The sequence below is a fragment of the Zingiber officinale genome, chromosome 1A, assembly GCF_018446385.1.
Source record: "Zingiber officinale cultivar Zhangliang chromosome 1A, Zo_v1.1, whole genome shotgun sequence".
In the NCBI taxonomy this organism is placed as follows: Eukaryota; Viridiplantae; Streptophyta; class Magnoliopsida; order Zingiberales; family Zingiberaceae; genus Zingiber; species Zingiber officinale.
The window spans coordinates 124,930,472-125,002,560 of record NC_055987.1 but is presented as its reverse complement, the minus strand read 5'-3'; the positions used below and the strand labels follow the sequence as shown (position 1 = coordinate 125,002,560).

General features: G+C 38.1%; 1 protein-coding gene across 4 annotated transcripts; it reads left to right on the top strand.

Moving 5' to 3' along the window:
* Positions 1-47,582: 47,582 nt before the first annotated feature.
* LOC122030734 (DNA topoisomerase 1 beta-like) lies at positions 47,583-51,322 on the top strand. 4 transcript variants are annotated; one of them, XR_006125586.1, is made up of 6 exons: positions 47,583-47,889; positions 48,075-48,134; positions 48,250-48,344; positions 48,481-48,627; positions 49,648-49,774; positions 51,080-51,322. XR_006125586.1 is itself a non-coding variant. In XM_042589848.1 (5 exons), the coding sequence occupies exons 1-5, from the start codon at positions 47,755-47,757 to the stop codon at positions 49,718-49,720; spliced, it is 510 nt and encodes a 169-aa protein (XP_042445782.1). In that variant the 5' UTR covers positions 47,583-47,754; the 3' UTR covers positions 49,721-49,982. The 4 variants fall into 4 exon arrangements, 1 of the variants encoding a protein (XP_042445782.1); XR_006125598.1 differs by having other exon boundaries at positions 47,583-48,003; XR_006125593.1 differs by lacking the exon at positions 51,080-51,322 and adding an exon at positions 49,924-49,982.
* The last annotated feature ends 20,767 nt before the right edge of the window (positions 51,323-72,089 follow it).

Below are 72,089 nucleotides of genomic sequence, written 5' to 3'. Positions count from 1 at the left end.
TCGACAGAGTCTCCCCTGTACCGGTGACCATTTTCCATAATACAAGCATAATATACTCAGCCACAGGCGGCTGGAAATATATTTCAATCAACCACGCAGTTTAATAAGAAATGAAAACTAACCACAACTAGGGGTGGCAATTCGGTTCGAGTTCGGGTTGACAGGTTCGGGTTGGCAAGTTGGCGGGTTGGCAAATGACAACCTGAACACGACCTGATTATTAATTCGGGTCAAAATATTCAACCTGAACCTAATCTGTTTATTTGCACTTGACCCGAACCCGACCCGAACTCGACCCGTTTAACCTGTTTGACCCGTTTAACCCGTTTAACCCGTTTAACTCGTTCGACCCGTTTGACCCGTTTAACCTGTTTGACCCGTTTGACCCGAATATGACCTGAATTCATTAAATAAAATTTGTATATTTAATTAAAAATTAAAAATAACATTTATCTACACAAATTGAAAATTCATATAATAAATGATAAGCCATAGCAACATTGCAATCAATAGCATAACATATCTCTATGTTTAGGGTTTTTAACTTTTTTAAATTTGTAGTTTAGTTTAAATTTATAATTATTTATAAACGGGTTCGCGGGTTGTAATTGGGTCATTTCAGGTTGACCCGAACCCGACCTGTTTATTAATTGGGTCAAATGGGTCGACCCGATTTCGACCCGAACCAGAAACTACCCAACCCTAACCTGATTTTTTTGTGTTCGGTTCGGGTCGTGTTTTCGTGTCGGGTCAAAAATTGCCACCCCTAACCACAACCACGCAGTTTAATAATTCAAATCATGCAGATAATGAAAAACCGAAAACATAACTTCTTACTACATAATTTTCTTATCAACTTAATAAGAAATTAAACTAAACAAATTCTTAAACTAAATGAGTTCTTTTGTTAAGTCCCAAGGACCTCCATAGTCCACACATCACACACTCCTCTTGCATCTCCTTGTCGCCTTCCTTCACTGTATCTTTTCTTTCCCTTTATCTGCAGTAGGAGGAAATGCAGTCTATAAGCATAAAGCTTAGTGAGCGCTATCTACTCACAAAAACTCGATATGCATGTATATAAATAAAAACATGCTAAATCTGAATGCTAACATATAAAACTAAATAAAAACATGCTAAATCTGAATGCTAACATATAAAACTACTCATGCTCATATATAGCAAAGGAAATCATGCTAACTGAAATGCTAATCATTGTATAGCTAAATATGCTCATAAACCAATAAGAGAAGAATACTAAACATGTAAAGCTACTAAACATGTAAAACTACTAAACATGTAAAGCTAAACATGCTCATAAGAATAAAACTATAACAGCATGCTGAAAGCAAATAAAACTAAACATGCTGAATAATCTAATAGCAAGAAACAAATAAAACTACTACTGAATGCTTCAAACAACAAGAAACTAAACTTTCTAATTCTAAACATATTTGAAGCTTGTTTCATTTGTTTCAAAACTTATACTTTAATACTTCAAAATAATAATAAACTTCTTTTGGGCCCGGCATTGTACCAATTTGCGCGCATCCTTAATAAGAGTCGAGGTAGCTAATCCAGAAACTACTAAGGTACTTCTAGGCGATCTTGTGCCTAGGGGCGATCAAGGAGCCCACCCAATGGACCTTGTGTCCTGGACCTCGTGTCCGGTACATGCCATTAAAAGTAAAATACTTTCTTTTTAACTATAACTTCTTTATACTTGCCCTTACTTGGCATTTAAGCAAACACCTTGTGTGCGCTTTTGATATTCAATCTTCTGGAATTGAAATCAAGTCTAGACCTTAGTCTTTCTTGCTTATAGTTCTTAAAGATAAAAACTCATGCTTATGTAATAGCAAAGAAACTAATAATTGCATGAATAAAGTCTAACAGCAAAACAAGGAAGACTGCTTATATTCGTAAACAGCAAAGCAAAGAACTAATTATGCTCGCATACAACAAAAATAAAGAGAACTGCTCATGCTCAAATCCATAAGAAAGGTATAAAAATGGGATCTAACACTGCACATGCTCAGCTAAAGAAAAATAAAAACCAAACATGTTCAGCTAAGGTAAATGAAACAGAACATGCCTAACACTTAACTTATTTTCATAAGGGAATCTATTTAATTATGAAGATCCTATCGCAGTGTAAATTCTGAATCTTAAACTTGTAACTTGACTGTGACAAACATAGTGGAATGGTTACTTTCGCCAGGACCAAGGCAAAAAGGCAAAGGAGAGGGTTCTGTGGTTACAAGAAGAAAACTCATGACCTCCCTGTCTTACACTAATATCATTTGAGTAAAACAAGTAAGTTTGCTGCCAATGTCATATGTGATGAAAGGGTACTAAAGTAGTGAGCACTTTAAATAGTTGTCCAGTGAAAGACTATAACTTATAAGAGGTATACTCGATCCAATTGAGCTAGATAACAAAATTCAAAGTATGAGAAAATAGTGCCAACAAGCAGGCAAAGACATACGTTTCATATAACAGTAAAAGATGAAACATAATGGTAGATCTAATACCCAAACAACTTCATGAGAATTCTTAAGTTTCATGGAAGAACAAACCGAAACCTACAAACTGTAACTTTCCTTTGCGGAATCATAGATCTATACAATTTTACAGACCACCTCCTATTCATTCAGGTTACTTACCGAATAAGAGAACTTTGATTAACCTCATTCTTTATTCCTAACCAAACAAAAGAAAGGACTATTTAATTTATTTATTATTTTTTTTTCTTCCTTCCCGTTTCAACTTCTTCGCTGTCCAACTAAACTAGCAAGTACAAAACAAACCAAATTAAACTTGCTGAAGACTTAAAACAAAACTATATAAACTGAATCATTGTCTCGGCAGAATTGCAAGGAAGAAAGAAAAAGGAGCTTGCAAATCTAATCCGAAACCTCAATCCACGGTAGAATTTCAAAGTTCAATCCCTTCTCACGGCATACCCATAAAAACACAAGGAAAACACCAAAAACTCGCGGAACTACTCCTACTGCAGGTGAGAAGCAACTAACATCGTTGTTCTTGGACTTACAACCGGAGAAGGAGGGATCTAGGGTTCGGGTAACTCAAATTCCAGCGGCTCCTTGCAACCTCCGTGCTCCCTTCGACGAGGGTTCATGAAGACGGGAAGAACCTCTTGGATCAAACCCTTGACCGGCCACCGAGACGAAACCCTAGCTTCGTTCTTTAATTCCGCCCAAGAGGAGCCGGCGCCGCGCAGCGTGAGGAAGAGAAGAGAGGCTCGGGTGAGAAACGTTTAGGGTTCGGGAAAAAACTTAAGCCCTTTCTTATCACTAAGATTTTTATTAATTACCATACCTTAAATATTAATCAATCTTTCCTTAATTAACACCAACCGCTAGCCCAGTTGGTCGGCCGACCTTTTACCGAAGTCAAAGGTCTCGGCTTCAATCCCTTAGCCGCGCATTTTTTTCCAATTAATTCACTAATCATTAACTATGCTATAAACTTAATTCTCACCATATATGGTTAACAAAACCGTGTAGCTCAGCTGGTTGGGCCGGTTTTGCTTGGGTCAGTCCGACCCGAGATCGTCGGTTCGAATCTCACCTTCAACGTTTTTTTTAAAACTTCTTTCTTTTTGTAACCCTACTAAACGACCTCCAAAAATTACGTAAAAATACTATAAAAATTCTTAAAAATCTCTAGAATATTTTAAAAGTATTTCCAAATATTTTTATGGACTTTTAGAACTTGAAAAAGGGAAAATTGGGTCGTTACAGGACTATAGAAGCCTTGGGATTTAGCATAAGAATTTATTAACAAAGAGTTAAGTAGAATGTATTAGATGAGTCATTTAGTCTTCCGCTGCTAGTTAATTCTATGTTTTGAGTTCTTCGAGAGTTTTAGGAATTACTTTCAACATGTGTGCAATGTTAGTTAAGATAAGTTAGTAGTCCAGTAGCGCCCCACCCTCACAGACCAGTAGTGAGGAGGGTGGGGTGTTTTAAGTTGGTATCAGAGCAGTTCCTATTCTCCAACATCACACATCAGCACCAACCTTGCCGTCTTCAAGTAAGAAAGTATTTTTTTTTCAGTATGCTTTCTTTATTCTTTACAGTAAAGAGAAATCCTTAGAAGTATTAGATTATATGTACAGAATAGAGAGATGTTTAAAAGTGATTATAAAGTTAAGAATTCTGCTTAGTTTCTTTCTACATAATTAGATGTCAAGAAGAGGACATCCTCGTACCGCTTGTACTGAGGACCGAGTACAGGAGAACAAAAAGGATAGAGAAGTTATGGGTGATAGTGGATAGGAAAGTTAAGAGATTAAGGAGCAAAGAAGTACCACTAGTGAAGGTCATCTGGCAGAACCAGAAGCACGAGGAAGTTACTTGAGAGCGTGAGGACAGTATGAGACGGAAATATCCGGAATTATTCTAAATTCGAGGATGAACTTTTTATAAGATATGGGGAATTGTAACGACCCAAAATTCCTCATTACGAGTCCTATTAGTGGTTAAAAATATTTAGAAATACTTTAGAAATATTCTAAAGATTTTTAGAAATTTTTAGAGTAATTTTATGTAATTTTTGGAGGTCGTTTGGTATTTTTACTAAACGAAAGAAGTTTCGACAAAAAAATGTCCAAGCCGAGAATTGAACCTACGACCTTTGACTCGGTCAAAACCCGGCTGACCAGGTGTGCAAACGGACAAATCTATTTAGAAAAGTTAGAAAAATTTATTTAACATAGTTAACAGAATATTGGATTATAAAAGGGATAAGTTGATGTTGGATTTGTCTGTTTAGAAAAGGTAGCGAATTTATTTAAGATAGTTAACAGAATATTGGATTAAAAAAGGGATAAGTTGATGTTGGATTTGTCTGTTTAGAAAAGATAGCGAATTTATTTAAGATAGTTAACAGAATATTGGATTATAAAAGGGATAAGTTGATGTTGGATTTGTCTGTTTAGAAAAGGTAGCGAATTTATTTAAGATAGTTAACAGAAATATTAAGTTATAAAAAGGGAGAACTTAGGGATTATTTTCCAAAAAACCTAAACCTCTCCTCTCCTTTTCTCTCCCGACGGCACAGCGTCTCCTATTTGGGCGAAGGAAAAAAGGGGGGGATCTAGGGTTCCTCTCCAGCGACCGGCCAAGGGAGATTTCCAGGAGATCTTCACATGGTTGTGATCCTCTCGTCAAGGGGAAACCGTGAGCACGAAGGAGGGGTCGAAGCTTGCAATTTCTGCAAACCCTAGAAGTTTTCTTTCCGGTTGTAAGCCCAAGAATGCAAAGGTAAGTGCTTCTCACCAGCAGTAGGAGTAGTTTCAGACCTTTGTTCTTCTTGAATTCGAAGCATGAGAAGCGCTTATAGTGCAGATTTTTAATTAAGCCTATTGTGCAGATTTTAATTAAGCTTGTGGTGCAGATTTTTAATTAAGCCTATAGTGCAGATTTTAATTAAGCTTATAGTGCATATTTTAATTAAGCTTGTGGTACAGATTTTTAATTAAGCCTATAGTGCAGATTTTAATTAAGCTTATAGTACAGATTTTTATGTAGGCTTATAGTGCAGATTTTAATTAAGCCTATAGTGCAGATTTTAATTAAGCTTATAGTGCAGATTTTTTACTTAGGCTTATAGTGCATATTTTAATTAAGCCTATAGTGCAGATTTTAATTAAGCTTATAGTGCAGATTTTTAATTAAGCTTATAGTGCAGATTTTAATTAAGCTTATAATGCAGAATTTTATGTAAGCTTATAGTGCAGATTTTAATTAAGCTTATAGTGTAGATTTTAATTAAGCCTATAGTGCAGATTTTTATGTAAGCTTATAGTACAGATTTTAATTAAGCTTATAGTGCAGATTTTAAATAAGCTTATAGTGCAGATTTTTAATTAAGATTATAGTGCAGATTTTTATCTAAGCTTATAGTGCATATTTTAATTAAGCCTATAGTGCAGATTTTAATTAAGCCTATAGTGCAGATTTTTATGTAAGCTTATAGGGCAGATTTTAATTAAGCTTGTAGTGCAGATTTCTTAGAGCTTAAAATGCATATTTCTTTAGAGCAGATTTCTTTAGAGCTTGTAATGCAAATTTCTTAAGAGCTTATGGTGCAGATTTCTTTTAAAGTTTATAGTGCAGATTTTTGGTGGAACTTGTAGTGCAGATTTTTGGTGGAATTTATAGTACAGAATTTTGGTGGAACTTGTAGTGCAGATTTTTTATGGAACTTATAGTGCAATTTTTAAAGAAAAAGATTATAGTGCAGTTTGGTTAAGTATTATAGTGCAGAATTTATGTTTGCATAGTATGCAGAAATAGTGTAGCATAGAATGCAGAATCTTGATAAGTATAGTATGCAGAATTTTGATTAGCATAGTATGCAGATTTTTGTTTATGCATTTCAAAGTTAGAATTTGTTTAAACATTTCAGTTTTTAAAGAAGCATTCTTTTATTAGAAGTATTAACAAGTATAAGAAAGATAAAGAAAAGAAAGAAAATGGCCAAGGCCTTAAGTAGATCCCAAAGTCAAGACTTTAGGGATTTTGGCACACAAGGTGCTCGTTAAAATGCCAAGGCATTTAAAGAAGAAGTAATTAAGATAAATCAGCTTATAAATTAGTATTTTACTTTTATCAGTGGCACTGTACTGGACTCTTAGTTGTCCTTGGGTTGGGCTCCCATAGTCATCCCTAGGTTTAGATAACCTAGTAAACCCTACTAGATTCGGGACCAGCTATCTCGGGTCTAGTTAGGGATGCGCGCATAGCAAGTACAGTTGTCGGGCCCATTAGCAGTTTGATTATTATTTTTATCTATTATGAAAATAGTTTTCAAAACTTCACAAATCAATTTTAGATTTATTTTATTCACATGCATATTCGAGTTTTGTGAGTTAGATAGCGCTTACTAAGCAATTTTGCTTATAGTTGCATTTCCTCTTACTGCAGATAAAGGAAAGGAAAAGTTATAGCAAAGGAAGGCGACAAGGAGGTGCGGATGGATGTGTGATGCCTAGACTATAGAAGCCTTGGATTTAGCATAAGAATTTATTAACAAAGAGTTGAGTAGAATGTATTAGATGAGTCATTTAGTCTTCTGCTGCTAGTTAATTCTATGTTTTGTGTTCTTCAAGAGTTTTAGGAATTACTTTCAACATGTGTGCAATGTTAGTTAAGATAAGTTAGTAGTCTAGTAGCGCCCCGCCCTCACAGACCAGTAGTGAGGAGGGTGGGGTGTTTCAACAACATCGAAACTAATTCGAAACCTAGAATCACATGCCTCTTGTATTTGGTATTTTTACAAAGAAATAAAACTAGTATGATGTGGAAATTAAATACCTTTTCTTTTGCAAGCAAAAACCTCTAGGTCTTCTACCATATTCCTCTTCTAACCTCGGACATTGTGTGGGCAACGATCTTCCTGTTAGGATGTATACTAAAAGCCTAGCTTTTGGTATAAATATTTATCTAGAAATAAGAATCACATTGGTCAAATGTCTACATTTATGATAAATGTAGTTGTTCAATTAATTTATATTGTAGATAACATGGTGTGTGGTGTCACACACAGAGGATCATGTTATCAGTACCTTATAAATTATAAACAGTAGCTCACGACCATGATGGAAAGGAACAAACTATTGGAAGGTCGTAGTGTAATTAGGTATTAGTTTATCTTAACTATATAATTACACTAGTACACTTAGAGTGTATTGAGTAGGACCATTAGAGGTCGTTTCTTTTATACTGACTTTATAAAGGAACAAAGACCTCAGTTATTATGGAAGTGTGTGCTCTTAATCCTAATATAATAACAAGCACATATATTTGATATTTATTCCTTTAATTTATCAATGGGTGAGATTTAGTTCGATAAATCAATAAGCCCGATAAGTTGGAAAATGATATCACTTATAGTGTGTGTTGTTGATTATAGAAGGAAATTGTGTCCTAGTGATCTAGGTTGAGAATGTCCCCAAGAGGAGCTCATAAGGATTGTCATGTTAAACCCTGCAGGTGGACTTAGTCCGATATGACGATGAAGTTGAGTGGTACTACTCTTGGAGCTAGATATTAATTAAGTGAGTTGTCAGTAACTTACTTAATTAGTGGACATTTGTTATCTTAAACACAGGGAGACTAACACACTCATAATAATAAGGAGCCCAAAAATGTAATTTGGGATTGGTGCGGTAGTTCAATAATAATTCTTTAGTGGAATGAATTATTATTGATGAAATTAAGTTGTGTGTTCGGGGCGAACACGGGATGCTTAATTTCATCGGAAGACCAAAACCAATTCCTCCTCTCGGTCCCTATCGTAGCCTCTTAATTATAGAGTACTATACCCACCTATACACACCTTCTTACCCATCTTATAGGGGCCGACCAAGCTAGCTTGGAGACCAAGCTAGGGCCGGCCTTGGTTTGGTTCATGGGTGAATTCATGTGGCCGACCCTAGCTTGAACTCAAGCTTAGGTGGCCGACCCTATTAAAATAAAAAGGAATTTTAATTTTAAAATATTTCTTATGTGGATAACATGATTTAAAAGAGAGTTTAAAAATTTAAATATTTCCTTTTATAAGATTCTACAAAAGATTAAGAGAAGAGTTAAAATCTCTTTCCTTATTTGTAGATTAAAAGGTTGATTTTAATTTTGGTAAAAACTTTCCTTTTAATTATGTTCATGATTTAAAAGAAAGTTTAAAAATTAAAAATTCTCTTTTATTATTTTCTACAAAAGATTATGAAAAGATTTAATATCTTTCCTTATTTGTAGATTGAAAGGAGATTTTAATTTTTAGAGATAACTTTCCTTTTTAGAAATTATCCACATGTTTAAAAGAAAGATTTTAATTTATAAAATTTTTTTTTATTAACCAATCATGAAGGGATTAAAATTATTGGAGAAATTTTTATAAATTTCTAGAAATAAATTAGGAAGCTTTAATTTTTGTTTTAATTAAAACTCTCCTTGTTTTGGGGAAAGAGGTGGCCGGCCAAATAAATTGGAGAAGAGAAAATTATTTTTAATTAATTAAATTTTCCTTTTCATGGCAAAAGAATTAAGGAAGTTTTTATTTAAATTTCCTTATTTGCCAAGACCAAGGATTATAAAAGAGGGGGTAGAGGAGGCTTCATAGTGAACGACTCTATTCTTTTTCTTCCTCTCTTTTCTTCCTTGGTGTGGCCGGCCCCTAGAGGTTCCCCTTCTCCTTCTCTCTTCTCCTTCTTGTGGCCGAGACTTCATCATCTCTTGGAGGCATAGAAGTGGTCTGATCTAGCTTGGAGAAAAGGAGAGAAAGGAGTCTTGTTTCTTGCATCCCTTGGAGCTTGGTTGGTGGAAAAAGTTCTTCATCCTTTGGAAGTTTTTGCTTGGCCGAAACTTGAAGGAAGGAAGAAGAAGGTGCCTTGGTGGTTCTCATCTCGGAAGATCATTGCCCACACAATGTCCGAGGTTAGAAGAGAAATACGGTAGAAGACCTAGAGATTTTTGTTTGCAAAAGAAAAGGTATACTAGTATTTAATTTCCACATCATACTAGTTTTATTTCTTTGTAAAAATACCAAATGCGATTCTAGTATTTCGAATTAGTGTTCGATATTGTGTTCTTTTATTTTTCTTTTACTTGTGCTTCGATTGTTCTTTTTGGTTGACCTAAAGTTGTTTAAGGAAATTAAATATTAGCTTTCCTTAAAAGGCTTTGTCTAGGCGGTGGTTGTTGTTCCCATATCCAAGAAGGTCGTGTGCCTCGCCATGCAGTCCTGGAAGCCAATTATGGAAATTAATATTTAATGGAATTAATAACCTAGGTGATTTGGATCGAACGTGTTAAGTTCCGCAGGAGATCCAAGTCTAAACCTAAAAGAATAAATAAATTAAACTTTGGATCAAACGTGTTAAGTTTCGCAGGCGATCCAAGTTTAATTTAAAAGAACACATGGTAGCTAGGAAAAGGTTCAGACCTTTGTACAAAATTTTTGTACAGTGAAACCATTAGGTTTTTCCGAGTAGCAATCAACAATTGGTATCAGAGCTAGGGTTTTGCCTCTATGTATTTGGTATTAGTTTAATTATGCACATGTCATACATAATTTAGGCAGGATAATAGTAGGATGTGCTAACTTTGTGGATGCAGGATCCAACTATTATGGCTTATAGTTATTATGTATGTGATTGGACCTTTGGACATGTCAAGAGTATTTATTATGTGTGCATGATTGTATTATAAAATACAGCAGGAGCTGTATTTAGTTTTATTAGGATTTATTTTTTGATCTAGTTATATGTACATTCCTTTTATGGAATATAGGATCGATGGATGTAAATTTTATTTTATGTTTGATCTACTTTACATGTACATTCCTTCGACGAATATAGGATCGAAAAAATGTAAAATTCTATTTATGTCGCAGATCGAATCTTGAAAGGCGTGGAACCTTTTGAGGACTAGAGGCGCAGCGGAACAAGGAGCAAGATGGATGCGACAACTAGACCCGGTGACAATGGCCAAAGATGGCAGCAGCTAGGATTGGCTACGCACGGAGGACAACAATAGATAAAAGCCATAATAGTTGAAAATTAGTTTTTCTATTTATTGCTTTTTATGCTGTGTTGTGTGTGCTTGTTAGTATGCATGTTAGGTAGACTAGCATAGGCAAAATTCCTCACTTTAAATAAGTAAGTGGGAGAGGGATTTATTTTAAATAAATTCCACGGTCTCCATTACTGGTTTATAAGTGATGCAACAAGCTTGCGCGTTGGCTCTGAGTGCCTTCCTCCATATCGGATGAGCTTGTTTAAGGATCACTAGATTAAACTTCCATTTTGGATGACTATAGGAAGTTAATTAAGAGTGTGTGATCTTCCCCATCGGAAGGGGCACAATCTTATTAATGACTTAGTGTCAAGTAATGGTATATACTTAGGCACGTCTAATAGTATCCTCCCTATCGGAGTCACTGCTATTATTTGTGTGACCGAAGAAAACCAACTATTAATTTGTCAAATAAATAGGTTGACAAGATAATAAAATTAAAAACCCCTCTTACAAATGTTTGTTTTTGTATACGTCGACACTATCGTGGCATACAGAATTCACGGTGTTTGAGGTAATTTTATTTGTCATAAAGATTTATTGACAAGATAATTAATGGGTAAACCCCTCCTCTTATAAATATTTAATTTTATATACGTCCATACTATCGTGGCATGCAAAATTCACGGTGTTTGAGGTGTTGGTGAATTTAAATAATATTGTTTGAGGAATCAATGTTATTTTAAATTCAAAAGTTTTGACCAAATATTTGATCAAAGACAGATCAACTATTAATTTTATTCGTCATAAAGTAAAGTTGACGAGATAATAAAATTAATGAATAAAATCTCCTCTTTGATTTTGTATACATCCACACTATCGTGGCATACAAAATTCATAGGGATTTTAAGGAATTGATCTTGACCAAATATTTTTGTGATTCTTAGGATTTAAAATATTTGTTAATTCCCTAGTTGTTATACTATAGAAAAGACTTAGTAGTCCCAATTGTAATGATTGGAAATAGGACTTGGACATTAAGGTAGACTGTCTTCTTAGAACTGAGAGCAATATGAGTGTATTCATTTGTTGTTGAAACATGTTTAGTGGTGTTATCCTGTAACGACCCGCCTTCTACTACTAGGCTGTAAGGCCGATCGCTACAGTTATGCTGTGCTAAACTATTCCCCGACCATTACTAAATCTAGATGCGGAAGATGTACTAATTAAAATCTTACTCAACTACTAACATTTCTTGGTTCTATACATGCTAAGGGAGGTAACTAACCATTCATAACATGTTTTACCTTCCCCATGGCCAAGGAACTGGACTTAGACACTTCCTCGCTGATACCAGACCTCCCAATCGATCCACGGATCGATTGGAATAGTCGGATCGATCCAGTGATCGATCCAGCCAGCTACTGTATGCGGGACATAGGTTGGATCGATCCAGTGATCGATCCAGCACACTACTGTGCTCGGGCAATAATCTGGATCGATCGGCTGATCGATCCAGGCTGGTCAATCAATCCAGTGATCGATCCCAGGGCCTTCTGTTCGCGACGGAACTGGCTGGATCGACCGGCTAATCGATCCAGACGCCTACTGTTCGCGAGCCGAATTTCCCAGTCGATCAGTTGATCGATTGGAGACCCTCAAATCGATCAGTTGATCGATTGGAGACCCTCGAATCGATCAGCTGATCGATCCGGGATTCTGATTTCGACAAAAGGTCTAATTTCAGCACTTGTTCGTGCCAAAATCACCTACAATAATTCTAAACCCCGTGCCAAACATTCTAACAACATTTAAATGACATTCTAAGCATGATTACTAACAATCTAAACAGGTCTTTCTTAATTCATGCATCAAAACAACTAAAAATGCGGAAATCAACATGATATAAATCTAAAGTATTAGTTTGCTAGTTTCTCCAAGATCTCTACTCCAGGTTCCTTCCACACACATCTTCATCATTGCATTGACCTCCAGCCTCCGCTAGTCCATCTTTCCTTTACCTTTATCTGCAGTATAAGGAAAAGAAGTATCTATAAGCTTTCGCTTAGTAAGAAACCATCTACCTCACTAAAACATGCACACGATGCATTTATGCTTTTAAAAACATGCTATTAAATAGATGCTAAACTTGTTAAAACATGGTATACTGAAATCACTGAATATGAACGCTAAAGAATGGCATACAAAGCTAATCATAAACTATCATATGCATCAATAAAGGAAAAGCTGAACTGAACATGAACTGATTTAAACTGGAGCTGAATTCAAACTCAACTAACTTAACTAACCTTTGTGAGTTTTGAAAAGCTAATAACGTAATAAATCAAAATACATAATCATACTACTAATGGGCCTGGCAACAGTACATGCTATGCGCGCATCCTTAACTAGACCCGCGGGGTTGCAAGTCCCGAATTTAGTAAGGTTTACTAGGTTATCTAAACCTAGGGACCGACTATGGGAGCCCAGCCCAATGGATATCTAATCCTGTACAGTGCCACTGAAAAGTAAAATACTGAACACTAGCTAATAAATACTGACCTTGCTCTTACTAGGTTGTCTAAACCCAGAACTAGGTTATCTAAACCTAGAGGCGACTGTGGGAGCCCACCCATTGGACATCTAGTCCGGTAAAAGCTGAAGCAAGACTGCATAAACTGTAAAAATGCTTCTATTGCATTTATCTAAGCTACTAAAATGCCTAAATTGCATTTTACTGAACTGCACAATTTATCGAATACTTGGCATACGCTAATTCACATCCCTTGTGTCGGAAATCGATGTACTATTAAACTAACACATGGAATTCACACGGAAGCTACTTATACTGCAGGTGAGGGGTTTCTTACCTCGTATGCTAGTTTCCTTACGGTTCTAGTCACTAGGTTTCCGGAGAAGATGATCCTTTCGATAGTCTTCTTGCGCCAACACGTTCCTCTCGCGGAGGGGAGCGTCCTTGTGTCGGAGCCGCTGCCGGAAGATGTCCCTGGGGCCCTAGGCTTGGTGCGCCGAGAGAGAAAGAGGAGGGAGAAGGGGCGTCGGCGGTGAGGGTTGGAGAGGAGGAGAAGTTGCCGAACCAAACAAAATAACCCAAACCCCACTTAAATTTTATATTTATATTAAGTGGGTAATTCGGCCCAACTCTAATATAAATTTAATTGCCTCCCTTTCCTTTCAGCACGGCCCTGCTGGGTTCACTTGGTTACCATGGTTCACCATAAGTCATAGGACCCAATAGGTCTCGGGTTCAATTCCCGCTTAGGCCGTTTTCGTTTTCTATTTGTTTTTGCTACTTCCGCTACTCTAAAAATTCTGTAAAAATATCCTAAAATTCCAGAAAAAACATAAAATATTTCTAAAATAGTTCTGAGAATTTTCAGGTGTTACATATCCACCAGTACCTGGAGTGTAGATACAGATACCACTAATCATGTCTGTAATTCATTGCAAGGTTCTAGGAAATCCGACAACTATATGAAAAGGAAAACATTGTCTGCATGGGCACTACTGCAAAAGTAGCAGCTGTTGCAGTGGGAGAGGTTTATTCTCTAATAGGAATAAAATATGGAAATTGTCTTTACGTACTAAGTTTAGAAAGAACTTGTTTTCAGTTTCTAAAGAATAGATATTGTGTCTATTTTTGATAACATAGTTGTTATCAAGAAAATAGAAAAGATATATATTCTGGTACGTTAGTTGACAATTTATAATCCAATAACTCCCACGATGTAATAAATGAAAATTGATAACACATCCTCTAACTTTAATAAGAGAAGCAACCTTCGGATATGAACCAATTATATCTTTGGCATCTAAAGCTAGGTTATATTAACTTGAGTAGGATTCAAAGGATAATAATCGATGAACTCTTGAGTTCATTGGTAGAGGAAAATTTTCCAACCTGCAAGTCTTACTTGGAAGGAAAAATAACCAAGAAGCTTTTAAATCTAAGGGGTATGGAGCCAAAGATATGTTGAAATTGGTTCATTCTGATTTGTGTGATCCTATGACTATCCAGACAAGAGGTAATATTGAATATTTCATCTATTTTATAAACAACTATTCGAGATAAGGATACATTTACTTGACGCACCGCAAGTCTAAGTGCTTTGATTAGTTCAAAGAGTACTAGGCTAATGAGGAGTAATGTCAAGGTAAAAGTATCAAGACACTACGGTTAGATCATAGTGGCAAGTACCTCTTGGAAGAATTTAGAAGTCACTTATCAGAAGTAGGGATTCAATCCCAATTAACTACACCTGGTATACCCCAACAGAATGGTGTAGAAAAAGGAAGGTATAGGACTCTTATGGAAATAAGTAGATTGATGATGAGTTATTACCAAATTCATTTTAAGGATATACTCTGGAAATGGAAGTGAACATAGTACCTTCCAAAATCAGAACTCTCTACTCATATAGAATTGCTGAATAGGCGTAAGCCTATTTTGAAGCATATTCGGATTCGGGTAGTCTAGCACATATGCTGAAGAGAGACAATGATAATTTGGATAGGAATTCACTTGTTTGTGGGTTATCCTAGAGAAATGAAAGTAGGTTATAGTCTTAAAAATCAGAAGGTCATTGTTAGAATCAATGATCGATTTTTAGAAAAGGACTATGTAATAAACCGCGTGCCCATAAGTAAATTTATTCTTACGGAAATAATAAAAGACATGTCTAATCTAGTACCAACTGTACAAGATGAGATACCACAAGGAAACTGCAACACGTATCACAAATGATACACAATTGCAGAAAGTGCCTCGTCGTAGTGGGAGGGTTGTTAGGCAACCTAAAAAGATTCATGTTCTGGGAGAGATTTTGGACTCGATCCCTGGAGGACATGAACCTGATCTCCAGTCATATGACGAAGCACTCCAAGATAAAGATGCAGCATCTTGGCAAAGAGTAATGAATAATAGAATTAGAATATATGTATTCTAATAAAATCTGGAAGCTTGTAGAACCACCAAATGGTGTAAAAGCCTTTGGGTGTAAAAAGGTCTATAATAGGAATAGAGGGATAGACAGGGAGGTAGAAACTTTCAAAGCAAAGCTTGATGAAAAAGGAAACTTTTTCACTGGTAGCCATGCTTAAGTCTATCCGGATTCTTTTATCTATTTGGCAAGTGGATGTCAAGACAGCATTCCTTAATGGAAGTCTTGAAGAAAGCATCCATATAAAGCAACCAGAAAGGTTCATTGCAAAGGGCTAAGAATATCTTGTGTGCAAGCTCAATCAGTCTATCGACTGAGGCAAAGCTTCAAGATCTTGGAACATCCGGTTTATCAAAGTAATCCAGACCTATGAATTTATTTAGTAATCGGATAAGTCTTGTGTATACAAAAGGTGTGATGGAAACGTGGTGGTATTTCTTGTACTATACGTAGATAACATTTTTGGTAGTTGGAAACAATATCAAAATGTTGTCAGAAGTAAGGGTATGGTTGTCTAAACAATTCGATATAAAGGACTTGAGAGAATGTATATATTCTTGAGATCAAAGTAATAAGGGATCGCAAGAAAAGAATATTTTACTTATCCCAAGCTTCATATATCGAAAAAAATCCTTGCTCGTTTTAAGCATGCAAAACTTCAAGAAAAGTTTCTTACCTTTTTAGCATGGAGTAACTTTATCTAAAGAAATGTCTCCGTAGACATCAAAGGAGATAGAGGAAATGAAGACAATTCTTTATGCTTCGACTGTCGGAAGCCTAAAGTATGTTATGCACGAGATTAGAAATCTGTTTTCCCAAGGGCATAGTTAGCAGATATCAAAGTAACCCTGGACAAGGACAGTGGACTGCAGTAAAGCATATATTGAAGTACCTTAGAGGCACTAGAGATTATATGCTAGCTTACAAGACATTAATTTGGTTCCTGTGGGTTGCATGGATTTTGACTTCCAATCGGATAGGGACAATAATAAGTCAACCTCAGGGTTTTGTGTTTACTTTAGGAGGTAAAGTCATAACCATGGAAGAGTGATAAGTATAGGTGTTTTTCTGGACTCCACCAAAGAAGCTTAGTATATGGCAAACCTCTGAGGTAGCCATAAAAGCTGAATGACTCAATAACCTCAAGATAGACTTAGATATGATTTCTGGTTTGTCCAAAGATTATTACAATTTATTGTAATAATATTGGTGTAGTAGCAAACTCGAAGAAACCATAAGTCTATAAGGCAAGTAAACACAATAGAGCGCAAGTACCACCCAATACGAGAAATCGTATAAACGAGGAGAAGTTGTTGCCGTCTAGATTGCATCAGGTGATGACCTATAGATCCTTTCACTAAGGTCCTTAAGGCAAGAGATTTTGATGGGCATGTTTAAGGGTTGGGAATCAGATGTATGGCAGCAGATATAGCAGCTTAGTCTTTTAGTATAAGTGAGAGATTGTTAGGATGTATACTAAAAGCCTAGCTTTTGGTATAAACATTTATCTAGAAATAAGAATCACATTGGTCAAATGTCTACATTTATGATAAATGTAGTTGTTCAATTAATTTATATTATAGATAACATGGTGTGTGGTGTCACACACAGAGGATCATGTTATCAGTACCTTATAAATTATAAACAGTAGCTCACGACCATGATGGAAAGGAACAAACTATTGGAAGGTCGTAGTGTAATTAGGTATTAGTTTATCTTAACTATATAATTACACTAGTACACTTAGAGTGTATTGAGTAGGATTATTAGAGGTCGTTTCTTTTATACTGACTTTATAAAGGAACAAAGACCTCAGTTATTATGGAAGTGTGTGCTCTTAATCCTAATATAATAACAAGCACATATATTTGATATTTATTTCTTTAATTTATCAACGGGTGAAATTTAGTTCGATAAATCAATAAGCCCGATAAGTTGGGAAATGATATCACTTATAGTGTGTGTTGTTGATTATAGAAGGAAACTGTGTCCTAGTGATCTAGGTTGAGAATGTCCCCAAGAGGAGCTCATAAGGATTGTCATGTTAAACCCTGCAGGTGGACTTAGTCCGACATGACGATGAAGTTGAATGGTACTACTCTTGGAGCTAGATATTAATTAAGTGAGTTGTCAGTAACTTACTTAATTAGTGGACATTTGTTATCTTAAACACAGGGAAACTAACACACTCATAATAAGAAAGAGCCCAAAAATGTAATTTGGGATTGGTGCGGTAGTTCAATAATAATTCTTTAGTGGAATGAATTATTATTGATGAAATTAAGTTGTGTGTTCAGGGCTAACATGGGATGCTTAATTTCATCGGGAGACCAAAACCAATTTCTCCTCTCGGTCCCTATCGTAGCCTCTTAATTATAGAGTACTATACCCACCTATACCCACCTTCTTACCCATCCTATAGGGGCCAGCCAAGCTAGCTTGGAGACCAAGCTAGGGCCGGCCTTGGTTTGGTTCATGGGTGAATTCATGTGGCCGGCCCTAGCTTGAACTCAAGCTTAGGTGGCCAGCCCTATTAAAATAAAAAGGAATTTTAATTTTAAAATATTTCTTATGTGGATAACATGATTTAAAAGAGAGTTTAAAATTTTAAATCTTTCCTTTTATAAGATTCTACAAAAGATTAAGAGAAGAGTTACAATCTCTTTCCTTATTTGTAGATTAAAAGGTTGATTTTAATTTTGGTAAAAACTTTCCTTTTAATTATGTTCATGATTTAAAAGAAAGTTTAAAAATTAAAAATTCTCTTTTATTAGTTTCTACAAAAGATTAAGAAAAGATTTAATATCTTTCCTTATTTGTAGATTGAAAGGAGATTTTAATTTTTAGAGATAACTTTCCTTTTTGAAAATTATCCACATGTTTAAAAGAAAGATTTTAATTTATAAAATTTTTTTTTATTAACCAATCATGAAGGGATTAAAATTATTGGAGAAATTTTTATAAATTTCTAGAAACAAATTAGGAAGTTTTAATTTTTGTTTTAATTAAAACTCTTCTTGTTTTGGGGAAAGAGGTGGACGGCCAAATAAATTGGAGAAGAGAAAATTATTTTTAATTAAATAAATTTTCCTTTTCATGGCAAAAGAATTAAGGAAGTTTTTATTTAAATTTCCTTATTTGCCAAGACCAAGGATTATAAAAGAGGGGGTAGATGAGGCTTCATAGTGAACGACTCTATTCTTTTTCTTCCTCTCTTTTCTTCCTTGGTGTGGCCGGCCCCTAGAGGTTCCCCTTCTCCTTCTCTCTTCTCCTTCTTGTGGCCGAGACTTCATCATCTCTTGGAGGCATAGAAGTGGCCGGATCTAGCTTGGAGAAAAGGAGAGAAAGGAGTCTTGTTTCTTGCATCCCTTGGAGCTTGGTTGGTGGAAAAAGTTCTTCATCCTTTGGAAGTTTTTGCTTGGCTGAAACTTGAAGGAAGGAAGAAGAAGGTGCCTTGGTGGTTCTCATCTCGGAAGATCATTGCCCACACAATATCCGAGGTTAGAAGAGGAATACGGTAGAAGACCTAGAGGTTTTTGTTTGCAAAATAAAAGGTATACTAGTATTTAATTTCTGCATCATACTAGTTTTATTTCTTTGTAAAAATACCAAATACAAGAGGCATGCGATTCAAGTATTTCGAATTAGTTTTCGATATTGTGTTCTTTTATTTTTCTTTTACTAGTGCTTCGATTGTTCTTTTTGGTTGACCTAAAGTTATTTAAGGAAATTAAATATTAGCTTTCCTTAAAAGGCTTTGTCTAGGCGGTGGTGGTTGTTCCCATATCCAAGAAGGCCGTGTGCCTCGCCATGCAGTCCTGGAAGCCAATTATGGAAATTAATATTTAATGGAATTAATAACCTAGGTGATTTGGATCGAACGTGTTAAGTTCCGCAGGAGATCCAAGTCTAAACCTAAAAGAACAAATAAATTAAAATTTGGATCAAACGTGTTAAGTTCCGCAGGCGATCCAAGTTTAATTTAAAAGAACACATGGTAGCTAGGAAAAGGTTCAGACCTTTGTACAAAATTTTTATACAGTGGAACCATTAGGTTTTTCTGAGTAGCAACCAACACTTCCGAGATGAGAAGCCACCAAAGCACCTTCTCCTCCTCCTTGCAAGGTTCGGCCACAACAAGAGCACCTCCAAGGATGAAGAGATTCAACCACCACCAATGCTACAAGGGATGCTAGAAAAGAGACTTCTTTTCTCTCCTTCTTCTCCTTCTTAGATCCGACCACCAAAGCTATCTCCACCAAGAGAAGGTTTCGGCCACACAAAGGAGAGGAGAGGAAAAGGAGGAGCCGGCCACACCCAAGGAGAAAAGAGAGGGAAAATAAAATAGAGATCTTATCGATGAAGGCACCTCTACCCCCTCTTTTATAATTCTTGGTCTTGGCAAATAAGGAAATTTTAATAAAAATTTCCTTAATTCCTTTGCCATGAAAAAGAAAATTTAATTAATTAAAATCAAATTCCTTTTCTCACATATCATGGCCGGCCACATTCAAATCTCCAAGCAAATAAAATTTTAAACACAAATTAAAATTTCCTTATTTGCTTCCGGAAATTTATAAAAATTTCTCCAATAATTTTTCCCTTCATGGTGGATTATAAAAAGGAAAATAAAATCTTTCTTTTAAACATGTGGATAAAAAGAAAGTTATCTCTAAAAATTAAAATCTCGTTTAATCTACAAATAAGGAAAGATATCAAATCTTTTCTTAATCTTTTGTAGAAACTTATAAAAGAGAATATTTAATTTTTTAAACTCTCTTTTAAATCATGAACATGGTTAAAAAGGAAAGTTTTCTTAAAATTTAAAATCCACATTTTAATCAACAAATAAGGAAAGATTTCAAATTTTAAACTCTCTTTTAAACATGTGGATGATTTACAAATAAGGAAAGTTTTTACCAAAAATTAAAACCATCCTTTTAATCTACAAATAAGGAAAGAGATTAATCTCTTCTCTTAATCTTTTGTAGAAAGCTATAAAAGAAAATTTTTAATTTTTAAACTCTCTTTTAAAACCATGATATCCACATAAGAAATAATTTTAATAAAAATCCTTTTTAATATTCTAGTGGCCGGCCACCTAAGCTTTGGTCGGCCACCAACTTAGCTCATCCACTTGGTCTTGGCCAGCCCTAGCTTGGGTTCCAAGCTAGCTTGGTCGTCCCCATTGGATGGGTAAGAAGGTGGGTATGTGGTGGGTATAAATCTCTATATACAAGAGGCTATGATAGGGATCGAGAGGAGGAATTGGTATTGGTCTCCCGATGAAATTAAGCATCTCGTGTTCGCCCCGAACACACAACTTAATTTCATCAATAACAATTCATTCCACTAAAGAATTATTATTGAACTACCGCACCAATCCCAAATTACATTTTTGGGCTCCTTCTTATTATGAGTGTGTTAGTCTCCCTGTGTTTAAAATAACAAATGTCCACTAATTAAGTAAGTTACTGACAACTCACTTAATTAATATCTAGCTCCAAGAGTAGTACCACTCAACCTTATTATCATGTCGGACTAAGTCTACCTACAGGGTTTAACATGACAATCCTTATGAGCTCCTCTTGGGGGTATTCTCAACCTAGATCACTAGGACACAGTTTCCTTCTATAATCAACAACACACACTATAAGTGATATCATTTCTCAACTTATCAGGCTTATTGATTTATCGAACTAAATCTCACCCATTGATAAATTAAAGAAATAAATATCAAATACATGTGCTTGTTATTATATTAGGATTAAGAGCACACACTTCCATAATAACTGAGGTCTTTGTTCCTTTATAAAGTCAGTATAAAAGAAACGACCTCTAATGGTCCTACTCAATACACTCTAAGTGTACTAGTGTAATTATATAGTTAAGATAAACTAATACCTAATTACACTACGCCCTTCCAATGGTTTATTCCTTTCCATCATGGTTGTGAGCTACTGTTTATAATTTATAAGGTACTGATAACATGATCCTCTGTGTGTGACACCACACACCATGTTATCTACAATATAAATTAATTGAAATACTACATTTATCATAAATGTAGACATTTGACCAATATGATTCTTATTTCTAGATAAATGTTTATACCAAAAGCTAGTCTTTTAGTATACATCCTAACATGTCATGCTGCATACATGTCATTTATTTTACTTGTATATGCAGTCGTATTTATATTGCACAGGTGTCACGGGTATATCTGTTGCAAATCCGGTGAGTTACTGATCATTGTACTATGTGTCGATTCCAGATTGGGTATGTATCTGTTATTATGTTAGTTGTGGTTTGTACAGTTTATATGTCAGGTTATTATGTCAGTTATGTTTAGGTGCATTGATTATGATAGTATGATCATGTTCTTTATTCCCTACTGAGACTGTATACTTGTGATCTCCATGTTTGTTTATGGACCATGCACTATCTTGTCTATTACCCGCTGAGTTACCTATACTCACCACCGCATGTATACATTTATGTTTTCAGGTTTCTTGTAGATGGTTGGTGTCGCTCGGAGTATCCTGTCTGCTGGGTCCTATATCACATCCGAAGATCGTGCTTGTTTTCTTTTGTATATCTTTTTATTATTTTTGGCATTGTATTTATGTGTAGCCATGTGGCTATCTTATTCTTTTGCTTTTGTATTTGTGTTTAAGTCGTGCCGGCATGCATTGTATTTATTTAGTTTGTGTGGGGTTTCCTTCGTTTTTCCGCTGTGTTTTTAGTACAGCCGTGTGGGTTGTTTTATATATAACTGCGTGGTTGTGATTGTTTCATTCCAGCCGAGTGGGCTGTGATTATAACTGTGTGGTTGTATACATATATATTCCAGCCGCATGTGGTTGATGTATTTTGTTTGTATTGATACTTCAGATTGTCATCAGTACAGGGGAGATGCTGCCGGATTTTTGTTTGGCAAAGACTCCTTTAGGGGCGTGACACCACTTTCTGTCGAGGACAGACTCACTCGGCTCGAGATCCAGTCCTCTTAGACGCAACGAGCTGTGCAAGATAGCCATCGCTTCCTTCGATCTATGCGATCCGAGATGGCTGTTGGGTTCGCCTCTCTCCGAGACGAGATCTGACACCAGGGACAGCCTCAGCCTGCACCCGAGCAACCCCTAGCACCACCCCCGACCGATGATCCCTTAGCTACCGATCCTCCAGCTGACGATCCCTCTGCTTGACACTCTATCTTTTTAGATTATCTGGATATGTCACTCACTCTTTTGCTTGTATATTAGATCTGGATCTAGATTATCGTACTCTTGGATTTGATTATCTTATATTTTGCTGATTTATGCTTTAATTCAGCACTTATTTGTCAACTTTCAAAATTGTGAGTATAATTTCAAAACTGCTTTTAAAATTGTTTTGAAAATCCTAAGGCAAATATATTTTTCAAAAATCCTGACTTCTTAGATTTTTCATATATGGACTTAGCCTAGGCTTTCCCCCTAAAAATCCTGTTCCCCTAGATTTAAGCCAGAGCATCTCACAAACACCTAGGTATACCTTGCTTGTGTTTGAAAAACATAGAATGGTGTGAGATGCATAGGGTACAGTCTGGACTCAAGAATGCTTATTTCTGTGCATCAATATGAGTCTGGGCGTTAAATATTTTATTAACAGTAATCAAGTTAAGTCTTCCAGCCTTAGTCAAATCTAACTGGACTAAATGACTTAACTTGACTAACTGAGTGAAAGCTACTGCCCTCTAACCAATCAGCAGGTAGCTAAAGGTTAGACAGTTGGTGAAGGAAATGGAAATATTAAGATTAAGCATGCTTGTACTTTAGGGCTCTGATACCTGATCAAAACCAATTAGATAATTTGATTGCTATTTAACTTGACTCATGCTTGGACTTAAGGACCAACTGAAAAAATAACCAAAATTAAATTTTTAGCTACTCTCTCTTCATCCTAAAAATTAACAAGTTCTTACTCCTAATTTTTCAAAAATAATTATTTTTTATTCAAATTAAGCTAAGTACCTTTTCACTTAAGCTATATTTTCAAAATTCAATGTTTGCAAAAGGCTTAGCTAAGTGATTCATATAGCAACTTTCAAACTTTTTCAAACTTAGCCAACCTTGAAACCTAACTTTATAAATTCTTGCTAAGATATTTTCCTAAGTTACCTTTCAGATTCATTCTTTACTTCGCTAAAAGTATCAAAAATTATAGTTTTGCAAAATTTTAACACATTGCTTTCGAAATTTTAGGTGAAAATTTCTTTTCGAAGTCAACTTAGCACTTATCCCATTTTTCAAAGCATAATCTGTTTTTCAAAAAGAAAAATTTAAAAATTGTTTAAAACTGGCTTATTTTTGATAAATGACAAAGGGGGAGAGTAGGGAATTCAAAAAGTAAAAGAAAGTCTAATTCAAAAAGAAAGCCCTGTATTAAGGGGGAGCTTCACAAAGTTTAAGTGTTAGCTTAAGTTATGCTTGTATTTGAACTTATGTACTTAAGCTTGCTCACTTACACTTTTTAAGTATCTTATGCATTTGTTTTACTTAACTTTGAATTACGATTGCCATAATAAAAAAGGGGGAGATTGTTGGTGCGGGAAGCATCGGACGATCGAACCCGAGTTTTGATAATGGCAAAAGACTCAAAGTTAAGGTGGTTGGTGATCTAACAGTCTGAATGAGATTGCAGGAAAGTCCTAAGTGTACTTAGGCCAAAGCCCTAACTGTCGTTAGGTAAGGTGAAAACCCTAGGAGGTGGTAACCCTAGGTCATAGGGGGTAGTAACCCTATGCGGAAAGTCTTGGTGGGGTCGAGTGCTTCAGGCAAAAGTCCTAGGGGGGGGGGGGTAACCCTAGGTGGAAAGTCCTGGTGTTGCGAACCAGGTGAAAGACTGGACCAGCCGGGAAGCGGACGTCCAGCAGAAAGTCCAGAAGCATCGAGCACCGAGCAAAAGTCCAGTCGATCTGGAGGATCGCACTGGCATCAGGTAAATCTACTTAGTGGAGTAGGTGAGGACGCGTTCCCCGTAGAGGGAACAATAGGCGTCGAGTTGACCTACAGTTTTTGATCAGAAACTCGAAGTCAGACTCGGACAGTCCGATGATTGTCGTTCACTTATATTATTATGTTTTATGTGCTAACTTTGTGCTGCAGGATATATTTGGGATTAATGTATCTTGCAGGGACCAAAGTGCAAAGAATAGCCTCGAATGAACAGTACCGAGGCGCCTCCATGGAGCTTGGAGGCGCCTCGGGTGCGAGCCGAAGCCAGCTGTCCAGAAGGGATGGAGGCGCCTTGAAGGAAGCTCAAGGCGCCTTGAATAGGTGGTTTAAGGCGCCTTGGACAGTGATGAAGGCGCCTTGAGATGGATAAAAGGCAGTGGTCAAAGCTTCATCATAGAGTCATTTCCGGGATAAAACTTAGGGATTCAAGGCGCCTTGGAGCCTAATGGAGGCGCCTTGGAGCCTAATGGAGGCGTCTTGAACACCCTTTATAAGAGGGTCTCGACCAGCAGCTCTTAACGATTGATTCTAAGCGATCCTTCTGCTACAAGCTGCTTACATAACGACCTCAACGTGCGGTTTCAAGATCCCGACGACCCAGAGTGCCATTACTCTAGATTTTGTCGTTCAGTATAATTTTAATTATCGTACTCATTTGTAATTCATATTCTATACATTTCATCGAGCCTATACTTGTTGCCCACGGAAAGCGATCAAGGATCGCGAGCCTTCGAGTAGGAGTCGTCATAGGCTCCGAACGAAGTAATTCCTCGTGTCTCTGTGTTTGATTGTTCTCTTTATTCCGTTGTGTTTCTACTCGTAGTTTTAAATTGCTGAAATAGCCACGAGCGCTATTCACCCCCCTCCCCTCTAGCGCTTCTCGATCCAACAGAACATTAACAAGATGGTGTGTTGTCGGAAGGTAGGAGTTCTAAGTGAGGTTTGGTGGTTAAGGGATGGACAACAGAGGGATAGTCTGATACTATTGGGGATATTATGGGTGATGAAAAGAAAAGAGCATAATCCTTGGTTAGGAGAAAAGCTCTATCTAGTGCTACAAGAAAATTTAAGCCTACGATTAAGTGAATATTAGGATATAATAATGGTTTAATCCATAGTTTTGAAAGTGGAAGTGGTGTGCTATATTTACCACAGTTGTCATAAAATCTCAAATGGGTGTTGGTGACGAATTGCGTGCAAGCTTATTGTTGGCCATTAAATTGTGTACTTAGTAACGGTTGTGATGCAGTTTTTATAAAAGTTTTTGGTAAAACTGAAAGAAGTGTATTTTCATCTATAGTGGAGTTGGTGGCTCCACTATCTAGACAAGCATGTAGGGTAAACTCATGGCCATGGATATTTACCAGACATTTGACTCTAATATCTAGAGTTTTCCCGTATTACAGATACTAGAGGCTTTTATAAAGACCAAATCTCTATCTATCATATCCATTAGTGTAAGTTGTAAGTCTTTGCCTTTATCAAGAGTAGCCTGAGAGGGATGTGGAGGAAGGTTTTCTTTCATTTGTTTATCTAGGGTATCTAGTTCTGTTTCTAATTTATTAATACGAGTTTCTAAAACAGAGACTCTTGTTTCTAATAAAAAATTTTGAGTACCTCCTTTAGAGAGTTGGCTTATAGGTATTGTAATAGAAAACAATTGTTGAAGGCAAAGATTACAGGCTTGTTTCTTACATAACTTACATGTACCTTTTTTATCTAAAGATGAATAATAGCTACAAAAGAAACAAGGAATGTTATCAGTTCTTGTTTTGAGTATCCACTCATGTGGACAGTTATGTTCTTCTGTAGGCTTTGTACTGTGTTGTTTAAATATTAGATTGGCATCTGGAAATGGAACTTCATCCCATAATTCTACTAGATTGTCTAGTGTATCATAAGGTATGTAATTTTGGCTTTCAGGATGTAGGTTATATTGCTGGTATGAAGGTTGCAAGAAGGAGTTTACAAGACTATAGTCAGAAGGAGGATTAACTTCTTCTATGTCATCTACAGATACAATAGAGTAGATGGAGGATGTATGAGAAACATCTAATTGCACTTCTACTAAATCAAGATTTGTGCAAGTAACTAGCTTTGCTTCTCTAGTATATAAATTCTTTTTATTTGGGCAGGCAGAAGATAAGTGGCCTGGTTCATTACAGGCGAACCATGTGATGGTATTAGCATACGTCTTTTTTGGTTTAAATTTTCGCACATGTTTCTCTTTATTAAGATAGGGGTTCTTTTCTCTACTTTTTCTAACATAGTAAGTCTTTTTGGGTTTTATTGCCTTGGGCCTTGATACCGATTTTCTTGGTGTTCTTGATGAATGATTTAGTCTTGGCCTAGGTTAGGTGAGGCCATATTGTTGAGGGGTATATATCTAGCTACAAAATCTATATTGTTGATTTTTGAGTTATTTTTGTATGTGGATATAAGTACATTTTTCTTTGAGTATGGAAATAATGTGTTGGATTCTCACTCCAATGTTATCGTATTGTGGTGCTACATTCATATCTGTTCAGACCTTATGTATTTCCTTTCCTAAGCCTCCTAGAAGTTTGCTAAAGAGTCTTTCCCCTAGCTCTGGGTTACAATAGTTTCTTGAAACTGCTGTTAATGCTAAGAAGTCATTACAAAAAGGTTTGATCCAGTTACAGCTAAAGAGTTGTAATTGTTCTAAGTCCCTCATAGCTTCTCTTTGTCTTATATCTAATCCAGTATTAGCATCTCTGGCGGTAAATAACCTATGAATTGTATAACAAAAATTGAGTATGTTATTTCCTTGTGAGGTCATCCTGGCTACTTCCTCAGGATATGTGGTTTTATAAGCTTCCCATGCTGCCTTGGCAACATCGCCTAAGTAATTTTCCCCTACTCTTATCATGGCTTCCCCTATTTCTATGTCCAGTTCATGTCTGGCTTGATAATCTCTTTTAACAGAGACTATCCACTGTTCTAAATAGGTATCATAAAGTTGTGGATCATCACATTCTCCAATACATAATAAGACCAAATTTTGGCCAAAATAAGTAATTTCAGGTGGTCACCTTTTTCCTATTGTTCTCAATAAAGGATTGTTATTAGTATATGGGGTAATCTTCGTTCTTGGGGGATGTTCTTCTCCATAATCCATAGTTCTCATAGAGTTTTCAGGGTATCTTACTTGTAATGGTTGTGGTCTGAAATTACTAGTACTACTAGATTCGGCTGGATTCATTAAATTTACTGTTGAAAAGTAATCTTGCTTTTTAGCAATTATATTGTGATCTTCATCAAAATATAACATCCAGTCAGGTTCTAATTTATGGTGTAGGAGGTCAAATTTTTCTAATTCTTCTAAATCTTCTTTAGTGAAATAAGTAGCTATTTCAAATGGGATGTAAACATATTCATTTAGGTCATCATAAAATAAATAATTATTCTCAGCAATGTTGTTTGTATTAGTTTCCAGTGTACTATATTCTATGTTCATTAAGTTCATATTATTTTGATTTTCTTCATGATCTTCTTCTTGTGATGTTGAGGGTTTGTAATTATGAAATCTTACTATGGAGCTACCGCGTCTATTTTTATAAATAATGGATTCCATTGGTTGTAAAGTTTGTGGTTTAGTGCTTAGCTCCAAATTAAGAGTCCAATCTAATCCGGCAAGTAAAGTAGATGAAAAGTCCTTGGGTTTTAAGAAATAAATTCCTTTTGTAGTAAGGGTCTCAATGATATAATTAGTAATTTGAACTTTAAAACTATTGTTAATATTTGTCATTGTTTTTCCTAGAAAGATTATGTCTATTTGGACATTATGTCTTTGAAAGTCTCCATATCCTCTGGCTTATACTAAAATTTTAATATGTTCTATAAAGTCTGGGATTGTCATATTGAAGTTTGGACAGAAATAGGTAATTCCTAAATTACTATTCATATCTACTTCAATAAGTCCAATAACTACCTTATCATTGTTAGAAAATCTTGAGTCGTAAAGAACTAAAAATACTTTGGCTCCTATACATTTTCTAGTAAGTCCTCTTAGGCTAAATACTATTAGTCCTAGATGTATGTAGTGGTGTTTTCTTTGTAAAAGTGTTCGTGCCAATTCTTCAGTTATTAGATTAAATCTTTCTTCACCTCCATCTGGTAAATGAAGTGGTTGTGCCCTGTGATGTCTATAGAGTGATGTAGAAAAGGATAATAGTCCTTGATTATATATTCTCCTTGGATTTAAGGTATTTAGTTGTTCGTTAGAAAAGGTGTCTAAATTAGGTTCAATGTCTATAAGTTCTTCTAATTGATAAGTAGCAATATTTTTTGATGATTTCCTTGGAATCACATATAAGTTTCTATTTGGTTGTCTTAAAGTTTGTGATAATCCAAAGAAGCTTTCAACTTGTGTCTTTGTTCGTAGATCCATTTGGAATGAGGTCCTGGGTCTTATATGTGAGAAACTTATAAGTAGTAGGTTGTTGTCGGGTAATTATTTTTCCTAAAGATAATTTACTAAGGTCTTTATTTATACTTTCTAGGGCCTCTTTGAGATCACTTGTACGGGTGTTTTTATAGATATGACTTTCAAGGGTAAGAAGTTGAGTTTCTAAAACTGTGAGCATATAATGTAAGGAAGTAAGTAGTGCCAATATTGTGTTGTTTTGTTGTACTAATATTTGGTCTCTTGGATTTACTAGTGCAACGTTACTGTAACCAGTGTCTTTACTTTTAGCAAATTGTTGAGAGAATTCAATGGCTTATTCGTAATGAGTGTTTTTAAATTGTATTTTGTTTATAAAAGGTCCTGGAGGGTCTTAAGGCTCTGATACTACTATTTTTATGCTTCTTCTTAGAAGTTGTATTTGAAGTAAATACTAAACAGTGAATACTAATAATAAATAGTGAATAGTAAATAGTAAATAGTGAATAGTAATCAGTAAATAAAAGTATAATAGTAGTGAATTGCGGAATTACAGTAAATGATAACAGTAATGTAAAGATGTAGAAAAAGTGATAATGTTGTGTTTGAAGTAAATACTAAACAGTGAATAATAACAATGAATAGAAACAGTGAATAGTAATAGTGAATAGTAAACAGTAAATAAAAGTATTATAGTAGTGAATTGCGGAATTATAGTAAATGATAACAGTAATGTAAAGATGTAGTAAAAGTGATGATGTAGTACTATTTTTACTTACTCTGCTTTCTGTTCTTTTATATATATATATATATGTATATATATATAAAAGTGGATGGGAGGTAACATTGTGATCATAAAGATATTTGGTATATATATATATATCGATAGTCGAGGTGACGGAAGCTGGGGACGTGGTGTTCCAGTTGACCGTGTGTCGCCTCCTCGAGATCCTACAACCACAGTTCTGTCAGTGCCGAACCAGGGAAGGGGTCCCGACGATGATCCTCCGGCGCTCAAGTCAGTCACCGGCGATATGTGGAAGCAACGTAAAGTAGCGAATAGTAGTAGCAACAGTAGATTATCGCATACCTCCGCTGAAGCTTGGACCCCCCTTTATATAGGACTCTATAGCGTGTGTGCACGATTCCCAAGGTGTGCACACTTCTCGAAACTTTCCCTGAAAGGATGAATCAGTAAAGTGTCCTTGACACAATACCTTAACGAGCCAAGCATATCTCTGAAGTGACAGTAGAAGCTTCTGTCGTACGATCTTCTATTTGAACCAGCCGCCGACCATGCCACCTGGCAGTGGCACATGCTCCCAAAAAGATAATATCCAGCTAACAGTGTCTTTTACTAGGTCGAGCGGGATAGCCGCTCGGCTTAGATGAGTGTGTTCTCTGGCCGAGCGGGGAGACCGCTCGACTTGCGCTCCGCTGTCTTGAGAAAGTCGCTCGGCTGCCCTTCTATTTCTTCATAGTTGTCGTAAATCCACTCTGTTCTTATAGCTCCATATAAGGCCGAGCGGGGAATCCGTTCGGCGTGCCCTTGCAGATGCCTAACAATTTTTCTGAGTGTCGGAAGCTCGGAACCTCGTCGAGCTATTATGATGTCGAATCAGGTCTTCTTTATCCCGATCGGGCGAGTGTGCTACCCGATCAGCAAGTGGTCTAGGGGTGTTTAACCGCCTTGACTGGCTCCCACCATGGCACTGACCTCCACCATGGCAACGGGGTGGGGCCTTCCCCCTATCACCAGATCACAAGCCTCCCCTTCAAGTCTAGTCGAAGGAGGCTGCAGTCTGACTGTCTGTATCAATGCGCGCCGATTTCTTCCTGATCGACCTTCATCATTGTATAGACTCCGGTTAGGTTGTACCTGATCCTCGCCGATCGGCCTTTTGAAAGTAGGCACGTGGTTGAACATCATGCTTCTTTGATCTGATCAGAAGATCAAGGGTTTACCCTTGTAGAATTTTTCCTCTGGCTATCTTAGGCGAGCGGGGGCTCGGCTAACGTTACCCGAATATCTTAGAATTCATGCAAATCCTTTTTCATTAAGGCAGAGCGGGTTCCCATGCCACTCTTAATTGTCACCTAGTGATAGCACACCACGTGTCATACCCGCAGCCACCGCACGCTTGACGTGATAGGTATTGATGGCGACGTTTGACGGTTTAAATTCAATGGTCGGATCTTCGCATAGGTTTTCGTGACCTAGATTGAATGGCTCCGGTCGGCCGAGCCCAGGGTATATGAGCTCACCGCCTCACCGCCTTCTTCACCCTCGTGCTCCTGCGCTTGCATTTGCCGACGATCTTGTGCGCGTTCTCCGGCGGTTCTGTGTGCGTTCTGCGGCAGTTCTGTGTGTTTTCGGCCACTTCTCTATTTCTGCTCCGACGATCCTCGTCCCGTAAGCTTCCTTCTCTTATTCTCTTTCGATCGTCGGCCTCTTCTTGTTCTCGGTGTCTTTCTGGTGATCTTTTTTCTTCTTCGTTCGCATTTCCTCTGCTATTTTTGCTTTCAATCACAATGGTGAGCTCTTCTCAGTCGTCGAACCCCCCTCCCGGACTCTGGTACACCACCATGGAGACCCGGTTCGATGAGGGTGACACTGAGAACCTTAAGAACACTTTTGAGATTCCCCCTGATCATGAGATCATTTTAGCTTCCTCATCCGATCAACCAAATGCACCGCCGACCGACACCATCTGTCTGTTCCAGGACCAATTTGTGGTTGGTCTCCGCTTCCCTATCCATCCCTTCATCATCGAAGTCTGTAATTATTTCCATGTTCCCCTTCCACAACTTATACCGAATTCCTTTCGCCTTCTGTGCGGTGTCATTGAGTTGTTCCGGCTGCACGGCATCCCTTTGACTCCTCGAGCCTTCCACTACTTCTATTACCCCAAACAGTCCGAATTGGGTACCTTCCTATTTCAGTCTCGAATCGAGTTGGTTTTCTTCGACAAAATACTAACTTTCAATAAACATTGGAAGAAATATTTCTTTTTTGTACGCCTCCCCGAATGGTCGATCTTCCAGACTCTCTGGCAGGTCGGCTTACCACCTCAACCCGATCTGAAGAAATATAAGAGCCACTCGAACTACCTTCATTCCTCCTCCATGCTGACCGACCAGAAGTATGACATCCACTAGCTACTGCTTGAGTGCGTGTTGTACATTTTTAGCTTGAGTTCGATCCACACCGAACTCCCGACCGGCTTAGGTAAGAGATTCCATGTACATTTTTCCTTTGATTCTAACTGATTCTTTTGCTTCTTTTGCAGCTGAAGTCATGCTGCGCACTTGGATATCCAGCCTTGTGAAGCTTTAGAACGCTGAGATCAAGGCGATCGTGGTTGGGAATTGGAGAACCGCGGCCTACAACCGGTCGTCTCTCAAGATGAGAGTGCAGTGACTCCCACCCTGGCAAGTCGGGGGGGGGGGGGGGGGTAGCTAGCCAAGCCCCTAGTGTCGAGGTCGTCGGCGGCTCGAAGCAACCATCCGAGCAAGTGCCCATCGTCCGCTCAGAGAGTTCGGATTCCTCCGGCGAGTTGTTTCTAAGGCGTAAAAGGCGTCGAACAGAGTCTTCATGCTCTACTGCCTTGGCGGTGGAATCTACCGAAAGGGTCGAGGTTGATACCTCGAATCCCTCCGTGATTCCTAAGACCACGCCCGAGACATCCTCCGATCGTACTCCTTCGGTGGTCGAGCTATCGCGGGAGCCTATCGCTGCGGAGCCCCTGGCTTCCATACCTCCATTGCGACCATCGAGGGTTCGACGATCGACCATCCTCCTGACATTTGTGTCCCGGTTGGCTGGCCCAGCAACCTCGGCCCACTCGGCTCCGGGCGGTCGACGATCCGTCACGGTGATCCTTCACCTGCCAACGGAGGAGTACAGCGAGTCGAGCGCCCGATCGAGTACTCCTGAGCATCAAGTCATCATCCGAGGTCCGCTAGCCCAAGTTTGGGAAGAAGCACGAGCCCAAGCGGCGGTGATACCCCCGGGCGCACTCGCCAACAGTCATACCCAAATGACAACAGGGGTAAGCTCTTTGTGATTACCTTTCCTCCGATCGACTCTAATCCTTTTACCTGTTTGTAGTATTGGGTGGAGAGTCTGGCCATGTGCCACAGGTTACCTCATCTGGAGGATGAGTTCCGGAAGCTCCAAGTCTCTAACAGCCAACCTGCCACCGATTTGAGGGAGATGGCCAAGATGAAGGACGACCTGGAGAAGGCAACCAAACTCCTAGATGCCGAACGGGCTAAAACCTCTGGCTAGGAGGAGCTGCTGGGCTGACTCAAGAAGTAGGTCAGTACTTTTGACAAGAAGATTGAGTCGGCCATCACTAGGAAGAACTGGGCCATCGAGGACCTGGAACTGAAGAACAAGGAGGCCAGAGATCTCGCCAGCAAGCTCAAAGAGGTTGAAGACTTTATGGTGATCGAGCGAGTGAGCCGGTTGGCGTGGGAAACTGAGCTCCATGGCCAGCTCTCCGATAAGGGCGTAGCACTGAAGCTGGCCCAGGATGAGCTAAGGAAGGTGAAGGCCGAGCTGGAGGGCTCCTGAGCGGCGATGAAGATTTATCAGGATGCTGAGCCGAGTCGGTTTGCAACACCGAGACAGAACTACATCCGCTCGGACACCTTCAATGATAAAGTCGTCGCCCGTTATCTCCGGCTCTACAACCTCGCAATAGACGAGATGATCAGCCAGCTCAAGGTGGGGGCCATCTTCCCGAGACCTTGAAGGACAAAGTTATCAGTCGGGATAAGATGACTGAGTCACTACCTAACGACGCTCTAGACTACCTTGAGTGAGGCTGAGCGTTGTAAATTTTCGTCTAAATGTAATTTCGCCCGTTTGGCCCAGCTTTTGTTTTTATCCTACAACTATGATCTTGAAATGTAATCTTGAAAATTTCTGTTTTAATATATGCGCGCCCATTCTGCGATGCATTTCCTTTCATAATCTTTTTTATCTTCGACTATAAATGCCCCTGATCTCGTGTCTATAACCAAGCGCTTGACCTTAGGGGCGAGCTCGGATTTAAGGTCGCCGCTCGACTGTTAGTGAGGACACGCGTTTAACGTCGCTGCTCGACGATTTGGTGAAGACTTGGGTTTAACGTCGCGCTCGACGGTTGGTGGAGACTAGAGTTTAACGTCGTTGCTCGACGATTTGGTGAGGACTAGAGTTTAACGTTGCCGCTCGACGATTTGGTGAGGACTAGAGTTTAATGTCACCGCTCAACGATTTGACGAAGACTAGAGTTTAACGTCGCCGCTCGACGGTTTCACGAAAACTAGAGTTTAACGTTGCTGCTCGACAATTTGACAAAGATGAGAGTTTAACGTCGCCGCTTGACGGTTTGATGAAGACGAGAATTGATGAAAGTTTAACGTCGCCGCTCGACCATTTGACGAAAACTAGAGTTTAACGTTACCGCTCAACGATTTGACGAAGACTAGGGTTTAATGTCGCCGCTCGACAATTTGACGAAGATGAGAGTTTAACGTCACCGCTCGATAGTTTGACAAAAATGAGAGTTTAACGTCGCCGCTTGATGATTTGACGAAGATGAGAGTTTAACGTCGCCGCTTGACGATTTGACGAAGACGAAAGTTTAACGTCGTCGCTCGACGATTTGAAGAAGATTAGAGTTTAACGTCGCCGCTCGACGATTTGACGAAGACTACGGTTTAACGTCGCCGCTCGATGATTTTACGAAGATGAAAGTTTAACGTCGCCGCTCGACGATTTGACAAAGACTAGGGTTTAATGTCACCGCTCGACAATTTGACGAAGATGAGAGTTTATCGTCGCTGCTCGATGATTTGACGAAGACTAGGGTTTAATATCATCGCTCGATGATTTGATGAAGACGAGGGTTTAATGTCGCCGCTCGACGATTTGACAAAGACGAGGGTTTTGTTGGGGTTGCAAGGTTGCAAACATAGTCCCATATTGGAAACACATGGGAAAAATCATGGGTTTATAAGAGAAAAGATATCTCCATTGGCATGAGGCCTTTTGGGTAGAGCACAAGAGTAAAACCATGAGGGCTTAGGCCCAAAGTGGACAATATCATGCTATTGTGGAGATATCTAAATTCTTTTCGATCCAACAATTGGTATCAGAGCCCGGATTGCCAGAAGGTTTAACCGCCGACTGTGCACAAGAGCTATGGCCTGATTGAGTCATGTGGGTACAATATTGACCTCGAACAAAGAAAGTGGGGGCTCCTATGTTCGGATCAAGAGGACCAGACACCAGGCAGGAAGTCCTAGTAGGTCGGGTGGACCGAGGGGCAGGAAGACCTGGTGGGTCGAGGATTGGACGTGGGAAGCCTATGGTCCTTTGTTTGAGGGGGGGATTATTGGGGTTGCAAGGTTGCAAACATAGTCTCATATTGGAAACACATGGGAAAAATCATGGGTTTATAAGAGAAAAGATATTTCCATTGGCATGAGGCCTTTTGGGTAGAGCCCAAGAGCAAAACCATGAGGGCTTAGGCCCAAAGTGGACAATATCATGTCATTGTGGAGATATCTAAATTCTTTTCGATCCTACAGGTTTAATGTCGCTGCTCAACAATTTGGTGAAGACTAGGGTTTAACGTCGTCGCTCGACGATTTGATGTAGTCGTTCGACATGTAGCTTAGAAATCTTTTTTTTGGCCCTGCATTCAGAGAAGGCATACAAGAATGTATAAATACACGATACTTGCGCACCTCTCATCCGGCCTAATAGGGTTGGAGATGGTTTGTGCTCCATGGTCGTTCGAGCCGCCTTCTCGTCTCGTCCTCTAGATAATAAGCACCCGAGCGGTGCTTTTCCACAACCTTGAAAGGCCCTGCCCATCGAGCTTCGAGCTTGGTGATGCCCTAGACTAGCTTGACTTTCTTCTATACGAGGTCGCCGACTTGGAAGGACCTCGAGATCACCCTTCGATTGTAGGCTTGCTTCATCCACTACCGATATACTATTAGTCGGACGACTGCTCTAGCGCGCGCTTCGTCCACCAAGTCCAGCTCTAAAAGCCTCCGCTCGGTAAGGATGGATTTGGACTTTCTCTTTCTTTTCATAGACTAGGGCAGGAGGTTTTTTAGTAACAGTGTTTACCTCTAGCCGTGGAGTCTTCTGAGCGGACTTAGCTTCGGTTTTGACCATCTCGACATAGCAGAGCCGAGTAGCTAGTTGATCACCCTTGACCTCTCCTACCCAGTCATATACCAGGAACTTGATCTTTTGGCAGTAGGTATAGACTATTTCCCGAAACTCATTGAGGGTCGGTCGGCCCAGGATGACGTTATAAGCTGAGGGGGCATCCACCACGATGAAGTTTGTGGTTCGGGTTCTCCTGAGCGGTTCTTCTCCGAGTGAAATGGCCAATCTTGTTTGGTTGATCGGCAATACTTCATTGCCGGTGAACTCGTACAGTGGGGTTGTCATAGGCAACAGCTCGACCCAATCGATCTGTAGCTGATCGAACGCCTTCTTGAAAATGATGTTCACTGAGCTTCCTGTGTCAACAAAGATACGGTGAATGGTATAATTAGCGATCATCGCACGGATGATCAAGGTGTCGTCGTGAGGGATCTCGACTCCCTCCAAGTCTCGGGGTCCGAAGCTGATCTCGGGCCCGCTCGCCTTCTCCTGGTTGCACCCCACCGCATGTATATCCATTCGTCGCGCATACGACTTCCGAGCTTGATTGGAATCGTCGCTTGTCGGACCATAGGAGATGATGTTTATTTCTCCCCGGGCGGCATTGCTGCGATTCTCTTCCTCCCGAGTAGAGGGCCTACTTCGGTCGTCCCGACTCTGGGCAGGCTCAGCATGCTCTCTTCATTGGTGTTGTCGCTCGGGCGATCTTCCCGCGTCTCGTTGCCTAGTGGATTGATGTCTATACCGCCGATCGGGAGAGAGGGATCGACGACGATAGTTTCACTGAGCCGGTCGACTAACGATGGCCGTCAATCCTCGGCAATCGCGTGTGTTGTGCGACACGAGCTGGTGGAAAGAGCAAAACATAGGTGTCCATACCTTGCCCTTTGATACTTTCGGTCGGCCGGAAGCGACATGTTGCATGGCATGCATCCTTGTCTCATGTGGCCACCCTCCTTCGGGTCTTGGCCCCTTAGGCTGCTAGTGGTTGCTCATCGGTCGGCGTTCGGTCAACACCAAGTGTTCGGCTAGCGTCTCCTTCCTTCTAGCCGCTTGGGCCTCCTCCACGTTGATGTACTCGTTGGCCTTTTGAGCATGTGATCATAATCTCTGGGAGGATTCCTTAAGAGCGATCGGAAGAAGTCTCCTTCAACGAGCCCTTGAGTGAATGCATTCATCATGGTCTCAGATGAGACTGAAGGGATATCCATGGCCATCTGATTGAAGCACTGAATATAGGCTCGTAGAGCTTCTCTCAACCCTTGCTTCAAGGAAAATAGGCTGACGCTTGTCTTTTGATAGCCTTTGTTGCTCACGAAATAGTGTAAGAAGACCGTTCAAAAATCTTTGAAGCTTCATATGGATCCATTCGACAACCTTCTGAACCAGCATTGCGCTGAATGGGAAAGTGTGGTGAGGAAGACTCGACATTTCACTTCATCCGTGTACTGGTGGAGTGTGGCCTCATTATCGAACCTATCCAGATGATCATCTAGATCGGTCGAACTGTTGTAGGACCTGATCGCCAGCGAGGTGTAGTGCTTAGGGAGAGGATCTCGCAATATGTCCTCGGAGAACCGGCAATTGATCCATTTAGGAGAAGTGTTGCCCCGAGGCGCCTTGCCCTTTCGTGCATCTCGAACGAGCGCTTCGTCCGAAGAAGATCCCCGCTCTTGGTGGGCTTGAGCTGTCTTCGAGGGTGTTTGGAACAGTCCCGATGAAAAGGTATGGGCACGGGTGGTGTCTCACCATGCATGTCGGTCGACGACCTGTTCTGCCCCCAGATAGAGAGTTGCTCTGGGCTGTCCTCTCGTGCTACTCGACCTCCTGCTACAGACTTTACTTACTATGCTTGCCGATCAGCTAGCACCTTTTGTTGTTGTTGCTCGACTATTTTCTGCGCTTGGGCTTGCACGAGTAGGTCGAGTTCTTCTTGTGTGAGCATCACTGTGTGAAGTCGTCCAACATCTTCCATCCTCTCAGCTGGGACACAGGTTGCGTTTCCACATACGGCGCCAAATTTGATCATGTCCAATAGTCGAGTGACGGAAGCTGAGGGCGTGGCACTCCGGTTGACCGTGTTTCGCCTCCTCGAGATCCAAATTGGATCCTGTCCGATAGTTGAGATGACGGAAGCTGGGGACGTGGCACTTCAGTTGACTGTGTGTCACCTCCTCGAGATCCTGCAACCAAAGTTGCGTCAGTGTCGAGCCAGGAAAGGGGTCCCCGGCGATGGCCCTCCGACGCTCAAGTCAGTCACCGGCGATATGTGAAAGCAACGCAAAGTAGCGAATAGTAGAAGCAACAGTAGATTATCGCATACCTCTACAGAAGCTTGGACCCCCCCCCTTATATAGGGCTCTGTAGCGCGCGTGCATGATTCCCAAGGTGTGCATGCTTCTCGAAGCTTTCCCTGAAAGGATGTATCAGTAAAGTGTCCCTGACACAATACCTTAACGAGTCGAGCGTATCTCTGAAGTGATAGTGGAAGCTTCTGCCGTATGATCTATTGGTTGCTACTCGGAAGATCGTACCGGTTCCACTGTACAAAAATTTTGTACAAGTGTCGAACCTTTCCTAACAACCTATTGTGTTCTTTAGAAATTAAACTTGGATCGCAAACGGAACTTAACATTATTTATTTTAAGTTTGACTTATATGTTCTTTTAGTTTTAGACTTTGATCTCAAATGACGCTTAACATTATTGATCCAAATCCACCCATGTTACAAATTCAATTAAATATTAATTTTGGAAATCGGTTCCCAGGTCAAACATGGTGAGGCACTTGGCCTTCTTGGGTATGGGAACATCCACCACTGCCTCGACAAACCTCTTAACGAAATTTAATATTTAATTTCCTTATATAACCTTAGGTTTAACCAAAAGGAACAATCGAATCACAAATTTAAAAAACAAAAATCACAAACTCGAATCACAAATTTGAAACCTAGAATCATATGCCTCTTGTGTTTGGTATTTCAAAAACTATACAAAGAAAACTAGTATGATGCGGAAAACAATTACTAGTTATACCTTTCTTTGTAAGCAACAACCTCTTGATCTTCTATCGTATTCTTCTTCTTATCTCGGGCATCGTGTGGGTGACGTTCTACCGAGACGAGAACCACCCAAGCTTCCTTCTTCTTCTTGTGAGTTTCAGTCACCACAAGAATTCCAAGAATAGATGAGGTTCAGCCACACCACCAAGCTCCAAGGGATGCTAGAAACAAAACCTTCTTTCTCTCCTTCTCCAGGCAAAATCCGGCCACCAACAAGCTCCTTGAGAGTTGATGCCGCCGGCCACCAATGAAAAAGAAAAGGAGGAGAGGAAGAGGATGAGAACGGTCGGCCACTAACCAAAGAAATAGAAGAGAGGAAAACTAGAACATGAGTTATGAGGTGAGGCACCTCTACCCTCTCTTTTATATTCATTGGTCTTGGCAAATAAGGAAAGTTTTATAAAAACTTCTTTATTCTCTTAGCCAATAAAAGGAAAGTTTAATAAAAAATTTCCCTTTCAAACTTAATGTGGCCAGCCATCTCTCAATCATCCAAGCAATGAAAGTTTTAAACACAAAATTAAAACTTCCTTATCTGTTTCCGGAAATTTTTAAAAATAAAAATTTCTCTATTAATTTTCCCTTCATGGTTAGTTTATAAAAGAAATTTTATAAATTAAAATCTCTCTATTAAAACATATGGATGATTTCCAAAAAGGAAAGTTATCTTTAAAATTAAAATCTTCCTCTCAATCTACAAATAAGGAAAGATATCAAATCTTTTCTTAATCTTTCATAGAAACTATAAAAGGAAAGATTTAATTTTAAAACTCTCTTTTAAATCATGAGGATGGTTACAAAAAAGGAAAATTTTATCAAAAATTAAAATCTTCCTTTTAACTACAAATAAGGAAAGATATCAAACCTTTCACTTAATCTTTTGTAGAAAGCTATAAAAGGAAAGATTTAAATTTTAAACTCTCTTTTAAAACCATGATATCCACATAAGAAAATTTTTAAAAAATAAAATCCCTTTTATTTTATATGTGGTCGGCCACCTAAGCTTGGACTCAAGCTAGGGTCGGCCAAACCTTAATGGCTTATCCCTTTGGCTTGGCCGGCCCAAGCTTGGGTTCCAAACTTGCTTAGCCGACCACCTAAGGGTGTGTAAGAAGTGGGTATTTGGTGGATATAATTCTCTATATATAAGAGGCTACGATAAGGATCGAGAGGAGGAATTGGTCTTGGTCTCCCGATGAAATTAAGCTTCCCGTGTTCTCCCCGAACACCCAACTTAATTTCATTAATAATAATTCATACCACTAAAGAATTATTATTGAACTACCGCACCAATCCCAAATTACATTTTGGGCTCCTTCTTTATTATGAGTGTGTTAGTCTCCCTGTGTTTAAGATATAGAATGTCCACTAATTAAATGAGTTACTAACAACTCACTTAATTAATATCTAGCTCCAAGAGTAGTACCACTCAACTTCATTATCATGTCGGACTAAGTCCACCTGCAGGGTTTACATGACAATTCTTATGAGCTCCTCCTGAGGACATCATCAACCTAGATTACTAGGACACAGTTTCCTTCTATAATCAACAACACACACTAAAAGTAATATCATTTCCCAACTTATCGGGTCTCTTGATTTATCGAACTAAATCTCACCCTTTGATAAGTCAAATAAATAAGTACTAGATATAGGTGTTTGTTTTAATATCAGGATTAAGAGTACACACTTCCATAATAACAAAGGTTTTGTTCTTTTATTCAGTCAGTATAAAAAAATTTACCTTAAATGGTCCAGCTCAATACACTTAGAATGTACTAGTGTAATTCTATAGTTAAGATAAACTAATATCAAATTACACTACGACTATTCTAATGGTTTGTTCCTTTCCATCTTAGTCATGAGCTACTGTTTATAATTTATAAGGAATTGATAACATGATCTTCTGTGTGTGACACCACACACCATGTTATCTACAATATAAATTAATTGAACAACTACACTTAGCATATAAATGTAGACATTTGACCAATGTGATTCTTTATTTCAAAATAAAATGTTTACAAAAGGGTAGGCTTTTAGTATACACTCTAACAATTCTGTTTGAATTAGTCGCCGACCATGCCGCCTGTCAGCGACAGATGCTCCCAAAAAGATAATATCCAGCTAGCAGTGTTTTTTACTGGGTCGAGCGGGATAGCTGCTCGGCTTGGATGAGTGTGTTCTCTGGCCGAACGAGGAGGCCGCTCGACCTGCGCTTCCGCTGTCCTGAGAAAGTCGCTCGGCTGCCCTTCTATTTCTTCATAGCTGTCGTAAATCTGCTCTGTTCTTGCAACTCCATATGAGGTCGAGCGAGGAAGCCGCTCAGTGTGCCCTTGCAGATGCCTAGTAGTTTTTCTGAGTGTCGGAAGCTGGGAACCTCGCTGAGCTGTTATGATGTCGAATTGGGTCTTCTTTATCCCGATCGGCGAGCAAGCTACTCGATCGGCAAGTGGTCTGGGGGCGTTTGACCGCCTTGGCTAGCTCCCACCATGGCGCTAACCTCCATCATGACAACGGGATGGGGCACTCCCCCATCACCGAATCAATATATATATATATATATATATATATATAATCTATATGGTTATAAGTGGATGGGAGGTAACATTGTGAATTTGGAACACTAAGTCATTATCTCCATTGATGAAGCAAAATCATAAAGATATTTGGTTCTACAAAAAGTTAAAATTCATCACCTTAACGTTCCCCATAACTATCCCATATCATTAGAAACAGATAAATTAGAAAAAATAAATCAACATGGGAGAGTAAACATACTTCCATCGTGTCTATATATTAGAATGACAATATGGTCATTCTAATATATTAGTGTTGTGAAGAAGGTTAATTAGGGTTGTGGCTTCTGGGTTAACTATGTATAGACCTCGTTCCACTCTACAATATAAGAAACATTAGTGTCGAGTTAAGGAAAGGGTTCCCAGCGTTGGCCCTCCGACACTCGAGTCAGTCACTGAAAAGATGGAAGGAAACGAAACAACAGTAAGCATAGATGTGAATAGTGAATAATGCGTATCTCCACCAGTGCATGGACCCCCTCTTTATATAGCGCCCCAGCGGGCGACGTGCATGCTCCTCAAGGCATGAGAACATTCTCTAAATTATCCTATGAAAGGATATGCCAGAAAAGTGACTTTAATTGATTTTTCCTCCTTTTTTTTAGCTCAAATCATGCTGAGGACGCGTCTGAGCTGCAAGAGCAGGCTCGCAGATGCAGAGATTAACACCGCGGGCGTTGTCGAATTGTAGAGTTGCAGCCTGCAGCCGATCGAGTAATCCGACGACCCGACTGGCAAAGTTGGAGGGACCCACATGCCGGCTAGCGAGGCTGGAGCAAGTCAGACAGCTGCTAGCGATGCGACGGTTACGATAGCCCTTCCCTCCTGATCGGCCTTCAATGCTGTCGATTGCGGTACCCTCAGAGTCGGCTACGTTCGGCGAACCTCTAATATAACGCAAGAGGCACCACGGGGAAGCTTCTTCCCACTTAGCCACTTCTGTCTTGTAGCCCCCCACTTGTATCAGTTCGCGCCCATCCTTCGAGCGGGGTAACACCTCATCACCCACAGTTCTCGAGCCGGCAGTTGTCCCGCTTCCTACATCCTTATCATCCGACCAGACACCTTCTCTGCCTGGGTTGTCGTCGGGGACCATATGCGCACTGCCTGTCTCATATATGCCTCCTCACTCCTCTTTGCTGGCCGCACAAGTATCTTCTATCCGGCCATCCCCGATGTCCAAGTCCATGGGCAAAGCGACTTCCGAGGCTTGTGGTCCGAGCGACCAGAGACACATAACGACCATCATCCACTTGTCCACTGAAGAGTGGCGCCACCCAGATGATGTCGAGCCATGTTCCCCCGAGCACCCAATTCGGATCAAAGGGTTGTTGGCACAAGTGCGGGCCGATGCTAGGGCCTGCGGGTGACCATCTCCCCGAGGGAGCTTGGGGATAACCATACCTAGAAGGCCACTGGAGTATGTACATTGTTTTTATATTTACTTGATTATTTCCTGCTCAACACTTACTAACTTATTGCTGTTAGAGTGTATACTAAAATCCTAGCTTTTGTAAACATTTATTTGTTAAAATAAAATAATCACATTGGTCAATATCTGCATTTATTAAATATAATTGTTCAATTAATTTATATAGTAGACAATATGGAGTGTGGTGTCACACTCAGAAGATCATGTTGTCAGTGCTCTATAAATTATAAACAGTGGCTCGCGACTAAGATAGAAAAGAACAAACTATCAGTATAGTCATAGTGTAATTAAGTATTAGTTTATCTTGACTAATAAATTACACTAATACACTTTAAGTGTATTGAGTAGGATCATTTAAGTATGTTCTTTTGTACTGACTTAGTAAAAGAACTAAACCTTAGTTATTATGGAAGTGTGTGCTCTTAATCCTAATATAATAACAAGCACATATATTTAATATTTATTTCTTTGATTTATCAAAGGGTGAGGTTTAGCTCGATAAATCAATATGCCCGATAAGTTGGGAAATGATATTACTTATAGTGTGTATTGTTGATTATAGAAGGAATCTGTGTCCTAGTTATCTAGGTTGAGAATGTCCCCAAGAGGAGCTCATAAGGATTACCATGTTAAACCCTGCAGGTGGACCTAGTCCAACATGACAATAAAGTTGAGTGGTACTACTCTTGGAGTTAGTTATTAATTAAGTGAGTTGTCAGTAACTTACTTAATTAGTGGACATTCGTAATCTTAAATACAGGGAGACTAACACACTCATGATAAGAAGGAGCCCATAATGTAATTTGGGATTGGTGCGGTAGTGCGGTAATAACTCTCTAGTGGAATGAGTTATTATCGATGAACTTGAGTTGTGTGTTCAGGGCGAACACGGGATACTCAAGCTCATCGGAAGGCCAAAACCAATTTCTCCTCTAGGTCCCTGTCGTAGCCTCATTATAGCCTCAAGTCCATCCAAATGTAAGGCTCTTCTTGGTGTCCAAGAAGGGGGTCGGATCATTGCTTGGTGACCAAGCAATGGCCGGCCACATCCTCTTGAAAGGGGTCGACCCTATAGCTTGGTGACTAAGCTTGTAGGGGCCGACCATAATAATTCAAAAAGGGAGGGTTGTTTTGAATTTTTTAAAATCTTCTCTTTGTAGAAAACTATAAGTTTTAAAAGAAAGATTTTAATTTTTTAAAACTTTCCTTATTTGATTTAGGCCACATGTTTAAATAGAGAATTTAAAAGATTTTAAAACTTTCCTTTTTTAACCATTCTTATGGTTTAGAAAAAAAAAGGAGGAAAACAAGTTTTAAAATTTAAATTTTCTATCACCATGTTAAAAAAGGAAATTTTATAAGAGAGTTTTTAAATTTTAAAACATGGTTTTAATTTTTAGAAACTTTCCTTTTTTAACTCATACTTTAGGAAAGAGAGCTTGTAAATTTTATAAGAGGATTTCTTCTTGTAAAATTTTAAAAATAATTATTTTTCCTTTCCTTTTAATTGTGGCCGGCCACCTTGCTTCGTGCCCAAGCAAGGGTCATCCAATAGGATTAAACCAAATTCAATCCTAAACCAAATAGGATTGATCATAACCATTGATTGGTGATTGATTCAATCAAGAGGAAAGAAAGGGAAAAATAAAAAGGAAAAAGGAAAAACTCTTGGATGATTTTATTTTTTGTAAAAGGTTTTTCCTTATTTGCCTTGGGCAAGTAATATAAAAGAAGGGGTGAGGGGGCTTCATGAGACACAACTCTTATTCTTTTGCTTGGGTTATCTCTTGGTGGCTAGCCCTCTCCCTTCTTCCTCTCCCTTTGCTCTCTTCTCCTTGGTGGTGGTGGTGGCCGGATTTTAGAAGAAGAAGGAGGAAGCTTTTGGGTGGTGTTCATCTTGGAGGATCGTCGCCCACACGACATCCAAGGCGAGGCGAGGAATACGGCAGAAGATCTCGAGGTCATTAGCTTACAAAGAGAAGGTATAACTAGTATTTTTCTTCCGCATCATACTAGTTATTTTTCTTTGTATGAATTCTAAATACAAGAGGCAATTGATCTAGTTTATCAAATTTATTTTTCGATTTTGTGTTTTTTTTTCGAATTTGTGATTCGATTGTTCCTTTTGGTTAACCTAGAGTTATTTAAGGAAATAAATATTAGCTTTCCTTAAAAGGCTTTGCCTAGGCGGTGGTGGTTGCTCCCATATCCAAGAAGGCCATGTGCCTCGCCATGCAGTCCTGGAAGCCAATTTTGGAAATTAATATTTATGGGATTAATAACCTAGGTAGATTTGAATCAATAGTGTTAAGTTTCGCTTGCAATTCAAATCTAAACCATTAAGAACAGATAAGTTAAATTTGGAATCAATGATGTTAAGTTCCATTTGCGATTCCTTATTTAACTTCTAAAGAACACAATAGGTTATTTAAGGAAAGGTTCGACATTTGTACAAAAAATTTTGTACAGTGGAACCGGTACGTTTTCCTAGGTTTAACCAACAATTGGTATCAGAGCTAGGGTTTGCCTCTGTGTACTTTTAGAATTCAAATAGGTTATGCACATGTCATACATAATTTAGGCAGGAAAATAGTAGGATGTGCTAACTCTTTGGTTGCAGGCTCCAACTATTATGGCTTATTGATATTTTGTGTGATTGAACCCATGGACATGTCAAGGGCATTATTTGTGTGCATGATTGTATGTATAAAATACAGCAGGAGCTGTATTATTTTTAGAATTTTATTTTCGATCTAGAATACATGTACATTCCCTCGTGGAATATAGGATCGATATATGTAAAATTCTATTTTTGTCGCGGATCGGATTGTTGCGAGGTGAGGTACTTTTGGAGCACCAGAGGCGCAGCAGAATGAGATGCAAGATGGCAGCAGCTAGGGTTGGAGCATACTGAAGACAGTGATGGAAAAGGCCATAATAGTTGGAAAATTAATTTCCAAATTTATTGCTTTTATTTACTATGATGTTTATATGCATGTGATGAATGCTAGCATAGGTTAAAATTCTCATTTCTAAATAACTAAGTGGGAGAGGGATTTTAATAAATCCCATGGTCTCAATTACTGGTTTGTAAGTGATGCAACAAGCTTGCGTGTTGGCTCTGAGTGTCTCCCTCTACAACGGATGGGTTTGTTGCGGATCACTAGATCAAACTTCCTTTTATGGATGGTTAAAGGAAATTATTTAGGAGCGTGTGATCTTTTCCAACTGAAGGGGCACAATCCTATTTAATGGACTTAGTATCAAGTAATGGTATACACTTAGACGCATTCAATAGTATCCTCCCCAACGGAGTCACTACTATTGTCTTGTGTGACCAAAGTGAAACCAACTATTAATTTTATTTGTCATAAAGTTAGGATGACAAGATAATAAAGTTAATGGGTCACACCCTCCTCTTACAAATGATGAATTTGTATACGTCCACACTAACGTGGCATGCAATATTCACGGTGATTTGAGGTGTTGGTTAATTTAAAATAGTATTGTTTGAGGAATCAATATTATTCTAAATTTAGAGTCTTGACCAAAGTTTACTTTTGTGATTCTTAGGATGAATTTCAACCCACTAGCCATTATACTGAAAGAGAACAAACTTACTGGTCCCAACTATATTGATTGGAAAAGAAACTTGGACATAGTTCTTACTGCTGAAAGCTATAAGTTTGTACTGACTGAGGCTTGCCCTGATGCACCTGACGGTGACTCTACCCCAGAGGAGATTGAGTATCATAAGAAATGGGTAAAAGCTGATGAGATGGCGCGGTGTTATATTTTGGCATCTATGTAAAATGTATTGCAACATCAGCATCAAGATTTATCAACAGCTTATGATATAATGAACAATCTCAAAGAACTCTTTGGGCACCAGAGTCGGACTGCTAGGCAAGAGGCAATGAGGAAGTTAATGACAGCCACCATGTCTGAGGGGACACCCGTAAGGGATCATATCCTCAAAATGATGGCTTATCTGAATGAAATACAAGTCCTTGGAGGAGAAATTCACTACAAGAAAATTGTGATTCTACAACACTTAAACGACAACGCTTTTTTTAAAAAGCGTTGTCTATTTTTTTTTAACAACGCTTTTAGTGAAAAGCGTTGTCTATTTCATTATTTTCTTATTAATAGACAACGCTTTTCTAAAAACCGTTGTCTATTAGTGATTTTTTTGGATCAAAGACAACGCTTCGTAAAAAGCGTTGTCTATTAGCCTTTTTTTTAGTGTCTACAACAACGATTTTTAAAAAGCGTTGTCTACTGTCAAGTTATCATCTCAATCTTAAGTGATCTAGACCGCTTATCTCAAGATCTGATGGCTGGATCTTCATCCATCTTCACCACAATATGGACGGCCCAGATTAAAGGAGGAGAAAACTTAGTTTCCTTTTACCCATGCGACGACGACACAGTGCTGGTGATTATTCGCGACATCTCCTCTCGCACAGCTAGGGCACACGACCTCCCACCGCCGGCCGTCTCTTCTTCCTCACCACCGGCCGACAGCTCTTCACTGCCGCACAGACCCCTCTCAGGAATCGGGAAGTGCGGTGGTGGATTTCGCCGGCGATGACGACGCCCAACAACCTTCTCAACTGCGAGCCCACACCCTCCGCCCGACCCTCGGAGGCAGAGCCATTACCTTGGCACGCCCATCGCCACCCCTTCCTCCTCCTCTTCCTCCGCTGCCTAACTCCTTCAAGGGTTGCTGCTGCTGCCTCTTCCTACTCCTCACCTTCCTCCAAATTGTTAACTCATATGAACACATTGCATCTTTGTTAACATTTCAACGACTGAGGCTTCCTCCAAGTGTTTAACGTCAATATCAGTGATGCTTATCAAATCTGAATTATTTTTATGCTGACTACTAACAAATGTGTCTGTTTTAGGTTGGGAACTTCAGAGTGGAACCACCAGGGTTATTTCGTGGCCGAGGAGAGCATCCAAAGGTCATATTTCCTTGTCATGTATCTACTTTAGTTGTTTTTGGCTGTCTGGTTTGATTTCAATTTCAAGAATCCTGTTATCTTCCACTGACTTACTGTTGGTTTTCTATGATTTTAGATGGGAAAACTAAAAAACAGAATTAAGCCAAGAGATATTACAATCAATATAGGAAAAGATGCACCAATTCCGGAATGCTCAATACCTGGTGAAAGGTAAAGTAGTTAACTGAGAAAAACTTGAGTGAAGAAGGAACCAAGTAGATTGAACTTGTTGGTAGTTGGTATAGCCTGTCAGAGTCAAATTACATTTATAGGGGTCATTCTTATTTCACAGTTTGATTATTTTCAGATGGAAAGAAGTAAAACATGATAATAATGTCACATGGTTGGCATTCTGGAATGATCCCATAAATCCAAAAGAGTTCAAGTATGTCTTTCTGGCAGCGAGTAGTTCATTAAAAGGGCAAAGTGACAAAGAGAAATATGAGAAAGCCAGGTTGTTGAAGCTAAACAGTTTCTTTCTTATTTTTTCTTGAATGTATAATTTGAATGTGTTTTGACCTGTGTACTATGCTTTCACTTCATAGGTAGCAAAAGCAAGCACTTATGGTTTTCTGATAGTCCTCATTCATTAGTGATTGTCAGATTTTTTTCACGTATATGTTGTTTGACTTAATAGTTTAGTCCTGCATTGTTATTATTATGTTGGTTATGTTGGTTTCCTATATGTATGTGTAAGTTCATTTTTCACTTGTTGTACAATTTTATTGCTCTTAACTTAGCATTAAGCCATGTTCCATGCATTGGCGAAGAGGCTATGGATTTCATATGATGCAGTGACCTTGCCACCTTCTCATCTATTAATGTTACAAAATCTTTCTTTTATGTTCTCAAACAATCATTCTCCACTCCTAATCATAGAAATGGTGATCTCTCTCCTTAGTGATCCTGATGGCAACTACCATAATCTGTGACCTCTTATAGAAGTTTTACAGTCAAACTTGTCCACTGTGTCTCCCCAAGTCATGTCCCCTCAACACCCCTCTCCTATCCGCCTTTGACGATTCACCTCATCTCAACCCCACTGCCTAGTGTTGTGCATTGCTTTGAACATGTCCAGCATCATCTTTAAAGTGGTTACCAATGCATGCAAATATTTGATGGTGTTTTGGCTCAACATGCTACTTTCCAAGATTGTGGGCCTTGTATGCAGTAGCACAGCTCCTCCTAATCTTAATTTCAGTGCTAATCCTGATTAAGAAAATCTCATCACTCTTCTACCTGTGAAACTCTTCCTCCTTTTTGCCTTCCTGTGAATCCCTCCTCATGTATCTAAATATGAGCATCAAATCTTTTGATTTGTGAAAGCATTGTACTTAACGGTATCTCTATGCTTCAGTGTGAGGGGAGGTTTAGTACTAATTGGTAAGTCTCAATTGGTTATTGTGTTCAGGGTGTAATTGTTCATTTTTCTATTGAATAATACAGTTTTGTTCCTCTTATATTTGTGTTGCAGGATTATATACAAAATATTTGAAGAAACTATACAAGAGATTTTAATAGTAAAGATCCAACAAAGCGGCAAATAGCAATGGCAACTTACCTTTATTGATAAGCTGGCTCTCAGGGCAGGCAATGAAAAGGTATCAATCCTATGACCAAGGTGTATTTTTTTAGGTATTGTTGATCCTGTTAAATTGCTGGATTTTTGTCTTTTGTTTTTCTTCCATTTCCAAGTCATCTTATTTACCTTATTGATAACGGTATCTCTATCCTTTGTATTCTCGAGAAGAAATTGATGAGGTGCGATCGGAGTTGGCAGAATGTATACAAAATCATGTTTATGAGTAGGTGTGCTCAAGTTTATGTATGTTCATTACCATGTTTTAGCTAAAGTTTATGTAAGTTCATTATCTTTAGCAAAAAGCAACTTCTTACTTCTTTGGGATCCATTTTCATCTATGCTTGTCTTTCCCTTCCAATGCTTAGTACATCTTATGAGATGCAATCTACCCTTGTTAGTTTTTTCCTATACTCTTAAAGTTAAAGAAATGTTATGAGATTCACTACTTGTCTTTCTAATTATCTTTTCACTACTTGTCTTCTAATGTTATGAGATTCACTACTTGTTTTCTTTGTCTTTTGAGTTCCATAGGTTACAGCATTCCCTCTATGCCTTTGCTTGTGATTAACTTTATGAACCTGTAAAGTCAAGATCTAAGACTAGGAAGTTGAAAAAAAAAAACAAGGTTAATTACTAAAGTTCTGAATAGATCTGTTGAAACTTAGAATTGTATTATTTTGGCATTTGATATTGTACTTTTCTTTTATTATGACACAATATTTATGAATAAATGACTGTAACAAGGCTAGCAGAAGATTGATGTCTATTTATCAAGATTTTGATAAAGCTATTGTAGATACATATGCTGACTTGACATGATTAGCTTGATTTAAGTTAAACTAATGGTATTTATGAAAGATATATAGGTAGAGAAGGATGCATATTGATGTAACTTAAATGGCATATTGATGAAAGATTTGTAATGGCAAAATTGTGATTTCATCCTTCTGCAGTAGCTTTCAAGAAGTATTCAAAACTTAATTAAACTATCTAACATCAACTCAAACAGAAGCATCTGCATTGACCATCTCCAAGGTTCTCTCGATTTGCTCTCTTCTGACCGACTCAAATCCGGACGACCCTCTTGTTCCTGAGATCATCCACAGTTAAAGCTAGATTTCGTATCTAAGTAATTAAACATAAGCTTCTAAAGAATATAAGAAAAATAAACCAAGTTCACAAAATAGTGTATTATTCGATAAGATTATTTTGTATTTCTCAATCCAAATTTATTATTGTATGGTGTGAACTGTGACCTTTGTTTCAGCTTTTACCACCTAAAATTTCTTTTGCATAATATTAATGGTATTGTTTTATGTGACAGATACACTGTGGTAGGTGTTTTGTCCCAGTCTCAAGCCGACAATCCTTTTTGATCAGTATATCTAGTAAAAGTAAGCATGCAGATTGTTGTCTTTGAGGCCGGCTAGCTATTTTATGCTTTTTTTGGTTTAAATTCGAATGTCACTATCTACTTTGAAATAGAACTATTTAGTCTTTGTGTATAGTTGAATTCTCCTGTAAATACTAATACTTTGTAATTGAATTCTATTATTTTGGTACGAGTTTGAAATCATTAGTTGAGCTAATTAATGTTGTTTTATATGTCAAATTCAAATCTAGACATTAATAGTTTTGTAAATATAAAAAAAATAATTTTGTAAATAGATTTTTTTTTATTTTTATTTTAAAAAGACAACGCTTTTAAAGCGTTGCACAGGTGTTGTCTTTGCCAAAAACAACAACGTTTTTAAAGCGTTGCAAAGATGATGTTTTTGCAAAAAATACACAACGCTTTTAAAGCGTTGTCTTTGCTACAAACGACAACGCTTTAAAAGCGTTGTCGTTGAGCAGACTTTTAACAACAGTGCCTTTAATAACGCTTTTTCAGACACAAAGACAACGCTTTAAAAGCGTTGTCTATTAGCTTTTTTCTTGTAGTGATTGATGGAGAAACCCAGGTCGATATAATTCTCCAAACGCTGCCCAGAAGTTTTGAGCAGTTCCGCCTGAACTATAACATAAACAAATGAGAGTATACGTTGGCGGAACTTCTGACAGAACTACAGGCAGCAGAAGGAATATTTCGTCATAGTTCTCAGATTCATTATGCTGAAAATGGTTCTACTTCTAAGTCGAAAGGCAAGAAGAAGAAGAAACAAGTCTTTTCAGCAAAGAAGGTGAATAAACCTCAGAGTACAGGACAGAAAGCTGGAATGAAGAAGCCGAAGGGCAAATGCTTCATCTGCAAGCAGTCTGGACATTGGAAAGCAGACTGTCCTCGTAGGAATTAGAACAATAAAGGTATATCTCATACTCTAATAGTTGAAACATGTTTAGCGGTGTTATCTACCAGCACCTGGTGTGTAGATACGGGAGCCACTGATCATGTCTGCAATTCTTTGCAGGGGTTCCAGGAAACCCGACGACTATTTGATGGAGAGATAACTATCTACATGGACAATGCTACTAAGGTGACGGCTGTTGCAGTGGGAGACGTCTACTTATCTTTTGATATGAATAGAAATTTGATTTTAAGAAATTGTCTTTATGTACCCAGTTTTAGAAAGAATTTAATTTCAATTTCTAAACTGTATATGGATGGATATTCAGTTACCTTTAGTAACAATATCGTTATAAAGAGAAATAAGGTGATTATCTGTTCTGGTGCATTGGTTGACAATTTATACACTTTAAATCCAATTACTCCCACAAAGCAAAATATGGAAATTAATAACACATCTTCTAACTCTAATAAGAGAAAAGAACCTTCGAAAATGAACCAAACATATTTTTGGCATCGAAGGCTTGGTCATATTAACTTAAGTAGGATTCAGAGGCTTATAGCCGACGGACTTTTGGGTTCATTAGAGTTGGAAAATTTTTCGACTTGTGAATCTTGCTTGGAAGGTAAAATGACCAAGAGGCATTTTTAAGGCCAAGGGGTATAGAGCCAAAGAAGTGTTAGAATTGGTTCATTCTGATTTGTGTGGTCCTATGTCTGTCTAGGCAAGAGGTGGTTTTGAATATTTTGTCTCTTTTATAGACGATTATTCAAGATACGGATACATTTACCTAATGCGCCGCAAGTCCGAGTGCTTTGATAAGTTCAAAGAGTACAAGGCTGATGTGGAGAAACGACTAGGTAAAAGTATCAAGACACTATGCTTTGATCGTGGTGGCGAATACCTCTTAGGAGAGTTTAGGAATTACTTATCAGAGGCCGGGATTCAATCCCAACTATCTGCACCTGGTACACCTGACAATGGTGTGGCGTAAGCGAAGGAATAAGACTCTTATGGAAATGGTTAGATCAATGATGAGTTATTCGAATTATCGTTTTGGGGATATGCTTTAGAAACAGTAGTGTACATTCTAAATATGGTACCTTCTAAAACAGTTCCTTCTACTCCCATGGAATTATGGAATGGGCGTAAGCCTAGTCTGAATCATATTCGGATATGGGGTAGTCCAGCACATGTGCTGAAGGGAGATACTGACAAGTTGGAATCACGTCTGAAGTTTGTCTATTTGTTGGATATCCTAAGGAACGAAAGGTGGTTTGTTTTATAATCCTAAAATCAAGATCATTGCACCAATGCTCGTTTTTGAAGAAGATTATGTAATGAACCATAAGCCCGAGTGAAATAGTGCTAGAAGAAATTAGAGAGGACACGCCTACTTCAGTACCAGACAAGATGAAGTACCACAAGAGACCGCAACACGTGTCACACATGATACACAACCACAGACGGTGCCTCGTCAGAGTGGGAGGGTTGTGAGGCAACCGAGAGATTCATGTTTTGGGAGAGTCTTGGACTTAATCCCAACCTGATCCCCGGACATATGATGAAGCACTCCAAGATATAGATGCAGATCTTGGCAAAAGACTCGAAATAGACTATACTCTAATAAGGTCCAGGAGCTTGTAGAACCACCGATGGTGTAAAAGCCGTTGATGCAAATGGATCTACAAAAGGAAAGAGGGATGGGAAGGTAGAAACCTTCAAAGCAAGGATCATTGCGAAAGGGTATACTGTAAAGAGGGAATCGACTATGAGGAGACTTTTTCACGGTAGCTACGCTTAAGTCTATCCGGATACTCTTATCCGTTCCGCTCATACGGATTATGAGATTTGGCAAATGGATGTCAAGATGGCTTTCCTTAACGAAGTCTTCAAGAAAACATCCATATGAAGCAAACTAAGGGTTCATTGAAAAGACAAAGAGCATCTAGTGCAAGCTTAATCACCATTTACGTATCAGCAAGCTTCAAGATCTTGAACATCCGGTTTAATAATCGTAATCCATATATGGATTTATTCAATTATCCGATGAGTCTTGTGTATACAAGAAGTGTAACGAAAACGTTGTGGTATTTCTTGTACTATACGTAGATGATATTTTGTTAATTGGCAACAATGTCAAGGTATTATCGGACGTAAGGTTATGGTTGTCCAAACAATTTGATATGAAGGAATTAGGAGAATGTGCACACATTCTTGGGATCAAAGTTATAAGCGATCGCAAGAAAAGAATGTTGTGTCTATCTCAAGCTTTATATATAGACACAATCCTTGCTCGTTTTAGCATGCAAAACTCCAAGAAAGGTTTCTTACCTTTTAGACAAGGAGTAGCCTTATCTAAAGAGATGTCCCCAAAAACATCAAAAGAGATTGAGGACATGAAGGCAGTTCCTTACGATGTACCGAGGAAGCCTTACGATGCAACGTGTCTGAGACACGATATCCGCTTTCTGGGGCATGGTTAGCGAGATATCGAGTAACCCTCGACAAGGACATTGGACTGCAATAAAACATATGAAGTATCCGAGAAGGACTAGAGATTATATGCTAGTTTACCAAGCAGATGATCTGCTGAGTTACACGGATTCTGACTTCCAATCGATAAGGACAATAGTAAATCAACATCGAGCTATGTGTTTACTCTAGGATGTGAGCGATTGCATGGAGGAGTGTTAGCAGAAATGAGTATAGGACTCAACCATGGAAGCCGAGTATGTTGCGACCTCGAGGCAAAGAATGGTCAGATGGCTTAGGAATTTCTAATCGACTTAGATGTGATTCTGGTTTGCCCAAGATCATCACAATTTATTGTGATAATAGAGGTGCAGTGGCAACTCGAAGGAACCACGAGCGATAAAGCAAGTAAACATATAGAGCGCAAGTACCACCGATACGAGATATCGCGAGGAGAAGTTATTGTCGCCAAGATCATCGAAGATAACCCAGCGGATCCTTTCACAAAGGCCCTTGCAAAGCTTTGATCGATATGGAGGGATGGGAATCGGATGTAAAGGCAAATTATGGCACAGACTTTTAGTATAAGTGGGAGATTGTTAGAGTGTATACTAAAAGCCTAGCTTTTGTAAACATTTATTTGTTAAAATAAAATAATCACATTGGTCAATATCTGCATTTATTAAATGTAATTGTTCAATTAATTTATATAGTAGATAATATGGAGTGTGGTGTCACACTCAGAAGATCATGTTGTCGGTGCTTTATAAATTATAAATAGTGGCTCACGACTAAGATAGAAAGGAACAAACTATCAGTATAGTCGTAGTGTAATTAAGTATTAGTTTATCTTGACTAATAAATTACACTAATACACTTTAAGTGTATTGAGTAGGATCATTTAGGTATGTTCTTTTATACTGACTTAGTAAAAGAACTAAACCTTAGTTATTATGGAAGTGTGTGCTCTTAATCCTAATATAATAGCAAGCACATATATTTAATATTTATTTCTTTGATTTATCAAAGGGTGAGGTTTAGCTCGATAAATCAATATGCCCGATAAGTTGGGAAATGATATTACTTATAGTATGTATTGTTGATTATAGAAGGAATCTGTGTCCTAGTTATCTAGGTTGAGAATGTCCCCAAGAGGAGCTCATAAGGATTACCATGTTAAACCCTGCAGGTGGACCTAGTCCACCATGACAATAAAGTTGAGTGGTACTACTCTTGGAGCTAGATATTAATTAAGTGAGTTGTCAGTAACTTACTTAATTAGTGGACATTCGTAATCTTAAATACAGGGAGACTAACACACTCATGATAAGAAGGAGCCCATAATGTAATTTGGGATTGGTGCGGTAGTGCGGTAATAACTCTCTAGTGGAATGAGTTATTATCGATGAACTTGAGTTGTGTGTTCAGGGTGAACATGGGATACTCAAGTTCATCGGAAGGCCAAAACTAATTTCTCCTCTAGGTCCCTATCATAGCCTCATTATAGCCTCAAGTCCATCCAAATGTAAGGCTCTTCTTGGTGTCCAAGAAGGGGGTCGGACCATTGCTTGGTGACTAAGCTTGTAGGGGCCGGCCATAATAATTCAAAAAGGGAGGGTTGTTTTGAATTTTTTAAAATCTTCTCTTTGTAGAAAACTATAAGTTTTAAAAGAGATATTTTAATTTTTTAAAACTTTCCTTATTTGAATTAGGCCACATGTTTAAATAGAGAGTTTAAAAGATTTTAAAACTTTCCTTTTTTAACCATCCTTATGGTTTAGAAAAAAAAAAGGAGGAAAAGAAGTTTTAAAATTTAAATTTTCTATCACCATGTTAAAAAAGGAAATTTTATAAGAGAGTTTTTAAATTTTAAAACATGGTTTTAGTTTTTAGAAACTTTCCTTTTTTAACTCATACTTTAGGAAAAAGAGCTTGTAAATTTTATAAGAGGATTTCTTCTTGTAAAATTTTTAAAAAAATTATTTTTTCTTTCCTTTTAATTGTGGCCGGCCACCTTGCTTGGTGCCCAAGCAAGGGCCAGCCAATAGGATTAAACTAAATTCAATCCTAAACCAAATAGGATTGATCATAACCATTGATTGGTGATTGATTCAATCAAGAGGAAAGAAAAGGAAAAATAAAAAGGAAAAAGAAAAAACTCTTGGATGATTTTATTTTTTGTAAAAGGTTTTTCCTTATTTGCCTTGGGCAAGTAATATAAAAGAATGGGTGAGGGGCTTCATGAGACACAACTCTTATTCTTTTGCTTGGGTGATCTCTTGGTGGCTGGCCCTCTCCCTTCTTCCTCTCCCTTTGCTCTCTTCTCCTTGGTGGTGGTGGTGGCCGGATTTTAGAAGAAGAAGGAGGAAGCTTTTGGGTGGTGTTCATCTTGGAGGATCGTCGCCCACACGACGTCCAAGACGAGACGAGGAATACGGCAGAAGATCTCGAGGTCATTAGCTTACAAAGAGAAGGTATAACTAGTATTTTTCTTCCACATCATACTAGTTATTTTTCTTTGTATGAATTCTAAATACAAGAGACAATTAGATCTAGTTTATCGAATTTATTTTTTGATTTTTTGTTTTTTTTTTCGAATTTGTGATTCGATTGTTCCTTTTGGTTAACCTAGAGTTAGTTAAGGAAATACATATTAGCTTTCCTTAAAAGGCTTTGCCTAGGCGGTGGTGGTTGCTCCCATATCCAAGAAGGCCATGTGCCACGCCATGCAGTCCTGGAAGCCAATTTTGGAAATTAATATTTATGGAATTAATAACCTAGGTAGATTTAAATCAATAGTGTTAAGTTTCGCTTGCGATTCAAATCTAAACCATTAAGAACAGATAAGTTAAATTTGGAATCAATGATGTTAAATTCCGTCTACGATTCCTTATTTAACTTCTAAAGAACACAATAGGTTATTTAAGGAAAGGTTCGACATTTGTACAAAAAATTTTGTACAGTGGAACTGGTACGTTTTCTTAGGTTTAACCAACAATTGCCACCACAGTTCTAAGTTGAGAGTCTGGCCATATGCCAAAAGCTAATTTTTTTGGAGCACGAAGTCCAACAGATGCGCGCTCCGAGTGGCCCATCAAAGGCTTCCTGGGCATGCTTGGAGAGAAGCTGACTGGCGAGATGGCCAAATTGAAGGCCAATCTGGAGAGGAGCTCCAAACAACTTCAAGCTAAGTGGGACAAGAGTGCCGAGCAGGCCTCACGAATTGAGCGGCTCAACAAGCAAGCTAGCAGCTTTGAGTCCAAAATCAACTCCACCAATACCCGAAAGCTTCGCGCCATAGAGAGGTTAAAAATAAAGAGATTAGGGTCCTGGCATAAAATCTGAAAGAGTCTGAGCCCGCTCTGGTCGCCGAGTGAGAGAGTCGATCAAAAGAGCAAGCGGATGCTAAGCTCCAGCTCAACGCTAAGGATTCCTAGTTGGCTTCGGTGAAAGCCGAGTTGGAGGTGTCCTGAGCGGCCTTCAAAATTTACCAAGATGCCAAGCCCAGCCGGTTTGAAGTTTTCAAGCATGATTATCTCCGATCGGACCCCTTCAACGACCGACTCACTGATCGGGAGCTTTGCCTCTTCAATTTTGGCATCGATGGGACTCTCCAACAGCTGAAGCATGATGGCTATCTCCCTCTCACGATGACCAACAAGATCATAAACAAAGAAAAGCTAACTGAGTCATTGTCGGACGACGTGCTCGACTATCTTGAGTAACCTCCTCTCTGTTTCTCAAGCCGCCTTTTGTACTCCCTCCAGGCGTGCTGTAAAAATTCTTCCAAGTGTTAATGAATGAATGCCCGTTCGACTCTTCTTCCTTATGTTAAATTTTACAAGTGTTCATCCATGCGTCATCGTTCGACACCTTGGGGTTGTCTAACGCCTTAACAATCTTATAGCATTTTGTGAAAATTTTCTAAGTATGCATTCTTGTACCTCTGCTCGCCAATGTAACTAGTTGACGAGTCGACGGACCGCCTGTTTCAGTGTATGCTGAACAACCTCCTTGTTTTTGTTAGCGAGAATCTTTTACGCCAATCGGCAGTAGGACCGGTGTTTGTAGTCGCCACTATTGGTTGATACTTAGAATATCGTACTGGTTCCCCTGTACAAAAATTTTGTACAAGTCCTGAACCATTCCTAACAACCTATTGTGTTCTTTAGAAATTAAATTATGAATCGCAAGCGAAACTTAACATTATTTATTCCAAATTTAACTTATCTGTTCTTAGAGGTTTAGACTTGGATCATAAATGATACTTAACATTATTAATCCAAGTTCATCCATGTTACAAAGTTGATTAAATATTTATTTCTAAAATTGGCTTCCAGGTTAAACATGGCGAGACACTAGACCTTCTTGGTTATGGGATCATCCACCACTTCCTTGACAAAGCCTTTTAAAGAAATTCAATATTCAATCTCCTTATATTAACCCTAGGTTTAACCAATAAGAACAATCAAATCACAAGATCGAAAAAGAAAAGAAAAGAACACAAACTCGAATCACAAATTAGAAACCTAGAATCATATGCCTCTTGTATTTGGTATTTCAAAATCTATACAAAGAAAACTAGTATGATGCGGAATAGAATTACTAGTTATACCTTTTTTTGTAAGTAACAACCTCTTATTCTTCTATTGTATTCTTCTTCTTATCTCGGACGTTGTGTGGGCCATGATCTACCGAGATGAGAACCACCAAGACAACTTCCTTCTTGCAAGTTTCGGCCACCAACCTTCAAGCTCCAAGGGATGCAAGAGCAAAGCCTCTTTTCTCTCTTTCTCCAAGCAAAATTCGGCCACCATAAGAACTCCAAGAGATGATATGGTTCAGCCACAAGAAGAAGAGAGGAGAGGATGATTAGGGTCGGCCACACCAAGGAAGAAAAGAGAGAGGAATAATAGATGATCTGTTATTAGGTGATGCACCTCTTCCCTCTCTTTTATATTACTTAGTCTTGGCAAATAAAGAAAGTTTTAATAAAAACTTCCTTATTCTCTTTGCCAATGAAAGGAACATTTAATTAAAATTTCCTTTAATCCTTTATCATGGTCGGCCACATCAATTGCTCCAAATAAGGTAAGTTTTAAACACAAAATTAAAACTTCCTTATTTGTTTCTTAAAATTTTAAAATAAAAATTTCTCTATTAATTTTTCCTTCATGGTTGGTTATAATTGGAAATTTTATAAATTAAAATCTCTCTTATTAAAACATGTGGATGATTTCCAAAAAGGAAAGTTTTCTTTAAAATTAAAATCTTCCTCTCAAACTACAAATAAGGAAAGATATCAAATCTTTTCTTAATTTTTTGTAGAAACTATAATAGGAAAGATTTAATTTTAAAACTCTCTTTTAAATCATGAAGATGGTTACAAAAAAGGAAAGTTTTATCAAAAATTAAAATCTTCCTTTTAAGTTCAAATAAGGAAAGATATCAAACCTTTCACTTAATCTTTTATAGAAAGCTATAAAAGGAAAGTTTTAAATTTTTAACTCTCTTTTAAAACCATGGTATCTACATAAGAAAAGATTTTAAAAATAAAATCCTTTTATTTTATATGGCCGACCACACCAAGCTTGGGCTCCAAGCTATGGCCGGCCACCCTACTTGGCTCAAGCCTTTTGGCTTGGCCGGCTCAAGCTTGGGTTCCAAGCTTGCTTGGCTAGCCACCTAAGGGTGGGTAGGAAGTGGGTATTTGGTGGGTATAATACTTTATAAATAAGAGGCTACGATATGGACCGAGAGGAGGAATTGGTTTTGGTCTCCCGATAAAATTAAGCTTCCCGTGTTCACCCGAACACCCAACTTAATTTCATCAATAATAATTCATACCACTAAAGAATTATTATTGAACTACCGCATCAATCCCAAATTACATTTTGGGCTCCTTCTTATCATGAGTGTGTTAGTCTCCCTGTGTTTAAGATACAGAATGTTCACTAATTAAATGAGTTGTTGACAACTTACTTAATTAATATCTAACTCCAAGAGTAGTACCACTCAACCTTATCGTCATGTCGGACTAAGTCCACCTGCAGGGTTTACATGACAATCCTTATGAGCTCCTCTTGGGAACAACATCAACCTAGATTACTAGGACACAGTTTCCTTCTATAATCAACAACACACACTATAAATAATATCATTTCTCAACTTATCGGGCCTATTGATTTATCGAACTTAATCACACCCTTTGATAAGTCAAAAAAATAAATACTAGATATATGTGTTTGTTATTATATCAGAATTAAGAGTACACACTTCCATAATAACAAAGGTCTTGTTCTTTTATTCAGTCGGTATAAAAAGAACTTACCTTAAATGGTCCAGCTCAATACACTCTGAGTGTACTAGTATAATTTTATAGTTAAGATAAACTAATACCAAATTACATTATGACTATTCTAATGGTTTGCTCCTTTCCATCTTAGTCATGAACTATTGTTTATAATTTATAAGGAATTGATAACATGATCTTTTGTGTGTGACACCACACACCATGTTATCTACAATATAAATTAATTGAACAACTACACTTAGCATATAAATGTAGACATTTGACCAATGTTATTCTTTATTTATAAAATAAATGTTTATACAAAAGCTAGACTTTTAGTATACACTCTAACAGCCACATGACTTATCCCTAGTTTTGATCTCGGGTTTATAGTCATTGTTCGGCTGTTGTCGTAGACTCGAGGGTTTATAGTCACCGCTCAACTGTTGATGTAAACTAGGGTTTATAGTCGCCACTCGACTATTGACGTAGATTAGGGTTTATAGTCGTTGCTCGACTATTGATGAAGACTAGTATTTATAGTCGTCGCTCGACTGTTGACGTAGAGTAGGGTTTATAGTCACCGCTCGACTTTTAACTTGTGAATTTTATTCATTGTTCACCTGCATTTATAGGACATACGTTGATACAATTTTATCTGGATTTAACCACGTACCTCTCACCCGACCCTATAGGGATAGAGATGGTTCACACTCTAGGGTCATCCGAGCCTTCTCCCGTCCTTGTCCTGCAGGTACTAGGCTCCCGAGCGGAGCTTCTGAATGACTCTGTAGGGTCCTCCCCATGAGGCTTCTAGTTTGGTGATGTTGCTGATCGGCTTCACTCTCTTCCACACCAAGTCGTCAACCTGGAATGACCTTGGGATCACTCTCTGATTGTAGGTTTGCTTCATGCACTACTTGTACGTCATGAGTCGGATGGTGGCCTTATCCCGCGCTTCATCAACCAGGTCAAGCTCCATGAATCTCCGCTCGGCGTTTCCATCATCGTAGAGTTACACTCGGTCGGACTCTAATCCGACTTCCACTGGAACCACTACCTCACCTCCATATACTAGATGAAATAGGGTAGTGTCGGTTGTCTCTCTTAGTGTGGTATGATGAGCCCACAATACGCTGGGAAGTTTATCGGTCAAACTGTCTCCAACATGGTCGACCCGAGACTTTAACCCTCTGAGGATTTCCCTGTTGGTGACTTTTGCCTGACCGTTACTCTGGGGATAAGCCACTAAGGGGAAAGCCTGTATAATGTCAAAGCCTTCACGCCACTCCTTGAGCCTCTGTCTTGCAAACTGTCTTCCATTATCTGAGATGAGCCGGCGAGGGATGCCGAATCGACACAAGATATTTTGCCATATAAATTTAATGATCATATGCTCAGTTATCTTGGCTAGCGACTCGACCTCCACCAATTTTGAAAAATAATCTACTACCACGAGTAGAAATCTTCGTTGTCTGGTCACCATAGGAAATGGTCCAACGATGTCCATTCCTTATTGGTCGAATGGACAAGATACCGTGGACTCTTTCATCTCCTCAGTGGGTCGATGCGGGATGTTATGATACTTTTGACACAACAAGTAAGTGGCTGCTGTCCGAGCGGCATCATCTTGTAATGTGAACCAAAAGTATCCCGCCAATAAAATCTTCCGGGCCAGTGATCTATCGCTCGGGTGACTACCGCAGGAGTCTTGATGAACCTCCTGCAAGATGTATTCAATGTCCTCCGATCTGACGCACTTATTCAGCGATCTTGAGAAAGCTCTTTTATATAACTGATCCTCGATCATGGTGAATGGTCGGCCTTTTTTCCCAACAAATGAGCTTCCTCTTGATCGGTGTTGGGATATGCCTGATGCGGTGTGTGATAAAACATGTTTCATAAACATGCGCAATGAAAAATAAAATAAAAATAATTCCTAAATTATTACATCACACGCACCACATGCATACAAGGATACAATATGCAAAAAATGATTGCACAAATAAATTTTTATAGAAAGTAAATTTATGCTAGGTGTACCTTACAGATGACCTGTAACGAGAAGGGCATCAACCATAGTGACGTTGAACCTCACCTCTATTCGTATCCACACTGAGCTCCTCAAAATAACTTCTTGAGTACAAGCCTCTTCTTCGAAAGTTACTAGCCACGAGCAAAGAAGATGGATCAAGAGGAAGAGGAAGAGGAAGAGAAGCACACAAAGAAGAGATTTCTTTCTTGTGGTGGTCATGGCAACAAGGGGAAGGGCTTCCCCTTGTTGGTGGCAGCAAAGAGAGAGGTGAGAGGGAGAGGAGAAGAGAAATTAGGTTAAGGTTTTTCAAAACCTTACCAGCCAATTAATGATCTCATGTATCTAATTTCCTCTCAACCATATCAATATATAGCCCTCATTAATGAGTTGGATTAGAAATTCCAAATCCAACCCATTATCCCTTAACCAAAAATTAGCCCATTAACCCCTTAGCTTGATTCACAACTAAATCAAGTTGGTTCATGACTAATTCATGATTAAACCAAATATGATCTAACTCTTCCATAAGAGATGTGGCTCATCCCGCTTCCATTGCAACAAATATTTCCATATTTATCTTATGTATGGTCCACCCAAATATTTATTTCTTAATCTAAGAATCATATTCTTTAACTTATTTTACGTCTTTTAGAGACTCGTTAGTGCTTGTGACCTAATAGGTTCCCGATTTATCTTGGTCGTCCATACTTAGCTACTTAATTATAGAAAGATCATGAGTGGCACCTAGTAGTATATCATGATCTCCAATTAGTCAAAAAATCATAGTTGCTCTTAAAATTAATTCTAAACTCTTCAGCAGCTACGGTGAGTCATGTCTCGTTTCTTTTACTCGTCTTATACCCACTTGGTTCAAGACATGGTCTATGTGTCTTGTCCCCACTAGGCTGACTACGTCACACCTAGCCCAAGTAATACTTCCTTGTTCTGCAGATTCAAATTATTCGTACATGTGTACAAGAGTCTCTCACTCTTAACATGTGATGCTTCAGCCAAAGACTTTGAATAATAATCCTAACGAGTGGACATAGGGTATACGTCTCCTCACAATGAGCGATGAATCCTCTATGGGCTATCCAAACACCTTCGGGCACTTCAACTTATACCCAATCATCCCGGAACCACACCTCAATGAGATTCTTGCTTAAGATGTCAAAGTATAAGTCTCCATGACCAAGATGACTCGTATACCTCAAGTCGAAGGAAACTTACACTCATGCTGCAGTAAGAACTTCACAAATATATCTATATATATGTAGAGAATCATATGAAGTCTTACAGCGAGTCACTCCAATGAACTAGTTACCATAACCAGTATCCACGTTTAACTCTCGACATTCCAATGTCTCCAGCCAGTGAGAAAATAATTGTTTGGCTGAACCAAGGAGTATAACTCGTGCTAGTCTTATAGAATTGATGATGTCCGAATGCATCAATTCGATGACTAGGGAAATTTTTTTTAATATATTCATAATTGTACATGTAGAGATAATTACTAGTTGCGATCCAATCAAAAATTCTCTCATGCTATGAATTATATTACGGATATTCAATAAATGAGGTTAAGACAATAAAACATATAATATGCACTCAAATAGTGAATCTATACTTATCAAATGAATAGAAGAAAAATCATAAGGCGATTCTCTTAGGACATCCCTCAAATTCTAACACTCCAACTTGGCCTAAAGCCAATCGTCACAGTGTCCTAAACCGTAAGCATAGACATGACTCTCAAACTTGATTTGTGGTAGAGACTTTGTCAAAGGATCCACTAGATTCCTTTCAGTGGGAATTTTCTCAGGTTGTATTTCTTTCCTACTAACGATCTCCCTGATCAGATGATAACGGTGAAGCATATGTTTTGATCATTGATGAGACCTCGGTTCCTTTGCTTGCGCAATGGCTCCAGTGTTGTGGCAGTAAACAGGTAATGCTTCAACAATTGAAGGAACCACTCTAAGTTCAATAACGAACTTCTTGATCCAAACCGCTTCCTTTGCTGCTTGCGAAGTTGCAATGTATTCCGCCATACAGGTAGAATCTACAACAGTGTTTTGCTTGGAACTTTTCCAACTAACTGCGCCTCCATTTAATATGAATATGAATCCAGACTGGGACTTGGAGTCATTCTTGTCCGTCTGGAAACTAGAATTTGTATATCCGCGTATGGTCATATCACCATCTCCATAAACTAAGAACATATCCTTAGTTCTCCTTAAGTACTTAAGGATCATCTTTACAGCCACTCAATGATCCATTCCTGGATTAGACTGGTATCTTCTCATAATACTCAGAGCATATAATACATCGAGTCTTGTACATAACATAACATACATGATAGATCTTATTACGGACACATAAGGTATCTTATCTATGCAAATCCTCTTATCTTCTATGCATGGGCACATAGACTTTGAAAGTTGAATTTCATGCCTCATAGGTATGAAACCTTTCTTGGATTCAGAAATGCTAAACCATTTTAGCACTCTGTCTATATATGTTGACTGTGAAAGACCAAGCAACCTTTTCGATCTATCTCTATAGATTTTCATCCCTAGAATGTAAATTGTTTATCCTATGTCTTTCATGGAGAACATATTGGACAACCAAACTTTAACTAACTATAGAACTGACACATTGTTTCCTATAAAAAATATGTCATCAACATATAATATTAGGAATACAACTACACTCCCACTAACCTTTTGATATGCACAAGATTCGTCTAGATTTTGTGAGAAATCAAACTGTTTGATTGCCTCATCAAAATAGATATTTCAACTCCTGGATGCTTGCATTAGTTCATAAATGGACCATTAAAACTTGCATACTTTATTCTTGTTGACAGATGTCAAGCCTTCGGGTTGTGTCATATACACATCCTTGAGCAAATTTCCATTAAGGAAAGTTATTTTTACATCCATCTGCCATATCTCATAATCATGATGAGTTGATATGGCCAAGAGTATCCGAATGAATTTAAGCATGGCCACAGGTGAGAAAATTTCGTCATAGTCAATGGCTTACCTTTGATGATAGTCTTTCGCTACCAACCTTGCCTTGTAGGTAATAATATTACCATCCATGTCAGTTTTCTTCTTGAAAACCCATTTGCACCCTATAGGCGTAATGCCTTCAGGTGGGTCCACCAAGTTCCAAACTTGGTTTTCGTACATGAAATACATTTCTGACTTCATGGTTGTAATCCACTTGTCCTTTTCTGAACTATTCAAAACCTCTTCATAATTAGTAGGTTCCTCATCCTCAATGAGTAACACATCATTCGATTCTCTTACAGGAAATCCATATCTCTCAGGAATATTGCGTGTCCTACCTGATCTACAAGGAGGTTGTGTCATAATCGGTTGTGGTTCTTGACTAGGCATCTCGTAGTGTTTATTAGAGTCTCTTGACTTCATCAAGTTCAACCATACTCCCACTTTCTTTCTGTAAGAGAAATTCTTTCTCTAGGAAGGTAGCATGCCTTGAAACAAACACTTTTTGTTCTAAAGGGTGATAGAATTGGTAACCCTTAGTTTCCTTAGGGTATCCAATAAATAAACACTTATCAAACTTAGCGTCCAACTTGTCTGATATAGTCCTCTTCACATAAGCAGGACATCCCCATATCTTCAAATAAGATATGAGGGGTTTCTCACTAGTTCATACCTCATGTGGAATAATTGAGATTGCCTTCATCGGGATTTTGTTTAGCAAATAAACAGCTGTCATGAGTGCATAATCCCAAAAGGTCTTGGGAAGATCTGCACGATCCATCATTGATCTAACCATGCCTAACAAGGTTTGATTACGCCTTTCCAATACACCATTATGTTGTGGCGTATAAGACGGAGTCCATTGAGACAATATATCATTATCCCTTAAATAATCTAGAAACTCTTGGCTTAAATAAATATTCACCACCTTGATCGGATTGAAGTATCTTAATATTTTTACCAAGTTGTTTCTCTACTTCACTTTTGAATTATCTAAACTTTTTAAAGGCTTCAGACTTGTGTTTCATTATATACACATACCCATAAAGAGAGTGGTCATCAATGAAAGTAATGAAGTAACTACAACCTCCTAATGCATGAGTTGTCATTGGTCCACATACATCGGTATGTACGAGCCCAAGTAACTCATCAACTCGTTCACCCTTTCGAGAAAAAGGTAACTTTGTCATCTTGCCTTTTAAACATGAATCACATGTATCAAATGTATCTAACTCAAATTATTCGAGAATCTTTTGCAATTCGGGCATGCGTTTCTTGCTTATATGGCCAAGGCGATAATGTCACGAGTAAGAGATTAATTGATTATCTATTCGGGTGCGTTTATTGCTCTTTTCGATATTGAGTGCATCACTAGATATATTTAACGCGTAGATGTTATTGCATAAAGTTCCAGTGCCATAAAAACGTCATTTAAGGTTATATGAAAATAATTGTTACTAAAAGTTAAATGGAAACCTTTTCTATTTAAGCAAGAAATAGAAACAATGTTCTTTATTAATGTTGGAACAAAATAACAATTATCTAGTTCTAAAACAAGTCCACTAGGAAGCTTTAACAAGTATGTTCCGATGGTGACTGCAACCTTTCCTCCATTCTCAACTCGTAGACTTGTTTCTCCCTTGATGAGTCTTCTGCTATTTCTTAACTCTTGTATGTCATTACATATATATGAGTCACACCCAGTATCCAATATCCAAGTGTCTGAGAAAATAGCATGACGATCAATAATGAAAATACCTGAAGAGGATGGGGCATTGGATGCCTTATTCTTCTTCATGGTTTCAAGATAAATCTTGCAGTTTCTTCACCAGTGTCCCATCTTGCCACAATGATGGCATGGTCCCTTTTATGGCGGTTCTATTGTCTTGGCCTTTTTGCTCTTCCTTTTAGCCTGATGTTTTGGTTTCCTCTTAGAACCTTTCTTGGAGGAGTCTATTAACATCACAATTTTCTGTTCACCCTTAATAAAAGACTACACAGTCTTGAACATATTTATCATCTCGAGGATGGTCTATTCTAAATTGTTCATCTGATAGTTTATCACAAATTGTGAATGAATTTTTAGTAAACTATGTAGAATTAAGTCAATACTTAACTCATGATCCATTGTAAAATTGAGTGATGCTAAATGTTCTATGTAACCGTTCATCTTTAATACGTATTGTAATGCAAACGAACCCTCCTGCATCTTTGAGCAAAAGAGAAGCTTTGAGACCTCAAACTTTTTGGATCTAGCTTGCTCATCAAATAGCTCACGAAGATGATAGACAATATCATAAGCATCCAAATGCTCATGTTATTTCTGTAATTCAGGAGTCATAGCGGCTAGCATGATGTAACTAGCAAGTACAGAATCATCCTTATGTTTCTGAAGGACCAACAGTTGGTTCGTAGTTGTATCAGCATCAAGATTGGTGGGAAGAGGCTAATCAAGGACATAAGCTAGCTTCTCATATTTGAGAACAATTCTCAAATTTCGAAACCAGTCCAAGAAGTTCGGCCCAGTCAATTTGTTCGAATCCAAAATCAAACGCAGATTAACAGAAGTCATAATTAAATGATTAACCAAGAAATACAAAAATGAGAATGTATAAGAGACATAATTTTATTTATGTAAACATTTTACATAAAAGACTACTTATTTATCAAATTCAAATACTCTTATTTTGAATTCGGGAGATGGTAGGTTTTCTCCAAGTAGGTTGATATCCACCATAAATAAGAATAACCTTGACTTTTGCCAACAAGCTATTCTTAGCTATAACGGTAGATAACATATTTATCGATTACATATCACTTATATGCAACTATCACATTATCCTAGCAACTAATTGATCTTAGTATAAACATTGGGTTGTTAACACATTAACAAGTATACAGTAAATGCACATCACCCAACTTCACCTATATTCACATTGATCATGGCTTTGGCACAACAAATCAACACTTCAAGTTTAAAACCAGTCAGTTAATCATGAGATTGCATCTTTATGGTTTGAACATATTTAATTTCAAGTTGAGCTTGACTTTCACCAACAACTCAAACAAGAACTCAAACTCTGGTTGTTACCATATTAACGGAAGATGTAGGTTTTAATATTGAGTAAGGGATTTAAGTATCATATACATCATGCAAAATTCTATCTACATGACATTACACGCATGACATTAATGATGACATGACACATCATATGCATGGAATAAATGATGGCATGACACATTACACACATGGTATAGCATGACACATCATATATATGGTAAGATCTAATCACATCACACGCTTGGCAAAATCTAATCATGTCATAATTAATGTATCTACATGGTATATAATATGGTATGTTCATGGCATAAATTTACAATAATTCTATTTTAGAAATAAAAATATGTTATAAATCAGATTTTTAATAAATCAATATTTATCTAATCAAATTAGGAAACCAATTTTCAAATTTAATTAACATATCTCATCTAGAATCTTTAATTACTTTAGAAATAAATTTTTAAATTAATTTTCTAACCATTTAGGAAATAAATAATTAATATTTATTAATTTATTATAGAATAATTCATATTCCTGGATTTTTTATGATTTTTAAATCTTTTCAAATTTGGTATTTTCTAAAAATTTAAGAAACTTTCCAAAACATGGAATATTTTAATAAATCTAAAAATTTCAGAAAATACTAATGCTATAATTTAATTTAGAATATCTCAAATCTGGATTTTTTATGATTTTTTAAATCTTTCCAAATTTAATATTTCCTAACCATTTAGGAGACTTTTAAAAAATAGAATATTTTAATAAATCCAAAAATTCTAGAAAAGATTAATTCTATAATTAAATTTAGAATATCTTGATCTGGATTTTTTAAAAAAAAAATCAAAATCTTTCCATATTTGGTATTACTTAACAAATTAGGAAATTTTCTAAAAATAGAATATTTCTTAAAAATTTAGAAATGATAATTTTAAAATTAACCGAATATTTTTAAATTTAATTTTCTAAAATTATATCAGAAACTTTCTAAAAATGGAATTTCCTAACAATTTAGGAAACTTTCCAAAAATAGAAAAATCTTAATAATTCCAGAAAAATTTTAAAATTAATTAGAACACAAATTACGAATTGTAAAATAATTTTACGATCATGTCGAAGCACGATCAAGTTATGATGCCACTGTTGGGGTATGCCCGATGTGATGCGTTTTAAAACATGTTTCGTAAACATGCGCAGCGGAAAATAAAAAATAATAATTCTTAAATTATTACATCACTCGCACCACACGTATACAAGGATACAACATGCCAAAAATGATCATATAATTAAATTTTTATGGAAAGTAAATTTACGCTAGGTGTACCTAACGGATAACCTGTAAAGAGAAGGGTATCAACCGTAGCGACGTTGGCGAACCTTGCCTCTATTCGTATCCACGCCGAGCTCCTCAAAATAACTCTTTGAGTATAAGACTCTCCTTCGGAAGTTACTAGCCACGAGTGAATAAGAGGGATCAAGAGGAAGAGGAAGAGGAAGAGAAGCACACAACGAAGAGATTTCTTCCTTGTGGTGGTCACGGCAACAAGGGGAAGGGCTTCCCCTTGTTAGCAGCGACAAAGATGTTGGTTAGTCCTAGGAAAATGTACCAGTTCCACTGTACAAAATTTTTTGTACAAGTGTCGAACCTTTCCTTAAATAACCTGTTGTGTTCTTTAGAAGTTAAATTAGGAATCACAGACGGAACTTAACATCATTGATTCCAAATTTAACTTATCTGTTCTTAGTGGTTTAGATTTGAATCGTAAGCGGAATTTAACACTATTGATTCAAATCTACCTAAGTTATTAATTTCATTAAATATTAATTTCCAAAATTGGCTTCCAGGACTGCATGGCGAGGCACATGACCTTCTTGGATATGGGAGCAATCACCACCGCCTAGACAAAGCCTTTTAAGGAAAGCTAAAATTTAATTTCCTTAAATAACTCTAGGTTAACCAAAAAGAACAATCGAATCACAAATTCGAAAAAGAAGAAAACACAAACTCGAAAAATAAATTCGAAAAACTAGATCTAATTGCCTCTTGTATTTAGAATTCTTACAAAGAAAAATAACTAGTATGATTCGGAAGAAAATTACTAGTTATACCTTCTCTTTGTAAGCTAATGACCTCGAGATCTTCTGCCATATTTCTTGCCTCGCCTTGGACGTCGTGTGGGCGACGATCCTACAAGATGAACACCACCCAAAAGAGCTTCTCCTCCTTGTAATATTCGGCCACCACCACCACAATAGAAAAGAGAGCAAAGGGAGAAGAGAGGGAGAGAGGGGCCGACCACCAAGAGAGCCTCCAAGCCAAAGAATAAGAGTTGTGTCTCATGAAGCCCCCCACCCCTTCTTTTATATTACTTGCCCAAGGCAAATAAGGAAAAACTTTTTACAAAAAATAAAATCATCCAAGAGTTTTTTCTTTTCCCTTTTAATTTTTCCTTTTCTTTCCTCTTGATTGAATCAATCACCAATCCTATTTGGTTTAGGATTGAGTTTGGCCGACCCCTTGCTTGGGCACCAAGCAAGGTGGTCGGCCACCATATTTAGGAAAGAAAAAATAATTTTTTTTATAAAATTTTACAAGAAGAAAAAACTCTTATAAAATTTACAAGCTCTCTTTCCTAGAGTTAAAAAAGGAAAATTTTAAAAAATTAAAACCATGTTTTAAAATTTAAAACTTCTCTTATAAATTTTTTTTTTAACATGATGATAGAAAATTTTAATTTTAAAACTTATCTTCCTCCTTTTTTTCTTAAACCATGAGGATGGTTAAAAAAGGAAAGTTTTAAAACTTTTAAAACTCTCTATTAAACATGTGACCAAATTCAAATAAGGAAAGTTTTTAAAATTAAAATCTCTCTTTTAAAACTTATAGTTTTCTACAAAGAGAAGATTTTAAAAAATCAAAAACAACCCTCCTTCTTTAAATATTGTGGTCGGCCCCTACTAGCTTGGTCACCAAGCAATAGGGTTGGCCCTTTAAGAGGAGATGTGGCCGGCCATTGCTTGGTCACCAAGCAATGGACCGGCCCCCTTCTTGGACACCAAGATGGACCTTTCTTTGGATGGAGTTAAGGCTATAATGAGGCTACGATAGGGACCTAGAGGAGAAATTGATTTTGGCCTTCCGATGAGCTTGAGTATCCCGTGCTCGCCCCGA

Bases quoted from the DNA above. Each gene is read 5' to 3' on its own strand.
- LOC122030734 (XM_042589848.1), top strand. From the start codon at position 47,755: ATGACGACGCCCAACAACCTTCTCAACTGCGAGCCCACACCCTCCGCC. The intron at 48,135-48,249 runs GTCATATTTCCT...CTATGATTTTAG, and splicing joins GCCGAGGAGAGCATCCAAAG to ATGGGAAAACTAAAAAACAG. The intron at 48,345-48,480 runs GTAAAGTAGTTA...GATTATTTTCAG, and splicing joins TGCTCAATACCTGGTGAAAG to ATGGAAAGAAGTAAAACATG.